Here is a 71,442-nt window from a genome sequence, read left to right on the forward strand (position 1 = left end):
CTAAAACCACAAAACGTTCTACCGCTAACGCACTTTGCAAAACTTTTACGTTCTATAGAGCCAAACGAAGCAAAGCTTTAGTCGATTTCTATTTGTAGAATTCTATTTAGAATTATAGAATTAAAAAGACCCGTAGAAGAACCCGCCATGATTTAACCGGTCAGTCCGGTAATAAAAGGCATTGGATACATTATTTCTGTTACTTTGATGCAAAATGTACGAGAAGGAACAGTTAATCTCGGCAAAAAATATTAAATATAAATAATATACAAATAATATATTATATATAATTTTATACATAGGCACTGAAGAATTGCACGGTTAAAGAAGGTCCTTTGTGTCGTGATGCCTTGAGCCTTGTTATACTTCCCTGCTGCTTTCTTAATGTTTTCTTGCTAAGTTTTGTATTTAATTACAGCCATTAAAATGTCTCATTTTTAATATTTTTTTTTTTCTGGCAATATGACATATAATGTTGTGTCTCTTTTAATTTCTGTATTTTATTTATTTTTAATTTATTCTTAAATTGGAAATGTGTGTAAAAATTCAGCGTTCCGAGGAGTTCCGGTCTCCGGTCTTCCAGCTGTACTGTACTATCTGCACTGTTTACATGAAATTTAGGAAATAATCTATAAATTAGAAAGTAAGATACAAATATTTATTGCTTTGTTGTCTTATACCAAACGATGTGTCCCCTTTATCTTATGTGTTATTTATTAAAATGCTTCACTGGCATCCATGTGTCATATTTGTTTTGTAATTTTTTTTTGTTTTTCTTACTTTACTGAGATGTTATAGATGTGTGGAACAGACTCCCAGCAGAAGTGGTAGAGGTTAATACAGTGAGGGGATTTAAACATGCATGGGATAGACATACGGCTCCTGAATCTTAACAGCGTGAAACACGAGCAGAGTCGGTGGGGCCAAATGGGGCTGATCTTCCGAGAGATTCTGGGTTTCTAACAAAAGCTAAAGAGGGTCCCAAGGGCCACCCGATCTAGAAGATCAGAATTAACCGGGTAAATGTAATGTCGCGGTCTTACCTCTAGGTGGCGCTAAAACATTTCAATAGCAACCAAAGACGCTCCATCTATCTTTGTTCAATGAGAGAAATGGTTCTAGAATCTCTGATTTGGGTTAAAGATGTGCTGCCAATTTGTAGGGGAAGTTTAATGTCCAAGGAAACTATTCTGAAGAACAGTGTACGTTAAAGTACTTAATGAGTACATTGATATGCATTATTCTACCTTTTGGTAGAAGCTGCAGCGCCCCCCCCTTGTCTGTCATTTTCAACACTGATTGGCTTCTTGAAGCTACCAACCGGTGGCAACAAAGTGTTTGCATTGAAATGAATGGGAACACTTTTCATGCATGCGCACAGGGTTGGCATGGCTGGCAGTAAGTATTCAGACAAACGCGTCGCCTACATAGATGCCTAAATTTAAAGGGGTCTTCTCAGTTAAATTGATTTAGGGTGGAGTGTAACTCTTTGAGTGCCAGGGGTAAGGGCACATTTTTTTTTCACCTGGGAGGTCATGCCAATTTTTGTAGTTTTCTTTAAATCGTAACCCATAGTTTTAGGCAAATTTTGAATCCCATCACAACCCCAACATGCCTACAAATGTCCTACACATCTAAACCAAAGAGTAATAGTAATAACAACTCATTTTAAGTAATCTTAATGCTTCATTTGTCACCCCTCCCCACCAATTATTTTGGGAGTTTTGGGTTCTTGTTCCTGGCGCCACCTTGTGGATGTTTGTGAAATTTCAAGCTCCATAAAAGAGCAACGGCAAACTCCCCCAACCTGCCGCCGCCGCCGCCACCACCCAGCCCCAGGGCAAGGCAGATCCAAGACAAGACCCAACTGTTCTTCCTCACAAGTATTTCAGCTGCTGTTCCAAAAATGTTAAAGGGCCACCGATGTGTCTGTTACACAAGATAATTCTTCTGATGGTTACGATAACAAATTGAATGTATAAACAATTGCGTCTGTGATATGCAGCCACCTTTAAGAAAAAAAATGCAAGCTCTTAGGACACCTTGGCCTCTTCTTCACCACCCCTTGGATTAATCATAAAGTATAATGGCGTTAGGTGTGTCTGGGTTGCGTAACCGCAGCACGGCTCAGAGCAATGTTCTCAGGCTTTAATAGAGATGTACGTTAACCAGCATCCCACCTTTTCTTTACACTAAATGTGCCGAGTCTCCCTGTTTAGTTTGACCAGTCCCTGTTTGGGCGCCAAATCACTGTGCCCCAGGGAGGGCTGGCAAATCCCAGCGCACTGGCCCTTTGTCCCCTAACCCGGTAATTGAACGCGCCATAAATTATTTATATTTAATACTTATTAAAACAACCTCCCTCCCATCACACACAGCACCTCACTCCCTCACATCTATCACATCACACCTATCACACATGACATCTCACACCTATCACTCATGATGACACCACTCCCATCGCACATCGCAAATCATTGTCATCGTCATCATAGTTACGGGACCCCACTGCGCTCCTGCCTCCGCGAGGGGACCGGCCCTGTTACATAAAATGTTTGGATTGGCCTGGGGGGCAATTATTCCCCTGCCCCTCTTGGTCAGGTTAGTGTGTGGCACTGTCGGCCACCAGGCCATGGGCATTTGCCTATACTGGACACCTTTTGACCTATACCGGCTGCTATATCTGCTGCTGAAATCCACAAAGTGGCTAACAGCGGCAGGGCGCCCTCGCCTAAAGCTGATCTATAGATCAAGGCCGCCGACCGCATCGCATTATACGAGAGGCGTGCTTCTCGGCTGTTGGAACACGATGTTTAGCGTTAATTAAACTCTACCTTCTATATAATTAAAACGTTGACGGGGGTGAAGACGAGCCCGGCAGGAAAAGAGCAGCCGGCTGGAATATCCAGTTCATCACAGAAATAAAAAAAATCATCAACGCCTGAGAAAGGCACGCTATGATGTCATCAACGCCCCTGAATGTGGATTTGACTCATGGTGTGAGGATCGTGCTACTTTATTCTTAGAATTTGACGGCAGATAAGAATATCTTTGCCAGAGAAAAGCTTGGGTTGGGGGTAATTGGGCAGGCCCGCTATGGGAGGCAGGAGAGCAGTGGGGTCACATTAAGCTTGTGCTACATGAGAAGAGGGCATAAAGCAAGCTCCATGTTAGTGTGTGAGTGTGAGTGATTGCGAGTTTGTGCGTATACATACACGGGACCGTGGGAGTTCAGGGGCCTCTTAACTTTGCTTACCCTCAGGGCCAAAAAGATGTCAGCCACTTCACTTTGCTTGCCTCCAGGGCCAAAGAGTGCCAGCGCCCCCCCCCCCAGCTTTTGCCAACATGCATGTCACTTACTCCTTGATTTATCACGTTCTCAAAACAACCACTCAGCAGAGAACTCAGCAACAGTCGCCCTGCCGCCAGTTGTGGCAGAACACGGAGGAGATTGCTGCTTTAACCCGCCATAATATGATGTCCATGCTGATGAGTATTTCAGGGACGTATTATTACGTCAACAGTCTGTAAAGGGTTAAAAATATACCATCAAAAAGCACCACTGATCCACTTCAAATATTTCCGCGGAGTACAGTAAGGCACGGCGTGATATGCATCATATTCATTTGTAGCTGAACTGAATGTTCTTTTCCAGTCTGAATTCCTCCCTTATCTTACGTTCCGTCACGCAGGTACATGTGGCTGGGAGATAAATTGCGCAACCCAGAGATGTGTGACAATTCACACCCACTTCTGTCATCTTTCGCCTTTCTAAATGGAAAGATTTATGGTTCATTTTATGTAAAAGGATTTCATATTTCCCCAGATTTAAAAAAAAAAAGAAAAATTTTCCTCGAATTTGGGCCAGAAAAAGAATATCTGTCTAGTGTATGTAATTTTGTACATTTTATTAAAAATTAATAAATGAATAAATGAGGATTTTTACCGGTATGCAGGAATGTACATTAATAATAACAAAACAAGATCGCGTAAGTTGTCCTCGCATTGGCCATGTGGTCATAACGGGCAAATGCCCAGTGGACCACTGGCCGACAGAGCCACACATTCCCCCGATCTGCCTCCAGCGGGTGGACATCCACGGCCGCACGCTATGTGAGCATAAAGAAGTATCGTGCAGCCGCGCATATCCAGCCGTCAGCCGCGCCTACGTCACCAGGCGGCCACTGGCCTACGTCAGCGACAGGGATGCCTCTAAAAACCTTGTGGGTTAATATTATTAATTATCACGCTTTCCTTGTCTGGGCTAAAAATTTACTTTTCTGAAAATGAGAAACACAATAAAAAGCCTTAAAATAAAAACTAAATGTATTTAAAAATATACCCCTAGCCTGTGATTTTTTTTTGCTAGGTGTAATTGTTTTGTGACTATTTTGTTCTGTTAGACTCTCTCTGACTTGCTGTTTCTTTAAACGTTAACTAAAAATCCCGCCTTTCCCCCCGATTAATCCCGATTAATAGAAAAGTTAATAGATAGATATTTAGAACAAAGGACTGTTTCTAGGATGGATTTCTTGACCCTTGCACGGCCTTTGCAATGCGGTGACAATAATTGTGTAACCTTAAATAAAAGACACACAATAATAAGCATTTTGGAATTTAGAAATGGCCGCGGCATTCATCGACCTAAATGCCGCGACGTTCTTTATTGAAAACCCGCAAACAGATAAATCAGTTATTCAGCGAATAAACCACCTAAACCAGCCTAAGCGTCCCTGTAACGGGTTCACCAAGAGAGCTGTAGTAACTCCCAGAGATCACCCACATGTATCCTCCTTTTGTCCCCGGAATCACTTCCAGCACCAGTCAGCATGCGCACCTTGGAACCCTGCGATGTGTACCCAATAAGTAGACACAACTACCTTGAACTGAGTACAGCAGGAATGAAGCCACATGCATCCCTTCCTGTATACTCCATCTGCTGGGAAGAGATGTCGATCTGCCTCTCTCCCATTGCCAACACTTCTGCTGGGGATACAGGATCCATAAAAATCACTGCCTCTGGGCAACATTGGGGGGGTAAAGCCAATGGAGCTGGGGTCACAGAGGGGAGCGGGCAGAGGCCAGCGGCACTCTGCCCCGAGGGCAGCGCTTCAGCTGCATTTGTTAAATCCAGGGGCACCACCAACTCTGTGGCTGCCTGACCGGGCCCTCCTTGGTTACTGCGGTCAGGCTTGGGAACAAGTGGAAGGGGTGAGCAGAGGCCAGCAGCGCTCTGCCTCGAAGCCAGCAGTTCAGCTGGGGGATCTGGCTGGGACATGCAGGGGAGTTCTTGGTCAGTTTCTGGGCCATATTGCGGGGAATAGGGCAAAGTGTCTGGGGTGAGGGAAGGGAGTGGGCAGAGGCCAGTTGCGCTCTGCTCGGATGTTTGTGCTTCTGGTGGGGGCACAATACTCACAGGATCCACTGGGGCACACTGCTGAGCACAGTCAAAGAGTTCTCGGTAGGCCTGCTCCAGGAACCATTCTTGGTAAACCAAATAATCGAAATCAGCCCACAAGTCAGGCAGGTTACAGGGCACATCTGCGAGAATCCCTTCCCTGAACTCCCGGATCTCCTCGCACCGATATTTCGATGGGCTCCCAAATTCTCGGTCCTCTTGTAGGCTTTCCATTATCAATCCCGGGCCGCCAAAGTCATCGCCCTCTGGCATGTAGTCATCCTTCAGCTCTGTACACCACTGCACGGCCTGCCAATACAGGGCCCGATATCCACAATCCACAGTCATTTCAAGTGGAAGCAACTTCTCCAACTCAGCCACCAAGTTCTCTTGAGGCTGCTCTCCCAGGTACTGCATTCGCCAATCTAGTTGTAGCATGTACCATTCCTTGGAGGATGGGAGGACTATTCCCCGGACACCCTGGTCCACTCTGAGAGCCTCCATCCAGGCATTTATATAACTTGCGACTCTGCTGTGCACCAACACGTCCTGTAGTGCTGGAACCATCTTTGGCTTGCTGCTGGTATACCCGCTGGTACTCCACTGGGACGTTTGCAAGGAGGATCCCGCCACTGCCACCAATGTAATGGGTTCACCAAGAGAGCTGTAGTAACTCCCAGAGATCACCCACATATATCCTCCTTTTGTCCCCGGAATCACTTCCAGCACCAGTCAGCATGCGCACCTTGGAACCCTGCTATGTGTACCCAATAAGTAGACACAACTACCTTGAACTGAGTACAGCAGGAATGAACAGTTTATTGTCGTAAAACATAGACTGATATAGCCACAGAACTTCATTAACATAAATCAACATTGATAAACAGGTAGACAACCCAACCTTTAATCCCCTTTAGCTACTGAATATCCCCCTGGTAGCCATCCTGTTAATGGGATTAGTTTAACAATGGAGTTCCTGCCTGTTTGGCAGCCAGGCTGGAGCCATCTCTGAGTACCTTGGGCCCCTGTATGACAGCTCATTCTGTCACAGTCCCAACTTATTATTATAAAACATATTCTAAAAACTGCAACATGGTGTAAGGAGGGTGTGTCTTAGCGTTATACCCCTTTTATAATAGCATTTCCTGCTTTAATTCTGCAGGAATTCTTCCGCTATCCGTCCGGTCTTCTCCCCCCCTTCCCTCCAGCAACCCAAGGTCACCCAAAGGACATGAACCCGAGTTCACCCTGCTCCTGAATCCTGGGGTTCACCCTGCTCCTGAAGGCTAAGAAAAAAGGGGGAGGTGAGGGGAGAGCATAGAAAGGGGGCTTCTCCATTAATGCAGGTGGGGTCATGTAACCCCTTCTGCTAGTCACTACAGGGGTCTCTTTCACATTACCTAAAAGGTCTCTCGCCACTGGCGTAACCACAGGAGACCTGTTTCCTCGTACCGCTTCAAAATAGTTTAGAAACTTCCTACACTATATTGAAAAAATGGAAAAATGAGGAAGTACCGTATTGGCTCGAACATAGGCCGCATTCGGGGTCTAGCGCCCGACGCCCGGGACATGCAGTCCCGGGCGCCGGGCAGGCAGCGGGGTTAGGATACAGATCCCCCCGCAGCGGTGCAGGGGACCTGCATCCTACTCCCCGATACGCTCAGACAGCCTCCCCTGCCAGCACTTCCCACGGGGAGGGTGCCGGCACGGGAGGTTGTCTAAGCGCATCGTGCGGACCGTGCCCCCCCCCCGGACTTACCGGAGCAAAACTTTTTCTTTAAAAAAGCACCAAACTTTTAGGGTGCGGCCTATATACGGGGGGCGGCCTATATCCGAGCCAATACGGTATTTAAAAACTTTCCGTCTACTTTTTTTTCACACCTTTCAGAAATGATTCATCCCCATAACTCTTGATTGTAAGCTCCTGTGCGCAGGGCCCTCCTCGCCTGTTGTTTCTGTAAGTCAAATTCGTATGTTATATACTACTTGTTATGTCCTGTCTACCCATTGTACAGCGCTACGGAATATGATGGCGCTATATAAAACAATAAATAATAATAACAATAAAAATATTAGTTTTTTTAGCGGTTTTGCGGACACTTTGTAGTCAGCCATAATAAATATTCTTTTAGTTAATGAATGTAATAATTAGGGGAATCTATGCAGTTTCTACTTTGGACTATAAAAAAAATAACTATTTTATTATTATTTTTATAAATTAATTTTTAGGTTTTTTTCATATTTTATATATTTTTTAATGTTAATCAATAAACATTCCGTTATTTTATTATTTAGTGAGATATTTTATATGATTGTTCTGATGTAGGTTAAGTGACGGTTAACCCCTCCTTGCTAGGATTGCTGTGGGATTTGTAAATCAACCAAACCCTGGCTCATTAGCATAAATAATAACTAATGTGGTAGGCTTTTTTTGGAGGGAAATTAGGGGGTGGAGTTGGGGGAAGATTATATAAGTGGCTGCTTTCCCGGGCTCAGGAACCATTCTTGTGGTTGGCTTACCTGGTTGCGTGTCCCTCCCTCCCTTTTTCTTTTGTTTGTAGGTTGGTGTCGTTTGTCACAGTCTGTGAGGCGGCAGCTTGCCAGGTATCCAGGGGGTTAATGTGGTGGTAAGTGAATGGTTGGTAACATCTGGTGGGAGGTTCTTAGCTGTCAGTGCTGGAACTTCAGGTCAGGGTGGGGCCATCCGGGTTTGTCCCTTCCTTAAGTGGTATTTGGTTCTGGTACCTGGATTACTTGGCAGGCTTGGTGTGTTCATTGTGTTTATTGTATATATTTACATGTTGGTGTTGTGAGTCATTGTCCTTGTTAACGCACCGATGTTTATTGTCTCAGGTTTTGGCGTGACAATGACTCTAATAAATAAAATTGGCTGCGGCCTTTTCTTATCCATATTCTATGGTGTGTGGTGTCATTATTTGGGTTTAACGGGGAGTTAAGTGTAGCCCGGAAAATCGAAGCTACAACAGTCAGGAGCCGTATGTCTATCCCATGCATGTTTAACACCCTCACTGTATTACCCTCTACCACTTCTGCTGGGAGGCTTTTCCATTTATTTACCACTCTCTTACTCGCATACAATGGTACTTTCAGTATGGGTGGTATGGTAAGCAGTGTGTTTGATTTGGGTGCTGCCGTTGACATCGTGCCGTATACCGATGTTCCAATCAGAAGGATGCATGACACTATAAGCAATTTGTAGAAGAATAAAGAGTTTTATTTTCACAGTTTAACCCCTTAAGGACCGGGCTCATTTTTCGTTTTGTACCCTGTGGGACCGAGGCTGTTTTGACACTTTTGTGGTGCTTGTGTTCAGCTGTAATTTTCTCCTCACCCATTTAGTGTACCCACATAAGTTATATATTGTTTTTTTCAGGACAAGATGGGCTTTCTTCAGATACCATTATTTTGATCGTATCATCTTATTTACTATAAAAAATAAAAAAAACATGGTGAAAAATTGAAAAAAAACACATTTTATGACTTTTATTTGAAAAATCTTTTACTCACCTAAAAAAGCAAGTAAAAAACTAGCTAAATAGATTCTACTACTTGTCCTGAGTTTAGAAATACCCAATGTTTTTATGTTTTTTTTGCTGTTTTTTGTAAGTTATAGGGCAATAAGTACAAGCAGCGTTTTATGATTTCCAAATCTTTTTTAACAAATCTGGTCAGTCTGCCTCCATCTCCTCTTTGGAACATCTTTGAAGCCGGTTAACTCAATTTAACACCGTCAAACCATATATTTTTGAAAACTAGACACCCCAGGGTATTCCAAATGCTGTTATTTTAACCCTTTCCATGCACCAATTATACAACTACACTTTGTCAAACTTTGTAATTACAATTTGTGTGGAAAAAAAAATAAAAAAAATTACTATTTAGTTATAAATATACAGGTCCTGGTATATGTCCCTGTCAAACAAAACCCAAATATGTGTTCAGCAACATCTCCTGAGTACAGCGATACCCCACATGCATGGGTTTGTCAGATTGTTTGGCTGGTAAAAGGCTACTTTTGGGGCATGCGTAATTCAGGTGGTCATTTGGTCATTCTGCCTCCCTCTCCTCTTTGGAATATCTTTGAAGCCGGTTAACTCAATTTAACCCGTTCAAACCATATATTTTTGAAAACTAGACACCCCAGGGTATTCCAAATGCTGTTATTTTAACCCTTTCCATGCACCAATTATAGAACTACACTTTGTCAAACTTTGTAATAGTAATTTTTTTTATTTTTTTTTCACACAAATTGTATTTTAGTTATAGATAAACAGGTTCTGGTATTTGTCACTGTCAAACAACACCCCAATGTGTGTTCAGGAACATCTCCTGAGTGCAGTGATACCCGACATGCATGGGTTTGTCGGGTTGTTTCAGATTTAAAATGCCACATTTGGGAAGTGCGCTTTTTTTCTCCATTTTGGTCAGTCTGTACCTATGCCCTATCTTTAAGCTAGGCCACTCCAATTTACCCCATCAGCCATTTTTTTTATATATTAGACACCCCTTGGGTATTTGAAGTGCTTTTATTTTAACTCTTTGTTGAGATTTTTTAGAAATTTTAGCACTTGCTCAAAATAATAAACTTTATTTTTTAATTTAATTTTATTTTTTTAATACTTTTTTTATATTTTTTTTTACACATTTTGCTGGTACTGGGTGGTTCATCTAGTGACATCTCTGCATAATTATTTTTAAATGTTAGCACATTTTTTTTAATTTTTTTTTTCAATTTTTTATTTTTTTTTGAATATTTTACTAATCACATAGTGATTAGAAAGCTGGGCTCCATTGACTTGCATGGTTGAATGCAGTACCTGTATTCAACCAGCAAGCGGAGCCAGTTCTCTAGAGGGTCTGGAGACCCTCTAGCGAACTTTTTCGTCTTTATTGTTTTATTTCCCGGGCCGCCGCCATCTTGCGGATGGCGAAGATCACCGGCAGCGGCGGCTGTGACCGCTCTCCGGAGCGGTCACAGCCCACCCAGAGGTAAGTGTTTGGTGTCGCTGGATGCCTCCTGATCGAGGCATTCCAGCGACACCATTTAAGTTTTGGAGGCGATCGTTGATCGCCTCCTAAACGCTTTTAAAACGGGCGTCCGCCGCCATACAATGTATGGCGGCTGTTGACGCCCCGGGGAGGGGCCAGACATGGCCCCCGATGCCGATCTCGGCATTGCTGAATGCCTCGACATCGAGGCATTGCAGCAAGGCCGTTTAAGCGAAGAAAGTGATCCTTGATCACTTTCTAAGCTTATTTAATTTTTTGACGGTTCAGGACCGTCAAAGGTCATTTAGTGACCTTCTTGTTATGACGGTCCTGAACCGGCAAAGGTCGCGAAGGGGTTAAGTTATAAAGCCGTTCCCTGCTGTTTCTATACGCATTATCGGGGCTTTTAGGGCCGTAGAACCCTGCGATCCCCTCATACCCAGCAAACATTCTGACCTCCGAGAAAAGAGAGAAAGAGGGATCTGGAGACTGAAGAGGGACTGGCCAAACAAGACAGGGGCACTTGGGAGGTATGCCCAGGAGACAGGTGGCTTTGTACAGACTCTGTGGCTGTCCCGACAGTAAACAGCCCCAAAAGACAACAGTTCTAATCATTAATAACTTAAAAAAAGCCTTCAAATAAAATAAAAAATAATTCATATTGATAATTTCCTGATCTCTGATTATTGCTTTATTTTTCTATAATCCTTATACGGCTAAATAATGTTTATTAATATTATCATTATTATTATTATTATCATTATTATATTCCATGGTCCTATTTCAGCGTGAAAACCATCTCTTCTTCCCGTAACACATCTGCAACGTTCATATCATCGTGCGCTTTCATCGAAAAGGCGTCAGCGGGATTAAATTATTGTGCTGCAGACCCCAAAAATTGTTTTTTTTTTGCATTTTTGTGATTAAAGTTTGATTCTGAACAAGAAGAGCGCCAAACTCATGAAGCATAGGAGTAGTCCGCTGCTGGTGTTTGTGGGTCCTCCTCTAGAGGCGTAGAGCCCTCTGTTGTTGCAGAGATCGCTGCTGCAGCAGAATACGGGGTGCTTCGTTCCCAGCTCATCGTTGTCGCTCTGCTCGCAGATGTCGGTGCAGTCCCGTGTAACCATTTCACTTCCATCAAAGGGAAAGGCTGCAAGATGGAGCAGAAACATCCGTCACTGGGATTCTACATTAAAGGGGAACACTCTCTGAACATGCGCGGGGGGGCAGCCAAATTGGGACATGGTGGCGAGTATTGCGCGCATGCACATTGGCAAGCCTGGGACAGAAAACTGATCATTTAAAGGGGACACTCATTTAATATGCATTAAAGTACACACGATGGCTGGAGTGTCCCTTTAAATAGAGTGTGGTATTCTATTCGGTCATTTTTGGGGGTCTGCACTCATAGCCCACCCTCCTCTCGTCATACAAGGTGCTGGAGATTCATGGTAGCCAAAATTTAGATTTTTTTTTAACTAAAAGCAAGTTTGCTCATTACCAGAATATAATGCCACTATTTTTTTTCCCTTTTCTTCATATCCCATACCTCCCAACAGTCCCCGTTTTCGTGAGACAGTCCCGATTGTCTTGAGCAGCCGAGATTTGGGTAAGGTTGGGGCAGGGGAATGATATTGAATTAGGTTTGCAGTAAAAACTTACTGATATCCGGGCTGAACACCTTGGTTTTGCAGAGTTTGTCCGTTGCTGAGCAGTTTCTGGTGTTGGTGCACGAAGAGCTGGGAGTCTCAAAGGGGCAATAATAGCATTCCAGGGAGCAAACTAGAAAAAGCATTTAAATGGTTAATCTTATAGCTAATTTAGTTCATAGTCGATATATTTAAGAAAGCTCTTTAAATGCATCTTACTGTAGAAAGGACATGACTTTGTTTCTTTAGTTGTGTTACCTGTGACTTCATCCGAAGAAGAGACCTCTGAGGTCCCAAAAGTTTATGTAACTACATCTTTTTTCTACGCTGGCCAAATAAAAACGATCACTTTTGACTAAAGACTCCATACTGGATCCAAATAGAAGTTATTTTACTTAGCGGATGTGGAGTTTGATTCTGTGACCTCAATTGAGCATCTTTGGCAATTGAACTACCTGCCGAAAATGAAGTACATGGCTGTGGATCCCGCTTAAAAAATATACATGGAAATCTGCAGAAAATGGGTCCATAGCATGAAAATATATATAAATTAAGAGTCCTGTAGACTTTAGGGACATTCGCAGTTACGGCCATGGGGACAGCTTTCTTCCAATCATAGATTTTCCCTTTCATCCGCATTTGTCGGAAATGTAACTATGCCTTTTGATACATATTATTATTATTATTATTATTATTATTATATGCAAAATAAATATTTTTGTTTAACACAAAAACATCAGCAGATATAAAAAGTATCCGCACTTCTGTTTGTACCGCATTGAGCTTCTGCGGTGGCAATGAGCTCTCCTAACGTCAATGAGAAGGAAACAGTACACTCTGCGCTCGGATTTTCGATTTCTGCCCCGAGCGATGAATTCGCTGCAAGTGAGTCTGATTTGAATGCATTTTCTATTTTTTTTAATTTATTTTTCTTTTTTTATGAAAAGTCTAGTTTTTAGTTATGATGTCATGGTTAGTAAAATAGTGCATCGATTTGCTTAGAGAAAAAAAAAAAAAAAAGCTAAGGAGGCCACGGTTACTCCCTAAAATACATTCGCCCCACTAACCTTAAAATAAGTCCCAACAAAGAAAAATCAAAGAAAAAAATCAAAGAAAAAAAAGACACATTTGTAATAAACCTGTATTCTTCATAAAAAAAAAATTTTTATACAGATTTTTTCTCATTAAAACTATTTTCACCCGACCCCTAATTTTTATCCCCTCTAAACCTATAGCAATCCCCCAAAATCAGGATAAGGCAGGAAGATATCACATGACCGAGGACAGTGCTATTGGCTCTTTGGCTAAAAGGTAATCCCCTATGGAGATAATGAGACCCCCCAAAAATTGGAACGTTATGAGGGATGTGAAGGGGTTAAACGCAAAGAAAAGTGGACTCTAAAGAGCATCCGGACAGCTAGAGAACAGCTATTCAGAGTTCCTAGAAAATAAAGATAAAGGGGGATGCAGGGATTTTGGGTCCTAAAGTGGGACTGACCAAACTGCACAGGGACACTTGGCAGGTATGATGATTTAAGATGAAAAACCAAGCTCAAATAAAGTATGTATTTCATCTGATATAAGCACACGAGAAAAATATTATTAAAGTTATATTATTTAATATTATATTATTAAAATGAATGGACCATAATTCTCAACTTCCTGGAGGGATAATAACTGAGAAACGCGGCAGACCCGCTGGGAATCTGTTTAAATTATAACTTCCCTTGACAGTTGTAGCTTCGATTCGCCGGGCCAGGCTTAACTCCCCATTAAAAACCCCCAATAATGACATCACACACCATAAATATGGATGAGAAAAGGCCGCAGCCAATTTTATTTATTAGAGTCATTGTCACGCCAAAACCTGAAACAATAAACATCGGTGCGTTAACAAGGACAATGACTCACAACACCAACATGTAAATATATACAATAAACACAATGAACACACCAAGCCTGCCAAGTAATCCGGGTACCAGAACCAAATACCACTTAAGGAAGGGACCCGGATGCCCCCACCCTGACCTGAGGTTCCAGCACTGACAGCCAAGAACCTCCCACCAGATGTTACCAACCATTCACTTACCACCACATTAACCCCCTGGATACCTGGCAAGCTGCCGCCTCACAGACTGTGACAAAACGACACAGACCAACAAACAAAAGAAAAAGAGGGGGAGGGAGGGACGCGCAACCAGGTAAACTAACCACAAAAAATGGTTCCTGAGCCCGGGAAAGCAGCCACTTATATAATCTTCCCCCAACTCCACCCCCCAAATTCCCGCCAAAAAAGCATACCCCTCCTCCGCACAACAGTCAAGGCCCACTATAGCCCATGCTGCCCCCCCCCGTGGGCATCATTACAGCTATTAGAGGAGTCGTCACGCCTGTTGCGTAATAATTATTGCAGCGTTAAGAAAAACGAATCATGTGCGGTCTGAATGCTAAGAAATGTAATAATTACCGCACCTGAATGCTGCGAGGCTCATTATAATACGGAATAGAAGACACCTTCCACGCCTGCACGCGTCTTACTGACTACAAGGAGGGGGCCGTCACATGGGGGGAATATTCTCCGTCTGCGTCAGCCCCAGTGCTGTATACAGTAATATAACCCCCCCAGCGCTGTATACAGTAATATAACCCCCAGCGCTGTATACAGTAATATAACCCCCAGCGCTGTATACAGTAATATAACCCCCAGCGCTGTATACAGTAATATAACCCCCCAGCACTGTATACAGTAATATAACCCCCAGCACTGTATACAGTAATATACCCCCCAGCGCTGTATACAGTAATATAACCCCCAGCGCTGTATACAGTAATATAACCCCCCAGCGCTGTATACAGTAATATAACCCCCCAGCACTGTATACAGTAATATAACCCCCAGCGCTGTATACAGTAATATAACCCCCCAGCGCTGTATACAGTAATATAACCCCCCAGCGCTGTATACAGTAATATAACCCCAGCGCTGTATACAGTAATATAACCCCCCAGCACTGTATACAGTAATATAACCCCCAGCGCTGTATACAGTAATATAACCCCCCAGCGCTGTATACAGTCATATAACCCCCAGCGCTGTATACAGCAATATAACTCCCCAGTGCTGTATACAGTAATATAACCCCCAGCGCTGTATACAGTAATATAACCCCCCAGCGCTGTATACAGTAATATAACCCCCCAGCACTGTATACAGTAATATAACCCCCAGCGCTGTATACAGTAATATAACCCCCCAGCACTGTATACAGTAATATAACCCCCAGCGCTGTATACAGTAATATAACCCCCAGCGCTGTATACAGTAATATAACCCCCAGGGCTGTATACAGTAATATAACCCCCCAGCACTGTATACAGTAATATAACCCCCCAGCACTGTATACAGTAATATAACCCCCCAGTGCTGTATACAGTAATATAACCGCCAGCGCTGTATACAGTAATATAACCCCCAGTGCTGTATACAGTGATATAACCCCCAGCGCTGTATACAGTAATATAACCCCCAGCACTGTATACAGTAATATAACCCCCAGCGCTGTATACAGTAATATAACCCCCAGCGCTGTATACAGTAATATAACCCCCAGCGCTGTATACAGTAATATAACCCCCAGCGCTGTATACAGTAATATAACCCCCCCAGCACTGTATACAGTAATATAACCCCCCAGCGCTGTATACAGTAATATAACCCCCAGCACTGTATACAGTAATATAACCCCCAGCGCTGTATACAGTAATATAACCCCCCAGTGCTGTATACAGTAATATAACCCCCAGCGCTGTATACAGTAATATAACCCCCAGCACTGTATACAGTAATATAACCCCCAACGCTGTCTACAGTAATATAACCCCCAGCGCTGTATACAGTAATATAACCCCCAGCGCTGTATACAGTAATATAACCCCCCAGCACTGTATACAGTAATATAACCCCCAGCGCTGTATACAGTAATATAACCCCCCAGCGCTGTATACAGTAATATAACCCCCAGCACTGTATACAGTAATATAACCCCAGCGCTGTATACAGTAATATAACCCCCAGCGCTGTATACAGTAATATAACCCCCAGCACTGTATACAGTAATATAACCCCCAGCACTGTATACAGTAATAACCCCCAGCACTGTATACAGTAATATACCCCCCCCAGTGCTGTATACAGTAATATAACCCCCAGCGCTGTAAACAGTAATATAACCCCCAGCACTGTATACAGTAATATACCCCCAGCGCTGTATACAGTAATATAACCCCCCAGCGCTGTATACAGTAATATAACCCCCCAGCGCTGTATACAGTAATATAACCCCCCAGCACTGTATACAGTAATATACCCCACCAGTGCTGTATACAGTAATAACCCCCAGCACTGTATACAGTAATATAACCCCCAGCGCTGTAAACAGTAATATAACCCCCAGCGCTGTATACAGTAATATACCCCCAGCGCTGTATACAGTAATATAACCCCCAGCACTGTATACAGTAATATAACCCCCCAGCGCTGTATACAGTAATAACCCCCCAGCGCTGTACAAAGTAATAACCCCCAGCAGACCTGGAGCCACCGTCACTGTCAGTCATGTGATATTTTGGGTTTCTTTCCCGGCTCAAACACCACACTGAGCTGATGCTTTATGGCGATGCTAACGAAGTCCGTTCCTCCGTAGACTGTTATTAGTCAGAGAGTCAGGCCAAATCCACAGTCTACTTAAGAGAGTTTCGGTTTGTTCTCAGGTAATATTAGTGCCAAACCCTTTAATCTACCGGGCTGTGAAGCATTGGCTACCTGTTGATAACCAAATGACTGTCATTCTGTACCAGAATAGAGTGCAAGCTCTCCAGATTTTTAAAATGAAATCTAAGAACATTTTACTACTTTTTTAAACTTAGACTGTAAGCTCTTTAGGACAGGGACTTTCTTCATGCCTATTGTACCCCGATTGTAATGTCTGTATACAAGAACATTTATCACACTGTCAAATGCTAAGAGCCAATTACATCTCGGAGCACTAAATAAATATATCAGCCCCACGTGAAGTAGCAGGAAGTATATTCTAAACGGGGCGCAATTATAAAGAAATGTATCCTTAATAAACAAAGTGTGGTCAGGAATAAACTTGTTTTGTTTGTTGTACAAACAATTTCAGAAACCTAGAGTCCACTGGGAGATCGGCCCCATCCGGCCCCCGTCTAGTCGCCCGTTTCTCCTGCTGTAGAGACTCAAACCTTAATCAGCCGTCGGTCTCGTCTTAGATTCAGGAGCCGTATGTCTATCCCATGCATGTTTAATCCCCTCACTGTATTACCCTCTACCACTTCTGCTGGGAGGCTGTTCCCCTTATCTACCCACCTCTCAGTGAAGTAAAACTTTCTTCCATCCCATCTCAGCCTCTGACTCTCTAATGTTAGATTCTTGTAACCTCTGGTTACCCTTAATATTATTTTCAAAATTAACACGTTGACACCCTGTGGACATACTATTACGTCCTGAAAGTGGCCACCGTCTCTATACGCATGACTACACAATAAGTCGGCATAAAAAGGTAACTTGCAGCTGTGTGTATCCGGCCGTCGACCATCGGCCATCAGACGCCTACGGTCCTAAAGTCGCCTTTTCATCGCCAATCACTTTAAGGGAGATCGGGCTTTCTGCTAATAGCCTGGTTACCCCCTCCGTCCACAGGGGCCGGCAACATCGGCTCTAACACATTCAGCCTAACATCTCTCGTTATAAGCATCGTTATAGCAACCGGACACATGAAGAAGACTGTGATTACCTCAAATTATTACATTATAACATCTCACAAAGTGAGAAAAAGAGGAGGGAGAAAAAAAAGAATAAAAAAAAAAACAAAAAACTAATACTACAGTAAAAAAAAAAATTCCCAAAATCATTGTAGGTTTGTCACAAATAAAGCAAATAAAAAAATACCCAAAAACATTGTAGATGCGTCATAAAAAATACAAAATAAACAAAATCTCTTAGCTGCCCCAACCAGAAATTATTTAAATAGTAGAAAATTATTTAGTGTAAAAGGGAGAACTTTTTTTAAAAAAATCTATTTATGTGGGGTATTTTTTCACTCAGAGGATGTTGCCGAACATATTTTTTTCCCATCTTTTCCGTAGAAGTAACTCTAAGCTATTTTTTTTTTTGTTTTTCGCAATGCTCTTTTATATTTTTGCAATAATAAATTGTGTTTTTAGTATGAATTTGGGAACCTTGGTTTAGCAAAACTAACGGTAAAAAATAGCAAACAAAAAGCTCCAGCCTTTGGGTTATAAAATACCCTCGGCCATAAAGCAGTTTAATATATAATAATTAAAACGAAATAACAAAGCAGACACTGGTAGCGATTTCATCCTAAAACAGAACATTTTTCAAGTTTGACATTGGTGAAAATAATATATTTTTTTTAGAAATCTACTAAATAATATCTATATCGCTAATTTCTCATATTTATTACATTTTATAATGAAATCCATACATATAACAGCTCAGCATTTTTTTTTCTACATACATATTAAGCACCTAAAATACACCTATATTGATCCTAAGAGTAGAGGGCTTCGGACCTCAGTTTTGACCCCCCCCCAAATTTTTCCTAAAAATTAATTAATATAAAATATAATTAGAAATTTTATTAATTTTACAAGATTTTTATTATTATTATTTTTATTATTATTATTTGTATTATTATTATTATATGAATGGCATTGAATATATAAATATATTTAAGGATCTGTTTATATTGCAGACAGGTTTGTTCTTCTTCCTTTGTTGCAGATAAATCCTTCCTGGCTGGAACTTGTTGGAATCGTATAAATAACGCATTAAAAAAATCTTAAAAAATCCCCGGATTTATTATAAAAAATCTGACCGTCTCAGGTAATAGATAAAATAAATCAAAAAGGATATAGATCCTTACCCTGACTGAGGCATAAGAGCAGGGCGACGAGGGAGAGGGTGGATCCTTCCATGGCCATCGCTGGATCTTTTTTGGAATGCGTCTGCCGGTGGGCGATTTATATACCTGCCGAAGGCTGTCGTCTCATTAGCATAAACATGACAGGTGTGAAGAGACAGCTTACTTTTCGGTGGATGACGGTCCTTTCCGTCTCGGGTGTAGCTGAGGTTGTATAACCCGCCAGGTGTTTTAATATTCGCTTTCACAATCATTCTAAGAAAGAGCAGAGATGTCCCGAGGCATCCGGCCCGACGACATCATCGGGGACAATGGAATGGTGAAGCCATAATTTTATCCAATGCGTCATTCTATTTAATGCTGGATCACTTAAAGGGACAGTCACCCTTATTTCTGTTACAGGGGTTCAGTGGGGGGCAAATATGACATTGGGGTATTTCACGATTTAACCCCTTAATGACAAAGCCCGTCTATGTACGGGCTCAAAATACATTGTTTTCAATGGGTTTAGGGACCGCCCATTGTCCTTAAGGGGTTAAGCAATGCGCTCTTCTGGCTCATTTCTAACATTGTGGGTTTCGTGACTCCAAGGTTTGTGGACATGCGCTGGTTCCGCAACACAGCAGGTCGGGTTAAGCCGGCTCACCTTGCTGAGGTCATCATAAACAACATCTAACCATGATCCTGGCATTAACCCCTTGTGGGTTTGCCGCCTAACACTTCTAAAGGGACCCTTCCTAGCAACTAAACTGACAATAACAATGGCGGGAATCTTCTCACAGTCGATTGGTGTAAGGAGGATGTGTCTTAGTGTTATACCCCTTTTATAATAGCATTTCCTGCTTTAATTCTGCAGGAATTCTTCCGCTATCCGTCCGGTCTTCTCCCCCCCTTCCCTCCAGCAACCCAAGGTCACCCAAAGGACATGAACCCGAGTTCACCCTGCTCCTGAATCCTGGGGTTCACCCTGCTCCTGAAGGCTAAGAAAAAAGGGGGAGGTGAGGGGAGAGCATAGAAAGGGGGCTTCTCCATTAATGCAGGTCGGGTCATGTAACCCCTTCTGCTAGTCACTACAGGGGTCTCTTTCACATTACCTAAAAGGTCTCTTGCCACTGGCGTAACCACAGGAGACCCCTTGTTCCTGTTTCCTTGTACCGGTTCAAAATAGTTTGGAAACTTCCTACACTATATTGAACCGGCACGAGGAGACATGAGCGTATCGGGGTCAGGTGACCCCGTGGTGAAAAAGAGGCTGCCCGCACAGTGTGTGAGCAGCCGGAGAGGAAGCTGCATGAGCGTTAAGCGGGGGCTGGCGGGATGTATGAATATGTGTTTGTATATATATATATATGTGTGAGCATGGATGTTTAATTGTGTGTGTGAGAATGGATGTGTAATTGTGTGTGTGTGTGTGAGCATGGGTGTGTAATTTTGTGCGTGTGTGAGCATGGATGTGTAAGTGGGTGAAACGGTTGTATGTTGTGTATATCTGTGTTAGTGAGTATGGGTAAGTATGTGTAATTGTCGGGTTTAGTAGTCGGAGCCCAATATGCAAGGCTGGAGACGTGGATGAATCAAAAGCGAGGTACCGATAGGGATGAGACGTAAACGAAGTCAGGATAAGCAGAGGTCAGTTCCGGCAGCGAAGGTTCAGACACGATAAGGAAAGCAAAGGGTCAATATCCAATGAAACAATGATAAGGGAGCACTGACGTATATACGTAGAGAGCACAGTATATCTGAGCAATGAATGAACTAAACGGCACAGATTTATAGGAAGGAGGAAGGGATACTCCCTCTGATGTCCAGATTAACCTGATTCTATACACCTGGGAATATTGTGACTGTGCCTTTAAGAAAAGGAGTTGTATGCGCACGTGCCACTAGAGGGCGTGCGAGAGACGGAACGTGTTCTCCGTTTCTGTTGGGACGGCCCTGCAGTTGTGTTCCGGCCGTCCTGAAGATCACCATGCCGGGAAGAAGACCGCGGCATCGTCAACGGCGGGGAGTGAGCCGTTCTGCCACGTCGGACCCCTCTTCGTGCGTCGCCATATCGGCGGTGTGGGTCAGAAGCAGGACGCGGCGTGGGACCAAGGTGAGTACCGCGGCGGGGACCTAACAGTAATTTGTGTAAGTGTGTTTACATATGTGTGCCAGAGTGTATGATGGAAGGGGAGGGGGACCAGGGGCAAAGAATACACAGACAAGTTGTGAAGTTGAGTAGCCCCGGGGCAATTTCCGCACCAGGCCCCTGTCGTTTCTAGTTACGCCCCTGTTTCCCGTCTGACCCAGTTAAAAAAACAGTCCCCAAAAAAGTGTCTGGAGTAGAATGCTAAATTTGGAGTGATTAGCGGAAAATTTCTGAAACTTTCCACAGAACTGATGTAATAACTAATGTAACAAAAATAACAGAACTAATGTAATATGTCACCTGATCGCTCTCTATTTACCAGTTACGTACCACTTTATATAGAACATACAGAACAAACTAAATATAACATTATAAATGACTGCTCTCAAAAGCTTACAATCTATCGGGTCCTGTGACACTTGACAATCTGTATGGGTTGATGGAGTAAAATGTCAGTAAAAAAAATGGAAAAATGAGGAAGTATTTAAAAACTTTCCGTCTACTTTTTTTCACACCTTTCAGAAATGATTCATCCCCATAACTCTTGATTGTAAGCTCCTGTGCGCAGGGCCCTCCTCGCCTGTTGTTTCTGTAAGTCAAATTCTTATGTTATATACTACTTGTTATGTGCTGTCTACCCATTGTACAGCGCTACGGAATATGATGGCGCTATATAAACCAATAAATAATAATAACAATAAAAATATTTGTTTTTTTAGCGGTTTTGCGGACACTTTGTAGTCAGCCATAATAAATATTCTTTTAGTTAATGAATGTAATAATTAGGGGAATCTATGCAGTTTCTACTTTGGACTATAAAAAAAAGAACTATTTTATTATTATTTTTATAAATAAATTTTTAGGCTTTTTTTCATATTTTATATATTTTTTAATGTTAATCAATAAACATTATGTTATTTTATTATTTAGTGAGATATTTTATATGATTGTTCTGATGTAGGTTAAGTGACGGTTAACCCCTCCTTGCTAGGATTGCTGTGGGATTTGTAAATCAACCAAACCCTGGCTCATTAGCATAAATAATAACTAATGTGGTATGCTTTTTTTGGCGGGAAATTAGGGGGTGGAGTTGGGGGAAGATTATATAAGTGGCTGCTTTTCCGGGCTCAGGAACCATTCTTGTGGTTGGCTTACCTGGTTGCGAGTCCCACCCTCCCTCCCTCCCTCCCTCCCTCCCTTTCTTTTGTTTGTTGGTCTGTGTCGTTTTGTCACAGTCTGTGAGGCGGCAGCTTGCCAGGTATCCAGGGGGTTAATGTGGTGGTAAGTGAATGGTTAGTAACATCTGGTGGGAGGTTCTTAGCTGTCAGTGCTGGAACTTCAGGTCAGGGTGGGGCCATCCGGGTTTGTCCCTTCCTTAAGTGGTATTTGGTTCTGGTACCCGGATTACTTGGCAGGCTTGGTGTGTTCATTGTGTTTATTGTATATATTTACATGTTGGTGTTGTGAGTCATTGTCCTTGTTAACACACCGATGTTTATTGTCTCAGGTTTTGGCGTGACAATGACTCTAATAAATAAAATTGGCTGTGGCCTTTTCTTATCCATATTCTATGGTGTGTGGTGTCATTATTTGGGTTTAACGGGGAGTTAAGTGTAGCCCTGAAAATCGAAGCTACAACAGTCAGGAGCCGTATGTCTATCCCATGCATGTTTAACACCCTCACTGTATTACCCTCTACCACTTCTGCTGGGGGGCTTTTCCATTTATTTACCACTCTCTTACTCGCATACAATGGTACTTTCAGTATGGGTGGTATGGTAAGCAGTGTGTTTGATTTGGGTGCTGCCGTTGACATCGTGCCGTACACCGATGTTCCAATCAGAAGGATGCATGACACTATAAGCAATTTGTAGAAGAATAAAGAGTTTTATTTTCACAGTTTAAGTTATAAAGCCGTTCCCTGCTGTTTCTATACACATTATCGGGGCTTTTAGGGCTGTAGAACCCTGCGATCCCCTCATACCCAGCAAACATTCTGACCTCCGAGAAAAGAGAGAAAGAGGGGTCTGGAGACTGAAGAGGGACTGGCCAAACAAGACAGGGGCACTTGGGAGGTATGCCCAGGAGACAGGTGGCTTTGTACAGACTCTGTGGCTGTCCCGACAGTAAACAGCCCCAAAAGACAACAGTTCTAATCATTAATAACTTAAAAAAAGCCTTCAAATAAAATAAAAAATAATTCATATTGATAATTTCCTGATCTCTGATTATTGCTTTATTTTTTTATAATCCTTATACGGCTAAATAATGTTTATTAATATTATCATTATTATTATTATTATTGTATTCCATGGTCCTATTTCAGCGTGAAAACCATCTCTTCAAACTCCCATAAGGCTAGGTTTCCACTTGGGTTTTTGTCCTGCGTTTTTTTCTTGATGAAAAACGCCAAGAAAACTGCCACTGCATTTACCTGCGTTTTGGCGTTTTTTCTGGAGTTTTTTCTGGCGTTTTAGCCTTTCTGTGGAAATTGCTTTTTTTGACCTTAGGCAGTTTTTCCAGCCTTTACAAGTTAGAAGTTGCTAAAATGGATTCGGATAAATGGCAAGTATCTGCCCTCTCCTGATGTCATTTACTTGGTAGAGTTCTACTTAAACGCCCCGACGGACCCTTTTGTCTCTTTTCTGTGGTTTGTAAGGCATGCTTTATTCCGAATGTCTGCTCCTCTAGGAAGATTGGCCCCAAATGATGGTGCAAATTGTTTGCTGTTGCTTTTGGCACGCAGGATCCAGTTAATGCGTCGGGTATGTTTGTTTGTAAAGGCATGTTTGTTCCCAATGGTGTAAAATTCAATATGAACCAGTCCAGGACTTTGTTTTGTGTGAAACTATTTGTTTCCAGCCTATTTCTCGTAGGACACACAGATACTGGGTCCATCCTCTGCATTGTAACTGTGGAAAAAACGCCATAAAAAACGCCAAGGCAAAAAACCCACATGGCTTTTTCATGGCGTTTTTTCTCTCCCATAGACTTCTATTGGAGAAAAACGCCAAGATTTCCTTGCAAAAAACGCCAGAGTGTCAACATGCTGCGATTCTGAAAAACTGCCACAGAGCCCAAAAAAGCAAAAAAACGCCAAAGAGGACCGAAAAAACGCCAGACAGAAAAACGCCAAGTGGAAATGGCATTTTGCGATTTCCTATTGAAGAACAGCTAACATCTGGCTGCAGCGTTTTTCCCAAAAAAAACGCCATGTGGCTGTATTGGCGTTTTTATGGGCGTTTTTAGCAAAAAAAAACCAAGTGGAAACCTAGCCTAACACATCTGCAACGTTCATATCATCGCACGCTTTCATCGAAAAGGCGTCAGCGGAATTAAATTATTTTTATTATTATTTTTTTTTTGCATTTTCGTGATTAAAGCTTGATTCTGAACAAGAAGAGCACCAAACTCATGAAGCATAGGAGTAGTCCGCTGCTGGTGTTTGTGGGTCCTCCTCTAGAGGCGTAGAGCCCTCTGTTGTTGCAGAGATCGCTGCTGCAGCAGTATACGGGGTGCTTCGTTCCCAGCTCATCGTTGTCGCTCTGCTCGCAGATGTCGGCGCAGTCCCGTGTAACCATTTCACTTCCATCAAAGGGATAGGCTGCAAGATGGAGCAGAAACATCCGTCACTGGAATTCTACATTAAAGGGGAACACTCTCTGAACTCTGCACATTGGCAAGCCTGGGACAGAAAACTGATCATTTAAAGGGGACACTCAGCTGTCATATGCATTAAAGTACACACGATGGCTGGAGTGTCCCTTTAAATAGAGTGTGTTATTCTATTCGGTCATTTTTGGGGGTCTGCACTCATAGCCCACCCTCCTCTCGTCATACAAGGTGCTGGAGATTCATGGTAGCCAAAATTTAGATTTTTTTTTTAACTAAAAGCAAGTTTGCCCATTACCAGAATATAATGCCACTGTTTTTTTTTCCCTTTTCGTCATATCCCATACCTCCCAACAGTCCCGGTTTTCGTGAGACAGTCGAGATTTTCAGCCACTGTCCTGAGCAGCCGAGATTTGGGTAAGGTTGGGGCAGGGGAATGATATTGACTTAACTTTGCAGTAAAGACTTACTGATATCCGGGCTGAACATCTTGGTGTTGCAGAGTTTGTCCGTTGCTGAGCAGTTTCTGGTGTTGGTGCACAAAGAGCTGGGAGTCTCAAAGGGGCAATAATAGCATTCCAGGGAGCAAACTAGAAAAAGCATTTAAATGGTTAACCTTATAGCTAATTTAGTTTTTTTCCACGTTGACCAAATAAAAACGATCACTTTTGACTAAAGACTAAAGACTCCACACTCGATTCACCTAGAAGTTATTTTACTTAGCGGATGTGGTGTTTGATTCTGTGACCTCAATTGAGCATCTTTAGCAATTGAACTACCTGCCGAAAATGAAGTACATGGCTGTGGCTCCTAGTCTTTGACCGCTTAAAAAATATACATGGAAGTCTGCAGAAAATGGGTCCAAAGCATGAAAATATATATAAATTAAGAGTCCTGTAGACTTTAGGGACATTCGCAGTTACGGCCATGGGGACAGCTTTCTTCCAATCATAGATTTTTACTTTCATCCGCATTTGTCGGAAATGTAACTATGCCTTTTGATACATATTATTATTATTATTATTATTATTATTATTATTATTATTATATGCAAAATAAATATTTTTGTTTAACACAAAAACATCAGCAGATATAAAAAGTATCCGCACTTCTGTTTGTACCGCATTGAGCTTCTGCGGTGGCAATGAGCTGTCCTACCGTCAATGAGAAGGAAACAGTACACTCTGCGCTCGGATTTTCTGCTCCGAGAGATGAATTCGCTGCAAGTGAGTCTGATTTGAATGCATTTTCTATTTTTTTTATTTATTTTTCTTTTTTTATGAAAAGTCTAGTTTTTAGTTATGATGTCATGGTTAGTAAAATAGTGCATCGATTTGCTTAGAGAAAAAAAAACCTAAGGAGGCCACGGTTACTCCCTAAAATACATTCACAACAATAAACTGTATTCTTCATAAACTTTTTTTCTTAATAAGGATTTTTTCTCATTAAAACTATTTTCACCCGACCCCTAATTTTTATCCCCTCTAAACCTATAGCAATCCCCCAAAATCAGGATAAGGCAGGAAGATATCACATGACCGAGGACAGTGCTATTGGCTCTTTGGCTAAAAGGTAATCCCCTATGGATATAATGAGACCCCCAAAAATTGGAATGTTATGAGGGATGTGAAGGAGTTAAACGCAAAGAAAAGTGGACTCTAAAGAGCATCCGGACAGCTAGAGAACAGCTACAGAGTTCCTAGAAAATAAAGATAAAGGGGGATGCAGGGATTTTGGGTCCTAAAGTGGGACTGACCAAACTGCACAGGGACACTTGGCAGGTATGATGATTTAAGATGAAAAACCAAGCTCAAATAACGTATGTATTTCATCTGATATAAGCACACGAGAAAAATATTATTAAAGTATATTAAAAAGGACTGGACCATAATTAAAGATCTCAACTTCCTGGAAGGATAATAACTGAGAAACGCGGCAGACCCGCTGGGAATCTGTTTAAATTATAACTTCCCTTTACAGCTATAAGAGGAGTCGTCACGCCTGTTGCGTAATAATTATTGCAGCGTTAAAAAAAAACGAATCATGTGCGGTCTAAAAGCTAAGAAATGTAATAATTACCGCACCTGAATGCTGGGGGTCGTCACATGGGGGGAATATTCTCTGCCTGCGTCAGCCCCAACGCTGTATACAGTAATAAACCCCCAGCGCTGTATACAGTAATAACCCCCAGCGCTGTATACAGTAATATAACCCCCCCAGCGCTGTATACAGTAATATAACCCCCCCAGCGCTGTATACAGTAATATAACCCCCAGCTCTGTATACAGTAATATAACCCCCAGCGCTGTATACAGTAATATAACCCCCAGCGCTGTATACAGTAATATAACCCCCTCCAGCGCTGTATACAGTAATATAACCCCCAGCGCTGTATACAGTAATATAACCCCCCAGTGCTGTATACAGTAATATAACCCCCAGCACTGTATACAGTAATATAACCCCCCAGCGCTGTATACAGTAATATAACCCCCCCGCGCTGTATACAGTAATATAACCCCCAGCGCTGTATACAGTAATATACCCCCCAGCGATGTATACAGTAATATAACGGCCATCGCTGTATACAGTAATATAACCCCCCGCGCTGTATACAGTAATATAACGGCCAGCGCTGTATACAGTAATATAACCCCCCAGCGCTGTATACAGTAATATAACCCCCCCGCGCTGTTTACAGTAATATAATCCCCCAGCACTGTATAAAGTAATAACCCCCAGCAGACCTGGAGGCGCCGTTGCTGTCAGTCATGTGATATTTTGGGTTTCTTTCCCGGCTCAAACACCACACTGAGCTGATACTTTATGGCGATGCTAATGAAGTCCGTCCCTCCAAAGACTTTCATTAGTGAGATAGTCAGGCCAAATCCACAGTCTACTTAAGAGAGCTTCGGTTTGTTCTCAGGTAATATTAGTGCCAAACCCATTAATCTACCGGGCTGTGAAGCGTTGGCTACCTGTTGATAACCAAATGACTGTCATTCTGTCCCAGAATAGAGTGCAAGCTCTCCAGATTTTTAAAATGAAATCTAAGAACATTTTACTACTTTTTTAAACTTAGACTGTAAGCTCTTTAGGACAGGGACTTTCTTCATGCCTATTGTACCCCGATTGTAATGTCTGTATACAAGAACATTTATCACACTGTCAAATGCTAAGAGCCAATTACATCTCGGAGCACTAAATAAATATATCAGCCCCACGTGAAGTAGCAGGAAGTATATTCTAAACGGGGCGCAATTATAAAGAAATGTATCCTTAATAAACAAAGTGTGGTCAGGAATAAACTTGTTTTGTTTGTTGTACGTGGTAAAAACAATCGGCCCCATCCGGCCCCCGCCTAGTCCCCCGTTTCTCCTGCTGTAACGACTCAAACCTCAACCAGCCGTTGGTCTCGTCTTAGATTCAGGAGCCGTATGTCTATCCCATGCATGTTTAATCCCCTCACTGTATTACCCTCTACCACTTCTGCTGGGAGGCTGTTCCCCTTATCTACCCACCCTCTCAGTAAAGTACAACTTTCTTCCATCCCATCTCAGCCTCTGACTCTCTAATGTTAGATTCTTGTAACCTCTGGTTACCCTTAATATTATTTTCAAAATTAACACGTTGACACCCTGTGGACATACTATTACGTCCTGAAAGTGGCCACCGTCTCTATACGCCTGACTACACAATAAGTCGGCATAAAAAGGTAACTTGCAGCTGTGTGTATCCGGCCGTCGACCATCGGCCATCAGACGCCTACGGTCCTAAAGTCGCCTTTTCATCGCCAATCACTTTAAGGGCTTTCGGGCTTTCTGCTAATAGCCTGGTTACCCCCTCCGTCCACAGGGGCCGGCATCATCGGCTCTAACACATTCAGCCTAACATCTCTCGTTATAAGCATCGTTATAGCAACCGGACACATGAAGAAGACTGTGATTACCTCAAATTATTACATTATAACATCTCACAGAGTGAGAAAAAGAGGAGGGAGAAAAAAAAAGGAATAAAAAAAACCAAAAAAACTAATACTACAGTAAAAAAAATAATTATCAAAATCATTGTAGGTTTGTCACAAATAAAGCAAATAAAAAAAATACCCAAAAACATTGTAGATGCGTCATAAAAAATACAAAATAAACAAAATCTCTTAGCTGCCCCAACCAGAAATTATTTAAATAGTAGAAAATGATTTAGTGTAAAAGGGAGAACTTTAAAAAAAATAATAATAATAATAATAATAAATTGTGTTTTTAGTATGAATTTGGGAACCTTGGTTTAGCAAAACTAACGGTAAAAAATAGCAAACAAAAAGCTCCAGCCTTTGGGTTATAAAATACCCTCGGCCATAAAGCAGTTTAATATATAATAATTAAAACAAAATAACAAAGCAGAGACTGGTAGCGATTTCATCCTAAAACAGAACATTTTTCAAGTTTGACATTAGTGAAAATAATATATATTTTTTTAGAAATCTACTAAATAATATCTATATCGCAAATTTCTCATATTTTTTACATTTTATAATGAAATCTAATCCATACATATTAGAAACATTCCATAATCAGAACATTTCTTTTCTAAAAAAAAATAAAAAATTTTTTCATACATATTAAGCACCTAAAATACACCTATATTGATCCTAAGAGTAGAGGGCTTCGGACCTCAGTTTTGATCCCCCTTCCAAAAAAATTAATTAATATAAAATATAATTAGAAATGTAATTAATTTTACAAGATTTTTATTATTATTTTTATTATTATTATTTTATTATTATTATTTTATGAATGGCATTGAATATATAAATATATTTAAGGATCTGTTTATATTGCAGACAGGTTTGTTCTTCTTCCTTTGTTGCAGATAAATGTATTTTTTCTTTGCGGCAAATAAATCGTATCCTTCCTGGCTGGAACTTGTTGGAATCGTATAAATAACGCATTAAAAAAATCTTACAAATCCCCGGATATAATATAAAAAATCTGACCGTCTCAGGTAATAGATAAAATAAATCAAAAAGGATATAGATCCTTACCCTGACTGAGGCATAAGAGCAGGGCGACGAGGGAGAGGGTGGATCCTTCCATGGCCATCGCTGGATCTTTTTTGGAACGCGTCTGCCGGTGGGCGATTTATATACCTGCCGAAGGCTGTGTGAAGAGACAGCTTACTTTTCGGTGGATGACGGTCCTTTCCATCTCGGGTGTAGCTGAGGTTGTATAACCCACCAGGTATTTTAATATACGCTTTCACAATCATTCCATGAAACAGCAGAGATGTCCCGAGGCATCCGGCCCGACGACATCATCGGGGACAATGGAAAAGTGAAGCCATAATTTCATCCAATGCGTCATTCTATTTAATGCTGGATCACTTAAAGGGACAGTCATCCTTATTTCTGTTACAGGGGTTCAGTGGGGGGCAAATATGACATTGGGGTATTTTACGATTTAACCCCTTAATGACAAAGCCCGTCTATGTAGGGGCTCAAAATACATTGTTTTCAATGGGTTTAGGGACCGCCCATTGTCCTTAAGGGGTTAAGCAATGCGCTCTTCTGGCTCATTTCTAACATTGTGGGTTTCATGACTCCAAGGTTTGTGGACATGCGCTGCGGAGAATATCCCAAAGTGAATTTTTTTCCCCAGTCTCGGGGTGAAGGGGCAGATTCTCAGGGTCACACAGTCTGGAGCCAGCTCCTTTATATTCTCCTCTGATTTAATGATATCTGAGCGTCCCGATTGGTGCTTTTCTCCCCTTTACATCACAGCTGGAATCCCTGCTTGAATACAGGTGACTTCATTCGCAAAATCTTTACCCTCCTGCGGGAGTAATAATGAAGCAATAGTGTTGGATTTCCAATGTAGCAGACGCTTGATTAGAGCGCCATCATTTTAGGCAGGAGTTGGTTAGTCCTGGGGTCAGGCGGTCTGTTGCCATCCAGGCCACTACAAATCCTTCATGCAGGCTGGGTCCCCCAGTCCAAATAATTTAAGCAGGGCCAACATGACCGGTCTGGGAGACGGACGCTGAAGAGGGACATTCTCGTATGGGAAATATTAGCGTTACTGTTAGCTTTATATTTTTAGATTAGTTTAGGGAGAAAAGGAACCCCGTTATATTTAGAAAGGTAAAGGCGATATACATGTAGGAGAATAAAGATTGATGCTTTGTGTCTTAGGGATATCATTAGGTACAGATCTGCTTCAGAGGCTAAGTTTAGATAAGCCGTCAAACATGTCGTGTTAAGGAAAGTGTAAGAACTTTTAACAATAATTTCAAAGTTCATGATTTTTAGGAACTTAAAAAATATATAATAAAGCAGAGCACAAATAAGCTATTTCTCTATGTTCACATTCCCTTCTATTTTTGTGTCACCATCTAAGTTCATTATTATGTTACACAACATACCGTATCGCTCGCACCCCTAATATATTTGTTTCTGAGACATTTTAGATAATCTCACAGAATTCCCGTCTGTTAATTATATGCATACCTGAGAACTTTTCGGGTCTGGCTACCCAGAGCCTACCGTTCCAGGACGCGGCCAGGACTACCCGCTGCCGGTGTAGTGGGCATTCCTGCCGACGTCAGTGGGCGTTCCTGCCAACATCAGTGGGCGTTCCCACTGTTGTTGTGGGACACACCCCCTTTTAAAGGGAAATGGACAGGGTGTGGGGTTTCTCAGGACCCCGCGACCCAAAGGATTTGGGTGCCAACCAGGAGGACCGGCGCTTCTCCCGGAGTCTCCAGGCGAACCCTAGAGAGTTCTCAGGTATGATTATATGTATGCTGGTGTGTATGTGTGTGTATATGTGTGTATGTGCATGTGTGTGTATATTGTCACATTCTCAATGTGCGCATAAAGTTAGTTTTTAGCCCAGTGTCTGTGTGTTACATTGAAGTTTGTTTTATCCATCTGGCCCTGCTCATTAGGGCAGTCATGTGACCTTGGCCTCCATTTTCTATTCTTCCATCCTTTTGCTCTCACCAATTACAGCAGTCACCTTACCTCAGCCTCCATTTTGTATTCTTCTATTCTTTTGCCCTCACCTTACCTCAGCCTCCATTTTGTATTGTTCTAGTTCTTCTGATCTCACGCATTATGACGGTCACGTGACCTCAGCTTCCACTTTGTATTATTTTATTGTTGCCCTGGCACTAGAACTCCTCCAGTTGCCGTGGCAATGAACTATGCACCACAGAGTTCTAGATATAGCAGACTGACTGTCCTTCATCAGCCAGTATTATGAACATCTGTGTAAGCCAATCACTTGGGATTTTTTGGAAAGGAAAGGGAGGGTCAAGGCATCCATCTTAGAGATTGAGGACCTGAAGAAGAGGAGCCAGGAGTGATGTTCTGTACAGATACCCTGCATATCTGTACCCCAGAGATTAAAAATCTGAAGCACTCTGGGGCAGAAAATGCTACCGTATTTATCGGCGTATAACACGCACTTTTTTAACTAAAATATGAAGCTGAAACCCTACCTGCGTGTTATACGCCGATAAATCCTAGAGCCAGTGGCGGAACTACCGTGGTCGCAGGGGTCGCAACTGCGACCGGGCCCTGGAGTTCTGCCAGTCAGGGGGGCCCAAGGGGTGCCGAGCGGTTGCTGAAGATGACCGCTCGGCAACTCTCGGGCCCCCCTGACTGACAGAAATCCAGGACTCCTTTGCCGCCGCCACCTGCCTCAGCACTTCAACTCCTGTGTTGGAAGCGTGAGGCGTTTGTCTCGGGTGCCGGCGCTTCACGCTGGGCGCCGGCATATGATGTCAGACGGGGAATCTGGGGCTGGGTTACTGCAGATTGGACACAAGCTACACTATTGTGAAAGTGGGCATTATTGTCTAAATTGTGCTATTGCACTCTGTATAAATGTTAGGTTAAGAGCTGTGTGCTTACGTAGTTTATAGCTACTGGTGTTCTAATATCACATAAAGTATAGTCTGCTACAATATATTGATATATATATATGTAACACTTTTTACTTTGGGCCTGACATCCATCATAGTGTGTACACCCTGGCTGGCGCCTACAGGAGATCCTGGCCTCTGCATAGTGGAGAGTTAGGGGTTAATATGACCGTTTGGCAGTGCCTCCACCTAGTAATTACTCCAGGGAATTAGAGTGTAGTGTACTAGGACACATATATAACTCAAACACAAAGAATGTAAAGTTGTCAAACAGATGAACTCATGTATTAGTTTAGATCAGGAACCAACAGCATTTCAATAATATCAACAGGTATACAACAAACAAAATATAGCTGAATCAAGCCCAGTCCAAATCACCTGCCTCCCCAAATAATCAGGAACCCAACCTTGTATAGTTATCAGTCCCCTGGGGTAACGTTGGTGCACATAGATGTTCTGTGTAGATGAGCTTCTGTGGTCCTTCTGCTGTATACTGGATTCAGTATTCCAACTGGAACCACATGGCAAGCTCACTGCAGCACATCTGCCTTCAGACACCTAGCAGCCTGACACAGGAATCAATCAGCTCCTCATAGCAGAGACTTGTGGGATCCTCAGCAGCAGGGAAGGTACAGAGATCTCTTGGGGTGCTTTTCTGTAGAGACCAAGTCACCCTTCCTTTTTCCCCAGATCAGCCACCTCCAGTCTCTCTCTCTCTACTCCCCAGGCAGTCTGGGGGAAGGGCCTCACTTCCTATTGGCCCCAAGCCATGCCCAGTGCTCCAGTGATCACTCTCTTTGCCCAGGAAGTCTGTATCTATGGTAACTGGAGGTATATAGATACCAGGGTTACATATATATCTCTGAAAGCTTCCGATATCCCAGCTAAGTGGAGGCACTGCGTCATTAGATCCCCGATCTCTCAACAATTTGCAGAGGCTCAGGACTACCTGCTATCACTAATATGGAGGTAACCAAGCTGGAGACTAACCCTGCACCCAGGTTAGTCCAAAAAAGGGTTACACTATCCATGACCCGTCTGTACTACACAAGATGATTTGTTGTAATCAAATATACAGATGACAGTAAGATGGATATAGCCGAAGAGAAAATGGAGTCTTTATGTAAAGTTAAAACCTTTTATTTACGTAGCGTTACATAAGCTTTTGGGACCTCAGAAGTCTCTTCTTCCTGAATACTGAATTTGTGATGATGAAACAATTAATGTTTTGGGGATATACTATGTTTGTGTTGGGGAAGCCCATTAAATGTTACCACAAAGTGCAGTCACCCCCCTCCCTATTTACTCTACTGGTGCAGGACTCTTAGTAGTATTACAAATAGTGCTAGAGCTACACTTCCTCCGGTCCCAGAGGTGGAACCGTTAGCCGGTTGGACAAATAGGCCTCTGCTGTTACAGGCATCAATGTTACAGCAGAACACCGGACGCGTCTCTCCCATAGTGTTCGGGTCGCTTTGCTCGCAGGATTTGGCACAATCTCTGGTAATCAACTCTTCTCCAGTGAAAGGGAAACCTGCAATAAACCAGGAGGACATGACTTTCCATGTGCTTAACAAGTTGGAAATTGGTGGGCCGGTACAGCGGATGACAGCAGCCAGGCACCACGGTAATGAGGAGCCCTGTAGGGCCACATAACGTGGATGCTCTGTAGATGGGAGAGGGGGAGAGTAAAAGAGAAGAAGAGGTGAGGGAAGGGAGAAGAGAGTGAGAAGGTGTCTCCTTGGGTTAAAATCGATGAAGTCCCATTGATTCAGCTCCTTGTAAGCAATAAAGCCATGAAATATTAGATAGGACTTGCCAAAGTTGGGGTACTTTGACGTAGTGGTGGGTTAAGCAATATATGGCCGTACAGTGCGACAGATTCCCAAATATTCATGCCTTAGAAAGGGCTTTGCTGGGCATGAGTTGTATTCTTGCTTTGTTTTGTGTATTTATTGGTCATCATCATACCTAGGAACTTTTACGCTCCAGCTACCCAGAGCCTCCCCTTGCGTGATGCGGATAGTTTTTGAAGAAGAAGCTGCTTTCTCAAAATTTGGGAGGTTTTAGCCCATCACTAACACGCCGAGCCACATGTTTTACACAACTGAACAATGCTGTGGCCCTCAAGGAATGAGGGAAGTTTGATGCAACTTCTCCCCGCTTTTACCTTCTGCTAATTTTGAGAAATAAAAAAAAAACAACAACAAAACAATACTCACCTAAGTCTGGGCTGTGCACGGTGGTTTTACAGAACCCAAGTCCTTCTGAACAGTTTTTTAACGCTCTGCAATTTTTGCTTTCGATCGCTTCATAGCAGAAGTAACACTGCAAAGAGTACGCTGGGAAAAAAAATAAAGACTAAATTACTAAACGCCAGGAAATTTCTGAGGGCCACACAAAACAGGACAAAAGGGGCAACCCCATCCTGATAAAAGATGGCCCTGTCTGAAATGGTCTTTTTGGTCACAATTTAATTTCTCTCAAGACATAAAAGTAACCCAACGCGTGTTTTCTTGGGATAACGCCAACTTGCCAGGTGCATTACACCAACAAATAAAATGTTGTTTATTTATTATTGTTGGTGACTTAAGAGGCACTTGATCCAAATTTTAGATAAAAGGGGATAAGTCCCTATTTTTTTAATTTTTAGGTGACGGTTCTTTTGTTTACAAATTATACTTAAACGGAAACACTCTTGGTATGACCTGGAGTCTCTGGGTGAAGCCCTGCATTTCTCGGGGCTCCGGGTTTCTTTTTTTTCTGGATAAAGAAATAGTGTTTGACCACACCCACCCCCTGCCTATTCTCCACCCAATTCCTGTCCTCTCCCCACCCACTCAAAGGCTGCCTGGGGCTAATCCCACCCCCATTTGCTTTAGCCACACCCAAGAAGAGGAAGATTGTCTAGTAGCCTCTAAACTAAACTAAAGTATATTTTTGTTTGAGGTTCCAAAGCTCTTTCACAAATTCCAGAACAGATTACCGTATTTCTCCAAGATGCATCTTTTTTAGAAAAAATTGGTGTCTAAAAACTGGGTGCATTTTATACAGTGGTGGTAGATTTTTTTTTTACCCCTTATCATCTGCAGGGGACCTGCTGCTTAACCCTGTGTTGCTCAGCAGTGACTCTTGTTCCGTCAAGGCGACACAGGAACCCAGTGGCGTCACGTGAATGTACATCACATCACATGACTCAGTTCCTGTTCCTGTTCGAGCAACGCAGAGGGAAACAGCGGCCCCCACAGAAGTCTGCGAGCAGTACCAGATGATCTGCAGTTCGGGTAAGGGTGGGGGAGTAAATTAATCAATATATGTGTGTGTGTGATAGCATGGATCCGTGTGTAGGGGGCACAGGGAGGCTGAAAGTAATGTGCATGTACTGGCTGCCTGAGCATGATAGGAGTGTGATTGCTAACAATTGCTACAAGCTAATATCAATCACACTCATATCATGCCCAGGCAGCCAGTACAATAACTTTATGTAATATATTTTTTTTAATTTCGGGCCCCAAAATTAAGGTGCGTCTTATGCATGGGAGCGCCTTATACTTGGGGAAATACGGTATATTATGGGCAGAAGACGCTGATTTTTTTTTTGCTGTATGACCTTTTTAAAACGTTAACACGAGATGTAGGTGTTTTTCTTTGTACAGCTGAGTAATTTTTGGTGTATTTTGATGACTGATAATTTTTGTCATTAATTTTAATTTCAGCCTTGTTATAATTACCAGTTAATTATATACTGTGTTGGATTATTAAGCACTTGTGGGCGGAATCAATTCACTTTTAATATTATAGTTGATGTAATTTTTACAGTCCTGAAAATGTTGCCACCATATATTATTAGGCAATACCTGAAGGATTAGTATTTTGATTTATAGATGCCTATTCTTCAACGTTATTAATTTTGTTTGTCCATCTACCTATTCTGCGTTGTGTTCACAATTTCTGGATATGCAGGCAATTAAACACATTTTGTCCATTAATAAAAATGTAGACACCAAGCTTAGGTAATTATATCGGCCATTTTGTTCCAGGAAACATACGTTTCATATGTTACTGAGCTGCTCTTGTAAAGTGCTGCCCCCTGCTGTATGTGGAATGTATAAACTCAAAAAAATCCGATGAGTTACCCACGTCTTCACATGTTCAGCTTAGTAACATCTCAAAAATGTATGTGTCCTACAAAGAATGGCCAATGTGGTCACCCTTCACCAAGTGTGAGTGGAAGGATCCTAACTTAACTAGAAGCAAATTGTTTGGAGACCAACTAGTGACTGGTACTTAACTCTACATCCATAGAAGCCTAATATCAACAAGTCCTCCTCCACACATCCTGCACAAAAGGTAGATTGGAGGAGGAAAATAAATCAATTGTATAGCCAGGTAGCCGAAAAATAATTTTTTGATGATTTCAATGTAATAACAAACCCTCTCTTGCCGCTCCCACGGGGATCAGTCAATCACACCTCATGAGATCTGGAGTAACAAAGACCTTAATGACATTTTTTGTGGTTTATTCACTAAAGGAGGAGTTGAAGTGCGGAACCGACCCCTTCTAAATACCATAATTGGAAACGCGCAGAGTTTGGCCCTGAGTCTGGACCTGAGGCCTTCATATTCTAACCTGATTAAATGATATCTGAGCATCCCAACATGTTCTTACTTCTATGTCACAACTCAAATCCCGACTTGAATATAGGTAGCCGCGTTCAGAACCGTTTGATTGCCAAACAAACGATAGTATTCATTGATATAATCCAGTAAAGTACTTACCGAAATCCAGAAAGAGTACAGCCACAATGAGACAAATAATTAGCGTCTTCATCCCGATATATCTTGTGTAAGAATAAAATAGAGTGAAGGTACAAGTGAGTTATAAAGCGTCACTCCTTCATTATAATACAGATGAGGACCTTCAGAAGTTGGGTTTGATGGAATGATTTGATGTTTTTATTCCAGAGGCATATAGGACATATAGGAGTGTCAATTAATTATCCCCTTCGCAGTATCACGGTATCAGGGCACGCAGCTTCTCAATAAATACAAATGGGTGTGAAAATGAACAGGAGCGAGGATTTTGCAATTTGTTTTTAATTGTTGGCGGTTTTATTTGGTAATTTATTGTTTAACTTTTCCCACTGTACATATGGACCTTTTCCTAGGATAAAGATTTCGACGAATATTAAGAACTACAGTACTGTGCAAAAGTTTTAAGCTGGTGTGAAAACACGCTCCAAAACAGACTTGTTAATGGGTTATTTTTATAATTTAACAAAATGTAAAGTGAGTGAACTGAAGAAAAAAATGTAAATCTAATCAATATTTGGTGGGACCACCCTTTGTCTTCAAAATAGTACCAATTCTTCTAAGTACACTTTTATAAAGGAATGTTGTAGGCATATAGTTAGGTGTATGAATAAACAATGACACCGAAGGTGCTTATAGTCATCAATTTAATATGTAGGTTGAAACATAATCATGAACTGAAACAGAAACAGTTGTGTCGTAGGAATAAAACTGGGTGAGGAACAGCTAAACTCACTAACAAGGTGAGGTTGCTGAACACAGTTTAATGTCAAAAGTCATACACCATGGCAGCACTCAGCACAGCAACAACACACAAGGTAGGTACAGGGCCGGCCTTTGGGGTGTGCGACCTGTGCGACCGCACAGGGCGCCACACTCCAGGGGGCGCCGCCGCGGGGTCCGCCGCCGCCGCAGCGCGGTCTGACGCCACTGCCGCCGCGGGGTCAGCCGCAGCGCGGTCCGACGCCCCTGCCGCCGCGGGGTCCGCTGCCGCCAGTATGGGGGCACCCGGCACCCCTCCAGAGACGGACAGTAATGTCCGCCGCTGGAGGAGCAGGCTCGCAAGGGAGCGGTATCGGAGGTCTTTAACAGACCTCCGATACCGCTCCCTTGTGATCCCCGCGGCAACAGCTGCTGTGCGCCGGGGTTTGCTGTCAGATCCCGGCGCACAGCACTAAAGCCGCGCCCACCGGTCTCCGTGCCCTCTGACCCGGAAGAAGAGAAGACAGAAGAACTAAGAAGAAGAGCGAAGAGGAGGCAAAGAAACTGAAAGAGGAAAGGTAGGAAAGCATAGAGTGACAGTGAGAGTGGATTGGTGTATATGTGTGGATTAGTATATATGTGTGGTTTGGTATATATGTGTGGTTTGGTATATGTGTGGATTAGTATACATGTGTGGATTGGTGTATGTGTGGATTGGTGTATATGTGGATTGGTGTATATGTGTGGATTGGTATATATGTGTGGATTGGTATATATGTGTGGATTGGTGTATATGTGTGGATTGGTATATATGTGTGGATTGGTATATATGTGTGGATTGGTGTATATGTGTGGATTGGTATGTGTGTGGATTGGTGTATATGTGTGGATTGGTGTATATGTGTGGATTGGTGTATATGTGTGGATTGGTGTATATGTGTGGATTGGTATATATGTGTGGATTGGTGTATATGTGTGGATTGGTGTATATGTGTGTGGATTGGTGTATATGTGTGGATTGGTGTATATGTGTGGATTGGTGTATATGTGTGGATTGGTATGCGTGTGGATTGGTGTATACGTGTGTGGATTGGTGTATACGTGTGTGGATTGGTATGCGTGTGTGGATTGGTATGCGTGTGGATTGGTGTATATGTGTGGATTGGTATATGTGTGGATTGGTGTATATGTGTGGATTGGTATATGTGTGGATTGGTGTATATGTGTGGATTGGTATGTGTGTGTGGATTGGTGTATGTGTGTGGATTGGTGTATATGTGTGGAGTGGATTGGTGTATATGTGTGGATTGGTGTATGTGTGTGGATTGGTGTATGTGTGTGGATTGGTGTATATGTGTGGAGTGGATTGGTGTATATGTGTGGATTGGTATGCGTGTGTGGATTGGTGTATATGTGTGGATTGGTATGCGTGTGGATTGGTGTATATGTGTGGATTGGTATATGTGTGGATTGGTGTATATGTGTGGATTGGTATATGTGTGGATTGGTGTATATGTGTGGATTGGTATGTGTGTGTGGATTGGTGTATGTGTGTGGATTGGTGTATATGTGTGGAGTGGATTGGTGTATATGTGTGGATTGGTGTATGTGTGTGGATTGGTGTATGTGTGTGGATTGGTGTATATGTGTGGAGTGGATTGGTGTATATGTGTGGATTGGTGTATGTGTGTGGATTGGTGTATATGTGTGGAGTGGATTGGTGTATATGTGTGGATTGGTGTATGTGTGTGGATTGGTGTATGTGTGTGGATTGGTGTATGTGTGTGTGGATTGGTATATATGTGTGGATTGGTGTATATGTGTGGATTGGTGTATGTGTGTGGATTGGTAAGGGTGTGAGAGTGATGGGTGTTATGTTGTACCATTTCCAATGTATTTTTCATTATATAATTATGCTCTAAAGTACATCATAACTCCCATCACTCTATACTGTTCCATACAGTGGCAGAGCTGGGAGGCAGAGGCCTTGCACCCTCACCGCAGGACTTTTGAAAGGTAAGTGAACTTCAAAGAGGGAGAGGGTAGATAGTTAGGAGGGGGTAGATAGGGAGAATGGAGTGAGACGGGGTACATAGGGCAATCATACTCCTATCATGCCAAGTAGTCTACGAGTACATCCTGGAATCTGCAGGCATGATAAGAATGTGATTGCTGTTAATTATATATATATATATATATATATATATATACATATATATATATATAAATATTGTTATTTAATTGTTTTGTTATGTGTTATGGTGTGTGGGGGGTCATATTCGGTTTCGGCCAGGTAAATGCTGCACTTTCGGTTTCAGTCCAGAATTCGTTTCGGTGCATCCCTACTACTAAGCCAGACAATGAAGTGGTAGGCCTACACCACATCAATGTTTGGCGTAGTATATAGTGATTGGGGTTTTGTTACAAGTTTTGATTCCTTTCTTTTTTTGGGATGGGGGGCGCCAGACGAGTAGTCCGCACAGGGCGCCAGAACACCTAAGGCCGGCTCTGGGTAGGTATACCACATCAGCAAGGTCTCTCCCAGACAGGGCTTCCCAGATGTTCTGTCCAAGTTCTTTTGAAGAATGAAAGAAATGTTGATGACCATAGACGCAGTGGTCGGCCAACAATATAAGACGCATCATGCTTACTTCCCCTTCCCAATCCGAAGATGTCCAGCAGTGCCATCGGCTCAGCATTGGAAGAAAATAGTGGGACCCTGGAACAAGCATCTACTGTCTGGAGAAGTCTGGTCAGAAGTGGTCTTCATGGAAGAATTGTGGACAAAAAGTCACACCTCAAACATGGAAACAAGGCCTAGCCACTCAACTATTCACAAAAACACAGGAACTGGGGTGCAGAAAAAATGGCAGCAGATGAGTCAATTGTGATGTGGTAGAAACAAATTGTCCATTATAATATTTGGTGATTGAACAGAGTTCATACCCTACAACATGTCGAGGAAGGCAGAAGAGATATTTAATAAACCATTAAAATAAAATAAAAAATTCTAGAAAGGAATGAACTGCTGTGGTTTTTGGCAGGAAAGGAAATTTAGGAGAACACTTCGTAATTTGAAAGTCACTGATTTTTTTTGCTGCTCCTGGATCAATGCGATTAGAGATATCTTGGAAAGTATGAAATTGAGGATTTTATGACTTTTGTTTCCAACTTTATCTAACTTTGTAAAGAGTTTAAATAGATTAATCTAAATTATTATTTAATTATTATTTTGTATTTTTTATATGAACACCAGGGTTCCCAAATGAGCTCCCTCTCCGTAACCAACTCCAAGTGTTGGCCACCATGAGCCTCAGGGGGGCTGAAAAAGCACTATATGTGGCTTTGTGCCCTATTGTGGGGTATCTGTGTAACTGAGGGGGGCATTTAGAAGTAGAATAATTTTTATAAACCCGTTTCCTGCTGTTTCTATACACATTATCAGGGCTTTTAGGGCTGTAGAACCCTGCGATCCCCTCATACCCAGCAAACATTCTGACCTCCTAGAAAAGAGGGGCATCATGGGAGGAAAGAGCGGCATCAGGGATCAGGGGACTCAATAGGAACTGGCCAGACTAAACAGGGACACTTGGGAGCTATACTTTCTCTTCTCCAAACTATTCTAAGGTGATAATAAACTAATATTTCCAATGTCATCCTGGGTCATGTTCAGTAGCAAACTACACCCATGAAAGGTAACACACCCGGCTCACTTATTATCCCATTAAATCTCGTTTAATCGCAGTTAACCCTTTACATTTGTATTGTATTCATTCATAACAGATATTAAGATGTCACCCTATCTCCATTGTAACTTCATACATTTTCAGCTGCTCCCAAATATATTTTACTCCGTTCCTGGAAAGCGGAATTCCCTGGCGGGAATTTAGGGGGAGGAGTTGGGGGCAGGGTTTTTAAGGTATTGGATTCCCGGACTTGGGAGCCAATTTCTGGGTAGCTGTGTGTGGAGTTTGTCACAGTCTGTGGGGTGGCAGCTTGCCAGGTATCCAGGGGGTTAATGGGGTGGGAAGACCCGTGGGAGGTTCTTGGCTGTCAGTGCTGGAACCTCAGGTCAGGGTGGGGGCATCTCGGTATGTCCCTTCCCTAAGTGGTATTTGGCTCTGGTACCTGGATTACTTGGCAAGCTTTGTGTGTTTATTGTATATATTTACATGTTTGTGTTTTGAGTCATGGTCAATCTCCTCTTACATATCTCCTCACCTTTTAGGTGGTTACGAATTGTGTCTTGATGTTTGGAAACCCGAAATCAAGTAAAATGAATATGTATTCATAATCTTATCATAAAAAGACATTTTTGAAAATCATGCGCTGAACATGCTGTTCAGATTACATGGGCATCACCACACCTTTTTAATCCTTTAATAAAATGTTCTTTAACAAGACTATCGTGACTTCATTAAACCCTGGCCAAATTCCAGAGATACTCAACTAGCTCATGCGCGAATACAGTGGGAACCCATACAATGGGCACCATCGACCAGTAGACGGAGCTACCGTGCTTACATTACTGGATAGGGAGAAGCTTATGGAGAAGCTGCATCTCCAGTGCTTGAGATCCCCATCATCTCGTGCCATTGATTGGCTGCTCCCATTGACATCAGGGGTCTTGTTCCGTAAAACAAATCTCCTGCACAGCAAATAGCTTGGGAGGCAAGCAAAGGGGCAAGTGCAAGGACACACCATGTAAATTTAAAGGGGCCGCTCAGCTATCATGTACATTAATGTTCAGGAGTGTCCTTTAAAAGGATAGAACCCCTGGTAGACAGACATAGCTAGGCGGACAGGGCCCATGTATAGGTTGGGGAAGTGTGGGAATATTGGGTGGGTGGGGGCATGGCAGTCTGGGGTATTTATAGAGTGGCGTTACAGGCTTGCAGGGTGGTGTTTCATTGCGATAACCTGGGGATGGTGATGGCAACTTGACGGCATCTTCTCCTTCATCTTCTCCTCCGGTGGTCAGGCTGTTAGATTGGTTCTTCACTGTCTTACTTATAAGATTACGTTTCGGGCTGAGTATATTGGGGGGGGTGTAATGTGATGGCGAATGCCCTTTCTCGTTCACAGTGGGCGGAAGTCAGGGTGGCAGCACCTTGGGGCGGAAGTGGCGGGGTTCCCATGCCCACTGGTGTGGAACCTTGGCTTGAACGAATACCTCAGTGGATCCAGGTGTCTGTATCCCAGGTCATGTAGCGTCGTTATTGTAAGGTCTGGGGTGAATTGCTGGGTCTACAGCGGTCCATGGATGGTTTTCTGGATGATTTGGAGCGGTTGCAAGGCGTGTTGTGGTTGTTGTGGCATTGAGACGCGTCAGGTTCCTCTCCTGGGTCAGTGTCAGCAAAATTGTCGGGGCTTAGTTATTGATTTAAGTTGTGTGGGATGTGATGGTGCTCATTTGATCGACGTGGGTTTGGATTTGTTTAATTTAGCACTACAGGAGGGAGTGGCGTAAGCCATGGCTGGTGTGGTGGGTGCCCCCTACTAGTTTAATGTGTTAAATAGCGGTGGCTGTGGCTGGGTTGGGGGTCCTTGCCAGGAGGTTAATTGGGGTGCTTGGCCCCTCCCCTGGCCTTTACAAGATAGATCTTTATTGGCCATGCCCAATGAGCTAAGAGAGGCAGCTAGTGGTTAGCATTGATGGTTGGAAAGGTAATGGTGTTGGTAGATCTTTTGGATGGGGGGAGGGGAGCGCCCCTGGGTTGTTTCTAGATGCTAGTTGCACCATGTATAGTTATTTAGAGCTGTTTTATCATGACTGGCAAGGATTAGCTATTTATGGTTAGGTGGTTACTGTTTTTAATAAATGGCTGTGGCCTATTTGTGCCAATTCATGTCTCCTGCGGTTCTTATTGGTTAACGGGTAAAATGTTGAAAAATTAGGGTTATGGGATTTTTTTTGGTTCTAATAGGTTAACACGGTCCCCACTACTCTCACACATGCTGGACGTGTTGTTCCCATGAATCAGTGATGAATCAGTGCATTATTACACTTAATAAATACTAGAGGTTGCGCAGGTTCACACGTTTCTCGTTGTATGACTACTGTAATTTTTTTTGTGTGTGTATTTGTTGGGTGTAACTGCCTGATCTGCTAAATCAGCCGTCAGCCGGCAGGTGGTTAATGTCCCCGAGCTGGCATGGCGGAGAATACGTGTTCCATAAAGCTGTGGCCGAGCTCTTGCCCCCATTTCCGTGTCCGGTGTCTTATTGGGGAAGAGTAAAGTTATTCTGCTGATAGCTGTATGGATGCTCTAGGCCTAAACAGTCATGGAATTAGACAGTAAGCAAATATCCACAAAAACAGAATAAATATTGAGTACAAATTTGTGTTCAAAATAATGCAATAAAGGATTTAGTTAATTTTTATTATGTTATTTGATACACAGAGTAAAAACTGATCGAAGGCCGCAATCAAATCTAATATCATTGGGTTCTACAGCACTAAATAATATGTATAGAAACAGCAGGAAACGGCTTTATAAATTAAACGGGGTGAATAAAACCTATAATTCTTCTTCTAAATGCCCCCCTCAGTTACACAAATACCCCGCAATAGGGCACGAAGTCACATAAAAAGTCTGGGTAAAACGAAGTGCAACGGACTGGACACCATTTAACTTAAAAATATGGCCGGCATTCTCCTTCAAAGCATTTACCCCCCAATATTTCAGCTGTGCAAATCGGGATACCTGTGTTGGGGGTGTGGCTAGAGGCATGGGTGGGTGGGGTCGGATTCAGGAGTAGGCGGGGCTACCACTGGGAACACCCACCTACCTTACCTGAAGAGCCATCTAACGGCGCTCAGGTGCAGAGCCTCGCAGGGAGGCCATGTTGGAGGTCTATGCAGCACCAACTGGCAGATAAGCCCCACGACAATGGGACCGCTGAAAGTGGGAGAGTGCCTGAAAATCAGGACTGTCCCATGAAAACAGGGATATTCGAGTGGTGTGTTTTAAAGGGCTAGTCCTATAAAGCACTTTAGGCAGGAAGGAAGGGGCTGCCAGTGATCTCACAAATTTAATCAAATCATATAAAAAATGAGTGGGGGACGTCGTTAGACTCGGAGCAAAGCACAGATGATAGCTATAGATGCCGCCAATGTTCTGTAGCTGCCGGTAACGGCGCCAGAAGAGTTTGCTGTGCTGTTGCTGGCGTATAGCCCCCTGTTGTTGCACAGGTCGATGGTGCAGCAAAACACAGGCTTATCATTTCCCAAGGCGTATGGGTCGTTCTCCACACAAGATGTGGCACAGCTTCTGGTAACCATCTCCTCTCCATTAAAAGGGAAACCTGAATACAAGAAGGAGAAAGGAATTAAATAATCAGATTTGATCATATCATGATTCTTCAGCCTACCCATCAACATTTCAGGACATCTGTGTTGGAGGGTGTGGTGGGGCGGAGGTGGGTGTGGGAGGAGCTAGATTGGGGGAAGGCGTGGTAGGGGCAGGAGCACCCGCCCACCATAATCGAAGAGCCCCCACAGAGGGTCGTCAGGACCCAACCCTAAAATTCACTCAGTGCAGACTGCATTGGAATCCTCCTGTTAGCCCAAGCAGGAAGTTGTCGCCCACTTCCTGTTCTCTCCCAGAATTGTTTTTGCAGATGAAGCATGAGCCTCTAGCTCTAGAGATTGTTTCTGGCCGCGCAGGTCCCTCTGTAACTCATTATCACAAATATCTTAGGGCGAGGCTGTAACTTAAAGGGCCAGACCCTCCGTAAACGTCATTTGCTGCATGAGTAGACCACCATCACCTTTTAGGAGTGTCACAGAGACAAAAGAAGAGGGGGGGGGTTATTGCATTGGTAAAGCTGGTGCTATTTTATTTATTTTTTGAGAAATTAATGTATAAAGAGATTTTCCAATAACGTACCCACTTGTGGACTGTATACGACTGTTTTACAAACTTTAGATTCCGGAGAGCAGACCATTTCATCCCGGCAGTCTCTGCTTTGGGTTACTTCGTAGCAAACATGGCACTTCAAGGAGAACGCTTAAAGAGAATTAACAAAACAAATTATTATTAGAGCTGAAGATATGGCTTCCTACAGCAAAAGATACATTCACCCTATGGCACTGGGGCCAAAAGATACATTCACCCTATGGCACTGGGGCCAAAAGATACATTCACCCTATGGAACTGAGGCTGAAGACAGGTTAATCCTATGGCACTGGGGCCAAAGGTACGATAACCCTTTGTCTCTGGGGCCAAAGATACATTCACCCTTTGGCACTCGGGCCAAACATACGTTACTCCTATGGCAATGGGTTCAAAAGATACATTATCCTGGCAATCAGGATTTGTTGCTTGACTTTAAGAATCTGCTGTGCATCTGGAGAATATATATACAGAAACCCGGTGAATATTACCCATTCATCCTGTGAATTTGCCCCTACACACTATGAAACTGTACCATTCGACCCGATTAGCTGTCCTTTTACACATGGAATCTGCCCCTTCCAGTGGAGAACCCGATCTTTTCATCCGGTTTATCTGCCCCTTAAAATTATCCAATGAATCTGTAGCGTTCACCTTTAGAACGTGCCCTTTCCCCTAGAGAATCTGCCTCGTTCCCCAAAGAACAACACAGAAACTCGTAAGAAGATTTTTCTATATGAGTCTGGTTACATTCTACACAATGAACAACGGCCATAGCGTGCATAGCGATTTGACGAGTGTGATACTTGCTGCTTTATAATAATGGCTTATGCTTTGTTATAAGGATGGACCTCCTCTCAGTACAGGAGGAGAGTTTATTTAGGAGGAGGAGAAATGTTAGAACCAGAGGCCATAATCTAAAACTAGAGGGTCAGAGGCTTACAAGGAACAGAAGGTGGTTTTACTTTATTGAGAGGGTGGTAGATAAGCGGAACAGCCTCCCAGCAAAAGTGGTAGAGGGTAATACAGTGAGGGTATTAAACATGCATGGGATAGACATACGGCTCCTGAATCTAAGATGAGGCCAACGTTTGGATTTGGGTAAACTTACTTTATTAGCTTTCAGAAAAAAAAACTGCTTTGTTATTAAAGACAAATAGAATTTGCCAGCAGATCAGACTCACCCAGTCCATCCAGTTTCTCCTGCCATAAAGACTCAAACCTTAATCAGTCGTTGGTTTCGTCTTAGATTCCGGAGCCGTATGTCTATCCCATGCATGTTTAATACCCTCACTGTATTACCCTCTACCACTTTTGCTGGGAGGCTGTTCCACTTATCTACCACCCTCTCAATAAAGTAAAACCACCTTCTGTTCCTTGTAAGCCTCTGACCCGCACTGAGCTTTATGCAATGCTAATGAAGTCCGTCCTCCATAGACTTCCATTAGTCTGGGCTATTGCTCCCCACAGGCAGTATTATAAGGAGTCGGGGGGGTTTAGTAGATCGGGGGTCAGATAACGGATAAAAACAAATTCGATGGTTCCCCTTTAAGTAAGACGGGGTCCTGAGTGTATTTGACGTTATTGCACTAGGTCATGGGAAAATTAAAAAGCTTGAAGAGCGCAGCATAAGATAGACGCCCCAGATGGGACATTGCGTGATGTGGCCACACAAGAGCACTCAAACTTATTTACTTAGCCAGAGGTTTTTAATTTAAAGCACTTTAAAGAAATCATGCAGTGAACATGATGTTTAGATTAAATGTGGATCAACACACCCTTATAATCCTCTTACATCTCCTTCCTTCATTAAACACTGGCCGAGCTCCAGAGATACTCAGATGAACTATCCATGATGGTGAGAGCCGATGACAATGTCTTATACTGAGATTTGGTTCTTATGGGCCCTCCACTTATAGAAAATACATGCATTGCTTTCCTTTGAGATATATATATATATTTTTTTTTAATTATTATTTTTATTATTATTTTTTATTATTATTATTATTTTTAATATTATTTTTTATTATTATTTTTAATATCAATAAAACAATTTCAACCTACTTGCTTTGAGGTTTTGAGCACTATGGGTCTAAACATGAAATTCTGACTTACATAGGAGAATCTATCCATGCTCATGCTCAACAAGTGCCATTTCTCGTTCTGCTTACCATGGAGTTATTATTAATATTATTTTGCGTCACTAATTTTGACGTAATATTTTCACGATCTTATTTGTCTAAGGATGGGTATTTTTTTATTTTGTATTTTATTTTTTTGGAAAATTCAACCTTAGGACTGTAATTTTTCTTGAATATTTAAGGATAAACTCAACAAAAATATAAAAACGTTAAATTGTGTCCAACTATTTTCATTAGTTGGGTGTTAAATATATTAATAGCCTTTCAGCTGATACCTTTTAAATTTAAAAATGAACATTTTTTTTTTTTGAAAATCCACATATTTGACAGTTCTTAGATCTCTTCAGCGGAACAATATATATATACAGTATATAATTTATATATATATGGATATCTCAAGTAGTCATTTTATAAATTAAAAAAACTATTCCGAAAAATAAAAACACAATTTTCCCCCCAAATACAAAGAGATTTTGCCATTTTGATTACTTAAAACGTAGCATGTCACATTACATGTAGCATTACCTAGGCATTCCTCTTCTAAAGCTACACCATAAAATGTATATATATATATTTAAAAGTTTTATTCTAATAATCTGCTTTTCTTACCTAAATCCAAAGAAAGCGCTGCCAGCAGGAGATGCATGGTAATGGTCTTCATTTTACTGTCTCAAGGGATAAAAATGAGCAAAGATCAGCTTTCGGGACGTTTATTTTTTGACCGTCTCCCTCAGAAAACATCTATAAAATGCGGATGAGCAGGTGGAAAAGTACTGCTGGATACCATTACATCTGGGGTTATATTACAGGTAAATTCCCATGTATGAACAGCAGAGACGTGTGTTTTATAAACCAAAGCGGATTGGCTCATTTACAACGGTCCCAGGACCTCTGATTTCCTACTTCTAACCTCGATTAGCGGAGAAGTCCCATCACCCGCCCAATGCTGTTTTTAACGAAGTATTAAGTGCGTAAGTAATTCATAAAGTTTTGTAATACTTGACCAATACCAAAACCCCCCAACCCAATAAACACACGGACAATAAACAAATTGTTAAGACAAGAAAGTCATTGCCAGAATTGCCACCAAAAGTAATACAGTTCATACATTCCTCCACTGTTTTCCGATCATCCCCCTGACAATGACGCCCCTTCCCATACATATAACAACCCCATTAACCCCAACACCAAAAACAATCGGGAAACAGCCTACCGAGACGCACCTTTCCCACACCAGGTTCTGAGCCACAGACCAGCTTGAAACCACCAACACCAACCAAACACGGATTAATCAACCATTATTCCACCCCCACCTTACACTGACCAGCCAACCACTGTGAGGCTGACGAGAAGACCCTTGGTCACCAAACTAGTAACTGGGGGGGGAGGGGGGGTTGAGGGAAGATTCAGGTAAGAAAAACTGATAAGAAGTGACAGTCACAAAATGGAGGGACCTATTTATACAGGACCTTCCAAAGTCCCTTAACCAATGTCACTTAACCCCATTATCCTAATCCCACCTCGTCACCTAGTAGAGGCTCCTTTCACTTAGCTGCACTGTTCCATTGGCTACATTATCTTAAATGGTTAATTTGGCTTATCACCCACATTTCATGTTCCTCTGGAACACTTCTGTCTTCTCCTCATGACTTGGAAGCCTTCTGTTCTTGGAAGACTGCAAAGATGACATTACACAACAAGAATGCAACTTCATTGGGTAAATCCGGGTATCAGAAGCTCCTTGCATGAAGGCACATATTGCGGAAAAAAGGCAGCAGAATTTTGCCTTGTTTTCACCAATAGGCGTCTTCACACAAAGGGGGGCTTAATTCAGCTGAGGATATCCCTGTCCCACCGGGTCCTTGGCCCGACTTCCGTTGAGGAAGCAAGAAAAGCCATGGAAAACTTCAGGTCTGTTTTCCTACACACTTCCCAATTTTCTGTGTATATTGATATTTGTATAATAAATCGATGGGCTCCTCTCTATGGTGGAATGCATCTTTGGGTCCCGTTTGTGTGTTTTTTTACACTCAGGATGAGTTTGTTATAGTGGGAATTAAGACAACAGGAGATCAGAATGGTCTTTATGCTGATGGCGCCACCACTTTGACTACAGAGCTTACAACAGAAAACTGGGCTGGAAAAGAAAGCTTTTCCTGGACAGAGGATCTGGCTGATGTTTAAAAAGAGCCACTTAGAACCCTCTTTTACATGAGACATTAAGTGTAATTTTTTTCATGGGTCTTGGAAGGACCTCTGCAAACATTTGTAACTTTAGTTTCACTGGTGCAGGCAATAATAATTAATTATCGTTTATTTTCCCTTCTCCAGACACCATTAGTCAGATGTAGTAATCATCATTGTGTTCATAGAGGTGGGACAACACGTTAAACATTCTTTATCACCAAATCCCATTACACGGGTACATTATTTCTCAGTGATCTGCCCTATAATGTTCCGCATGATTTTTCACAGTCTACGTTGGAAAATTCCACAGAGAAAAATCTAACGGAAAAAAGTGGAAAAGCAGCATTCTGAAGAACAATGCTATATGCAGTCATAGCCAACGCACTTCGCCTGCATGCAAAAGCGATTAACCACTTTGTTTATGTGGTATAAATGATGACACTGCAAGCTGTTAGTGTACAGTAGCCATATTGGGAAATACAGGACTGACAACGGACACAGGAAACAGGAAGTAACAGAAGGGTAACCCATAGGAACAGCCAAGGCTAAAGTACCACATCATGGAAACGGGACTTTGAAGGCGTTTTCAGCTAGATATATATACATTCTGAGCACTGACAGGTGATGCGAATAACACGGATGATCTTGTTAACATGGCTACTGTCACTGGGTGGGATATATTAGGCAGCAAGTGAAAATTTCGGCCTCAAAGTTGATGTGTTAGAAACTGAAAAAATGGGCAGCGTAAGGATCCGAGTGACACTGACGAGGGCCAAATTGTGATGGCAAGACGACTGGGTCAGAACATCTCCAAAACGGCAGCTTTGGTGGGGGGTTCCCGGTCTGCAGTGGTCGGTACCAATCAAAAGGTGAACTTCTGACAGGGTCATTGATGCAGGTAGGGGGGCGAATGCTGGCCTGTGTGGTCAAATCCAACAAACAAGCTACTGTAACTCAAATTGCTGAAAGAGTTAATGTTGGTTCGGATAGAAAAGTGTCAGAACACACAGAGCATCGCAGTTTGTTGCGTATGAGGCTGCGCTGCTGCAGACCAGTCAGGGAGCCCACGCTGACCCCCTGTCCACTGCCGAAAGCGTCTACAATGGGCACGTGAGCAGAAGAACTGGACCGCGGAGCGATGAAAGGAGGTCTGGTCTGATGAATCACGTTTTCTTTTACATCATGTGGATGGCTGGGTGCGTCGCTTACCTGGAGAACACACGGCACCGGGATGCATCTATGGAGGCCGCGCCTCGCAACTTACAGGACATAAAGGATCTGCTGCTAACGGCTTGTTGCCGGATACCACAGCACAGCTTCAGAGGCCTAAAATACTGGCATGTTAAATGCCCATGGGGCATTTATTTGATTTGATGGGGTAAATTGAATTGGCCGGGTTGAACAATGTCCCAATTAACACAGGGGAAGGAAGACCACATGTCTAATTTCCAATTTGAAAAATGCACACGGTCCAAATGTGTCCTTTTAGCCCCCAAAAACCCGACAAACCCATGCATGTGGGGTATCACTGTAATCAGGAGATGTTGCTGAACACATATTGGGGTGTTGTGTGACAGCAACATATAACAGGAGCTGTAAATTCATACATAATATAGGTGTGTGGGGAAAAATACACACACAAAAAATACTACTGCTTAACAATGCTGGTGGTAAAATGTGTCCATGCAAAGAGTTAAAATACCAGCATTTGAAATACCCTGGGGTGTCCAGTTTTCAAAAATATATGACTTGATGGGATAAATTGCATTGGCCGGCTTCAAATATACCCGAAATAGCACATGGGGGGAAGAATTACCAGATTCGGAAAAAATGGTTTTGAAATAGCAAAACGCTACCTGTACTTATTGCCCCATAACGTGCAGAAAAAAGCAAAAAAACATAAAAACATTGGGTATTTCTAAACTCAGGACAAATAGTAGAATCTATTTAGCAGGTTTTTGTCATTAGCTTTTATAGATGAGTAAAAACATTTTCAAGTAAAAGCTGGAAAACAATTTTCACCATATTTTATACTTTTTTATAGTAAATAATATGATACAATCAAAACAATCTAAAGAAAGCCCTTCTTGTCCTGAAAAAAACAATATATAACTTGTGTGGGTTCAGTAAACGGGAAAGAAGAACATTACAGCTAAACACGAGCAGCGCAGAAATGTTAAAACGGCCATTGTCACAAAGGGTACAAAAAATAAAAACAGCCTTTGTCACGAAGGGGTTAAAGAGCTCCGGAGAGCAGTCACAAGAGCCACTGCAAGAGATTTTGCCTCTCACAAAATGATTTTGCCTCTCCCTTTAAAAAAATCTCCCCAGACCCTCCTGTATTAAGGTACAGGTACTGTATCAACCATGCAAGTCAATGGAGCACAGCTTACTAAAATATTTTTTAACCCCTTAATGACAAAGCATTGTTTTCAATGGGTTTAGGGGCCACCCATTGTCCTTAAGGGGGTTAAAAAATGGGGAAAAAATGTAAAATATTGGTAACATTTAAAAACAATTATGTAGTAATGTCACCATCCAGTTCCAACAAAAATGTGAACAATAAAATAATAAAAAGTTTATTTCTATGAGCAAGTGCTAAAATTAGCACTGTATCTTCCCAAAAATCCATGGAAAGAGTTAAAACACAAGCATTTCAAATACCCAAGGGGTGGCCTCCCCCGGGTTAGCCCCCCATATTAAGAATTTTAACAAAAGATCATTGCATTTGTTAGATTGGGTTAGATCAACTGTTTTTTTTAGATCTCTAAAATAAGCAATATTAACAATCTTTTTGGGGGGGGGCTAACCTGTAGCCAACCCCCCCTCAGCAAAAAGTTCAACAAAATGATTACTGATAATGATAGCTCCGCGTTAGATCAGGTTTGGTCAGACAAAATTTTTGTTAGATCTAGTCTAATTACGGAGATATTGCATATTTAATGAGGGGGGGTTGGGGGGGCTGGCCCTCCCTCAACTGAAATTTGGAAAAAAAATTAATGGATTTTGGTAGATATTCGTTAGATCCGTTTTTTTTTCGTTAGATCTATCTTGTACTTAGTGCCCTACAACTTACAAAAAAACACAAAAACATAAAAACATTGAATATTTCGAAACCCAGGACAAATCGTAAGACCTATTAAGCAGGTATTTTCATTAGCTTTTGTAGATGAGTAAAAAATAAAGTAAAAGTGAGAAAAAGTGCTTTTTTATATGATCAAAACATGGTATCTGATGAAGGCCCTTCTTGTCCTGAAAAAATAACAAAAACAAAAAAATAACTTGTGTGGGTACAGTAAATGAGAGCGAAAAAAATTACAGCTAAACACGGGCACCGCAAAATTGTTAGTTGGTCACGAAGGGTACAAAAAAAAACAAAAAAAACCAGCCTGGTCCTTCAGCGGATATCGATGAACCAGAACACACGGTTGTTGGTGTTTTTTTTGCAAATATTTTCTAAGGGGTTAAATGAAACCAAATCAATGATACTAATACTCTGTATTACTCTGCCCCACCCCATCACAGGTGTAACCTCAACGCTGGTGACTAAGATGTTACTTAAATAATAGAACAGCGTGTAAATAAACATGTAAATAAATATATATAAAGCAAAATGGTATAACCCCGTACAGAATGCCAACCATACCGGCTCAATAAACGTAAAGGGGTCACCTTCACAGTATATACACTCCCTGGCCACTTTATTAGGTACACCTCGCTAGTACCGGGTCGGACCCCCTTTTGCCTTCATTCTTCGTGGCTGACTTTCTGCAAGGTGCTAGAAACATTCCTCAGAGATTTTGGTCCATATGGACAAGATGGCGTCACGCAGTTGCTGCAGATTTGTCGGCTGCACATCCATGATGCGAATCTCCCGTCCCACCACATCCCGAAGGTGCTCTATTGGATTGAGATCTGGTGACTGTGGAGGCCGTTGGGGTTCAGTGACCTCATCGTCACGTTCAATAAACCAGTCTGAGATGATGTGAGGTTTGTGACGCGGCGCATTATCCTGCTGGAAGGAGCCATCAGAAGATGGGGACACTGTGGTCATAAAGGGACGGACATGGTCAGCAACAATATTCAGGTAGACTGTCGCCTATCCAAAGTATAGGGGCCCAAAGTGTGCCAAGAAAACGTCCCAACACACCATTACAACACTACCAGCAGCCTGAACCGTTGACACAAGGCAAGATGGATCCATGCTTTCATGTTGTTTACGCCAAATTCTCCTCCTGAGCCCCCAACATTTTTACCCTGGTGGAATTTTGAGTGTCTTTTCCGGGGGTTCTGTGAAATTCCCTTCGGTAAATGTGTGTTAGGATTTGGCTTTTGCTGGGAGGCTGTTCCACCAATCTACCACTCCTTATAGTGTTGTAGATTATCTCAAAGGCCAATAGGCTCAGATCACCCTTGTGCTGAAACATGGTAGGCTTCCCTTTTAGAGGTTCAATATTCGTACTCTAGAGAGTGATGTGAGTTGTACTGCAGCATTAGTCAGGGGTTTCTCAAGGATTTATTGTAACTTGTATATTACATTTCTAATTGGTACTCAGTTTGTGTTCCTGTTCCTTGACGTCATAAATGAAAGAATCGTTTGATATTAAACTGTTTGCTCTTGCAAAGTCCTGGATTCCTGGAAACATAGAATTTGAAGAACCAGCCCATCGAGTCTCCCTGTTTATTTCCTTCCGAGTGAGTTATTATCTTTCTTAGTCTATTTGTTGATTGATTTATTTGTCATGTGTTATTGACCCCTGTTTCTTGCACAGTGTCACAAGCACATTAGCTATAGATCTAGGTGTGTGGTCAATGGTTTGGAGCATAAAAAAGCAGAAAAGACTAAGGGATCTCAATAAAGGGTTTAACAAAGTGCAATAGGGAGGTTCATTTCAAACAAGGATAAATGTTAATTTGGGCCATAATTTAAAACTAGAAGGTCTGAGGTTTAGAGGGAATAGAAGGAAGTTTTACTTTACTAAGAGGGTGGATAACTGGAACAGTCTCCCAGCAGAAGTGGTAGAGTTTATTCCCTTGGGTGACTTTTGACTTGTCCCATATGGCTAGGTTTCTAGGTGTTAGGCTGCCATCTAGTGGTCAAATAGAAGAAGCTCCTCCTGGAGATGTATATGGCAATTGCTGCATACTCCTTTGTCCTATTCACTAATTTGTGAGTGCCAGTTGGTAGCAGTAAATTTGCATAGGGTGGACTAAAGTCCATCTCACATATCCACTGCTGGCTTCAGATTAGAGTCTTCTGTTATGTCATGAGTTAAGACCTTGCTTCAATAAAGGAGACCGCAATGACCTTAAATCCATCATCTGCCCCTGTGCTAATCACTCCACTGGCTCCCCATACCATCTGGAATAAAATGTACAGTTCTGCCCTTAACACTGTACCCCTATATATCTTCTCCTATCTCCAAATACTCTGTGCTCTTCTCCTTGCCAATAATTTGCTACAATCAAACCATCCTCCGGATAGAGTGTAAGCTCCCAGGAACAGGACCCTCTTCTCATTCTCGATCGGTATGTCTTAACAAGCGTTAATGTTATTGTTATTTCGTAAATTATCAATTTTAATGTTATTTTCCCCTATTATAGCAGGGTAACAGAATCAACTGGTGTTCTATAAATAAAATGTAATGTAGTTATAGATGTCAATTGAAACCCAAGAAAATGTTTGACTGGTAGTACAATTAGTGCATGGAAAGAGTTAAAATATGCGCATTTTTAATATATGGTTTGATGGGGTAAATTGAACAGACCGAATTCAAAGATGTCCCAAATAGCACATGTGGGCAGAACGACAAGAGGGGAAAAAATGGTTTTGAAATACTGATATGCTACTTATATTTATGACCCTATAGCTTGCAAAAATAATCATAAAAACATTGGTTATTTCTAAAGCACAAATATTTTCATTAGCTTTTGTAGACGAGTAAAATATTTTTTTCAAATAAAAGTCAGAAAAAGTTCTTTTTTTTTTTAACCATATTTTATCATTTCTTTTTATAGTAAATTATATAATATGATCTAAATAATGCCCTTCTTGTCCTGAACAAAACAATATATACCTTGTGTGGGTCCAGTAAATCAGAAAGCGAAATTACAGCTAAACACAAACAGCCTAAAAATGTTTAAACGAAGGGTACAAAAATGTAAAATAGCCCGATCCTTAAGGGGTTATAATTTATTTTAAACAGGAATACATGGAGACAATAACAGCAGTAATATTTTGAATGCCTATACAGATGAATTAAAAAAATAATTTAAGATTTTCTGAATTAATAGTTTTTATTTATTCTTCTCTTCCTTTTCATATCAATTTTCAGTGTCAATTTGTGGACAAAAATTGGTTTCCTTCGGATCTCCTTCTGACATCACTTTTTATGACACACTCAACCCGGCCTATTTATGTCCGTCCAAAACTTTGAGCCGAATTCTAGACCTGGGTTCTTCGATTATACTTTGGTTTGGAGCACAAACAGTATGAAGGTCCCAAAACCGAGTGACACCCAGTAGTTAGACTTGACCATTGTTGCCCCACTGGCTGTGTTGCATTTATCCCCCTGACAGCAGTTGTTCGGCTGTATCATCCCTATTGAATTGGGGTTGCTTTGCTTACATTCTTTAGCACAATCTCGAACCACGTTCCTGCTTCCTTTAAATGGGAAACCTTAGGGAGGAATAAAATAGAAATGCTTAGGGTAAAGCTGGCAAAAGCGCATGATATAGATACCATTAGCCAAGGGCGCAAGGGGCAGCTAAGGACTTATTTCCAATGAATGTTTTTGTTTGTGGAATATTACCGGACTCTGTAGGGCCATACACGGTGGTATAACACCACGTCTCTTCGCTAGAGCAATTCCTGCTGGTCCTGCACTGGTCAGCCGGTGTCGGCGTCAAACAGAAATAACACTCCAAAGTGTGAGCTGGGAGAGAAGATGGAGAAGGACATATCATCATTAACATAATTATAATAATTTATTTACCAGCTAATCAACGCAAGTTATTTAATTTACAACAACCAGTATCAGGATCATCTTTTTTTCGTCAATTACTGCTTAAAAACGGGGGAGGGCTGACAAGGGGGCCGGTGGACAGTTGCCCCTTAGGCTGGTCTGGTTTAAAGCATTTGTTTGTGGGTTTTTGTTTTTGCAATACCACATTCAGCCACTAGAGGCTAATTATTTCGTTATATAATTTGTATTACTTGCTTTCTGCTAATGTAGATCCAAAAGGGTCTATCGGAAGCTGCCATTCGCTTTTCTTAATAAATGGTAACTGTTACGATTTGCGTCGTTGAGTATCAAGTTTTTTTGACCCCAGTTTAAGGGTTAATGGGCAGATGCTCACGGTCATACAGCTGACTGCTGTTAATAATAGACAAAGTCACAAATAGTTGAAGCCACTCTCAATTATAGCAAAATATATTTATAATCACTGTGAGTTGTAGCACCAGTGGGTTTTTTTTTAATATTTTTATTTTGGTGGGTATGAGTGATGATTTCCTTCATATTTCGACTATAAATCAACTATAAATCAGAAGTCTAAAACCATTGTCCCTTAATGTGGGACCAAACCAGCACCACCTTCTAAGCCATTCAAAAAACAAACATTTAACATACAAAAGTACTAAAAGCATTAAAAGTATTAAAAGCAATAATAACTGGTGAGAAGACGAGAAGAATCCAAAAACATTCTTTTCGATAATAAAACAACGGTGTCAATGAAAAAAATAGCAACAAAAATTATTTTCAGGTTCTGTAGCAAAAGGAAAGAAGAATATCGACGTTTTACTTTGTGGATTTCTTGGGATTCATCATCCTCCTTGTCAACGTTTTTTCTTTCTTAATTATTATAATGAATAAATTTATTTTAGTTATTTTGTTATTTTGTCATTATCACGTTTGGCTGACGAGTACCCAGACCATATGCCAATAATTTTGCAACAAAGTTTAGATATTTTTCAAATCTTTCTGTGAATCATGAATGTCCGTGAGCATTCTTTCTAATAAATTAATTCATCAATAAAACACAATATATATATATATATATATATATATATATATATATATATATATATATATATAAAATACATATTGTATATAAAATATAGTATATTTTTACCTAAATGAATATAAAGTGTGCATTTCAGAAATTCTGATATAAATTATCTAATTTAATTTTAAGTGAGATATAAATATATATTTTTTATTATCAATTAATAAAATTATAAAAATTATATATATATATAATGCATAAAATAATAAATAAAACGTGTTTAGGTTCTTGAAATTCTGAAACTTTACTATAAATTGCCCATAAAATTTAACAATAAATCAATAAATTCTGCAGTGTGTCTTACCCAAATCAACGCACATGACTGCAGCCAGGAAACACAAAGCTATCCTTTTCATGGCGGGCAGATGTTATGATTTTTGACAATTTCCCGGAAACTGGTAGAAGTAGATAGTAGATCCCAACTGACAGTAACGAGGCATTCGTTGGTTTTTATATATACTCCATGCCAACGTAATCACCATATCCCTTTAAAATATACATTTATTATAATAAGGCTGCTTTTTATTGTGACTTTAGTTTCCATAGTGATGCTTTATAGGGCTTTTTTTATTCTTATGCCTCCCTACTCCGCAGGGTAAAAGGAGTGTTTCTGGATTGTGCAATAAGAAAGATTGATCTAGGGAGACGCACAAATTGGCAAGCTTTCTATACGAGGTATAATGCATATTTATTATGTGCAATAAAGAAGGAGGGGTAAATAATTGGCATATTGATCCGACGCCTCTGGGTCTGCCCGAACGTCTACTCACTATAATCAGAAAATGTGATTTTGTGATATATGTTATATGTAATATTGTGAGACAGCTCCAAATTAGGAATATGACCTATATAATTTATTACGTATCTTGGCAAGGTTTGTGAGCTGTGTCTTAAGCAAAGTTTATATATTTTCTTTAAAAAATATATTCAAACTATTTTTTCGGTTTGTTTTTGGCCCATTCATTTACAGGAAATGAATTTTGTTCCCTGCCCAGTTCGGGGGCATTTTTAATTTGGGAACGAGATTTGTTGCCCGTGCCAACATTCACCCTCACTCATCCAATCAGAGAAAAGAAAGCCACCCAAAGCTGGGAGGGTCGGGAGAGGACGGCACCGCAGCTCCGCCATTTTGGCGGAAGTTCTCGCCTTTTGCGGGTTATGTCCACGGAGATGCGGAAGACGAAACAAGATAGCAGATGAAGGATTGAAGAAAGAATAGAGAAGGGAGAAGATAGTAGAAGTGGAAGTGGCCGGCAGAGAAGGTAGAAAAACATTCAGAGAGCATGAGAGAGAGAGTGAACGAGAATGTGAGTGTGAGGGAGTGAGAGGGTGTGAGTGAATGAATTTCGGATGAAAATTCTGAGCATTTTGCTTCGATTTTTGGTAAATTGGCAATTTGTATGAATCCGAATGCACAGGTCTAGAAACCCTGGAGTCATAGGCGTAAGGGGAACATGACCCTGCCAGCACTACAGGACGGTGCACATGGTATTAGGGCAGGAAAGGGTTAACTCAGCAAGGGTTAGCACGAGGTGAGAATGCACAGGGAACGAGGGGGAAGTCACAAGGAACGTGACTGTAGGGGGAAGGGGACAGGGCTATAAAGCCCCTCTAAGCACACGTGCAAGGGGCAATTACTGAACACCACAGGAGCAGTTTCCCGCCCGCCCTCCCTCTTTTTGTCTTTTGCTTTGTGTTTCTGTGTTGGCTTTGTGTGTTTTTTCTTTCCCCCTTTCCCTCTTTCTTTTTGCAGGATCCGTTTTCTTTGCTGTGGCGGAGGAGTTCCCGGGAGAAGTTTGATGGATAATGGGAGTGGCAAGTTGATGGTTTTGGTTAGAGGTTAGAGTTAATGCCCTCCCTGTACAGGATTAACCAAAGCGTTAAGGTGGAGCTCCCCTATCCGACCCGCGGTCGCTTGGGCGATTGTGGTATCCGGCGGAAGGGGTAGTGTGAAGCCATTGTTTTGTGTTTAGGTTGGGAACCCTCAGCTGGTTGTACACAGGTGTACAGAAGACTGTATTGTATTTATACAGAAGTTATTATTAAAGTGTTTTTACAATAATTTATAAGATGTTAAATAAAGTTATGTCGAGACATTTGTTAAATAAATGTCTCGGCCTTTTCTAAATCCAATCCTGCTGGTGTCTGTCCTTATTTCGGGTTTGAGAAATGGGGAACCGCCTGGGTATGGGCAGTGCAAGGGTCAAGTACATATATATGTACCGTATTTGCTCGATTATAAGACGAGGTTTTTTTCAGAGCAAATGCTCTGAAAAATACCCCTCGTCTTCTAATCGGGGTCGTCTTCTAATCAGACCTCAAATAGAGGTCTGATTAGGAGACTGAGATCCAGATCCCCCGCACCGCTGCAGGGGACCTGGATCCTCCTGTCTCACCCGACCCCCCCCCCCCCATCATACACACACTTACCGGTGCTTCCTTGCTTCCTCTGTGTTGCCGGGGCAGCGGGTTGACGTCTACACGATCCGCGTAGACAACGTCCGCTGCAGCCGGAAGGAGGTGTGGCTAGCAGCGGGGGTTGTCTGCGTCCGTCGCATAGACCTTCCCCGACTGTCAGAGATCAGAGAGCTGATCTCTGACAGCCGGGGAAAGTATACGCGACGGACGCATACAAACCCCCGCTGCTAGCCACACCTCCTTCCGGCTGCAGCAGAAGGCGACGTCAACCCGCTGCCCCGGCTGGAAGCACCGGTAAGAGAGGGGGGAGAGCGGGGGAAGGGGGATGAGAGAGTGTGTGTGTGTGTGTGTGTGTGTGTGTGTGTGTGTTAGTTAGTTAAATGGGGGTATAGGGTGTGTGTGTGTTAAATGGGGGCATAGGGCATTTCTGGAGTGGCGTTAAGGGGGCATTTAATAGAGCACTCTGCCTCCTGAAATGCCTTATACCTCCCTATATGCCACTCTGCCCCATAATATGACTTTTAACCCCCTAAATGGCAGAGTGGCATATAGGGGTATAAGGCATTTCTGGAGGCAGAGTGCTCTATACAATGCCTTTTAACTCCCTTAATGCCACTCTGCCTCCTGGAATGCCTTATACCTCCCTATATGCCACTCTGCCCCATAATATGCATTTTAACCCCCTAAATGCCAGAATGGGATATAGGGGTATAAGGCATTTCTGGAGGCAGAGTGGCACATAGGGGGTCAAAAGGCATACCATGGGGCACAGTGGCATATAGAGGGTTAAAAGGCATATCATGGGCCACAGTGCCATATTGGAGTGGCAAGCCTGGGGGCAGATGTGCGTAACAGGGGGGCAGGTTGGAAAATACAAGAAATAAAAACAAAAAAAATCTTTTTCTCAATCATAGCTTTTATTAAAAAAAATAGTTTACATGAATTAACATTTACTGGTAAAACTTTTTTCCTTTGGGGTCGTCTTATATTCAGGCTTTTTCTTTTTTTCTTAAGTTAATATTCAGATTTTGGGGGGTCGTCTTATAATCAGGGTCGTCTTATAATCGAGCAAATACGGTATATGTATATATATATAATGGATCTTATTCATACCTAGGCTACTCGGAGCTCTCCCTTGTCTGGGAGATTGGCTTCATGAAGGGATGAGGCAGAACTAGCCAATGGGAATAGCCTCAGAGAGACTTTAGTGGGAGGAGAAGTGGGTGGGGAGTAGGATGGAAGTGGGCAGGGAATGGGCGTTTCCAAACATGGCTCCTTTTGCCCGGAGAAAGAAGAAACTGACCTGGAGACCGGGGAAGCAGGGCTTCACTTCAACCAGGTCAAACCCAGAGAGTTCCCAGATATGATCCTATTCTGTATGTGGAATATGACATTTTTATGCAAATCGCAAACACCCTGTACAGATGTCCCAGCAATAATAAATAGTTTGTTTATTAATTCATCAGCATTTAAAGTGCTGGACATCATCCAAAATAGGTAATTTATTTTTAATTGGGTTATATATTAAGCTGTAGTTAAGAGATTAAGAAAAATAAACATATGTGTATGTATGAGGTAAACAATATTTAAAAGTATGTAGACATTTTCATCTTATATTTTTCTGATACTGAGATTTTCACTAAAGTAAGAGAATGTCACTGAAAGCGCAGTGATTTTGGCGGAAGTTCACCTCAGGGCAAAATGGCGGGGATTTTGCTGACGTCTTCTCCTCTGATTGGAGGATTGATGGAGAGGACATCATAGCAAGTGCGGCCATTTTGCCCTAAGGTGAACTTCCGGCAAAATAAGCTTTTTGCTTCATTTTCATTCGTTTTGTGGGGGTTTTGGCCTCGTTTTCGTAGCTTTGTACAAATCGGTAAATTTGGGATTCATATGTATCCAAAAGCAAAAGTCTAGAATCTGACGGCAGATAAAAGTATTTGGCACATCTGGTCTGTCTGTTTTTCCTGCATTAAAGACTCAGACCTTAACTACTCCTTGGTCTCGTCTTAGATTCAGTGTGTGTTAGCGTGTATGTGTAAGTGTGTATGTTAGCGTGAGTGTGGAGCGCTGTTTGCCCGGGTTACAATGGAGAAACTCTGGGTCACGCCACTCTCCCTGCTCACCTCCCCGTCAACAATGGCATATTCCTGCATGTGGGGCTAACCACACACACAACTTCACCGGGACCACCAACATCAGTGGGACCTCCTACCCGGAGGGTAGCTGGAGCCTGAATGTTCACCAAGCCAAGAAGGTGCTAGTCCTCCCCTGCTCCTGAATCTAAAACAAGACCAAAGACTGATTAAAGGTTGAGTCTTTACAGCAGGAAAAGTGAGCAACTAGATGGGGCCAAATACTTGATATGTATAGTAATCATAAGTATTAGTACAGGGAATTATTATTAATGTGAGTACGACAACATCTGAAATATTTGAAATATAATTATTACTTATTGGTTTTTTTATAGCGGCATCATATTCCAAAACGCTGTACATTTGTAAGCAGGACATGCCAAGTAGTATGTAACATAACAAATTAGACTTAGAGAAACAATGGGTGAGGACGGCTTACAATCTAATTTTATATCACTTATAATTACATAATTGTTCAGAATATTTTTTGCTCGTAATGTTATGATGGTTGTGTAACCTCGGTACAAATAAACAGTGGTATTGCATTCACCCATAAAACCTTGGTACCGAGAGAATATAAGGATACATTGATGTCATGACATCAGAATATACGTCACATTGTACACGTTGATTTAGAAAATTGGGTATAGCCGTATCAGGCCAAGAGAAGATGGAGTCCATCGTCGATGGTGATACCTTTTATTGGGCCACCATTGAGCCATTTTTTGTCATTGATGACAGACTGTCACTCTGTAGGGGGTTCGTTTCCACCTATTTATTGTATTTAAATGTAAAGGTTATAAGGTGATAAGACGCGTGGCGCTGTGATAGGACGCGTGGCCCTATGATAGGACGCATGGCCCTGTGATAGGACGCGTGGCCCTGTGATAGGACGCGTGGCCCTGTGATAGGACGCGTGGCGCTGTGATAGGACGCGTGGCCCTGTGATAGGACGCGTGGCCTGTGATAGGACGCGTGGCCCTGTGATAGGAAACGTGGCCCTGTGATAGGACGCGTGGCGCTGTGATAGGACGCGTGGCCCTGTGATAGGACGCGTGGCGCTGTGATAGGACGCGTGGCGCTGTGATAGGACGCGTGGCGCTGTGATAGGACGCGTGGCCCTGTGATAGGACGCGTGGCCCTGTGATAGGACGCGTGGCCCTGTGATAGGACGCGTGGCGCCGTGATAGGACGCGTGGCCCTGTGATAGGACGCGTGGCGCTGTGATAGGACGCGTGGCCCTGTGATAGGACGCGTGGCCCTGTGATAGGACGCGTGGCCCTGTGATAGGAAAAGTGGCCCTGTGATAGGAAACGTGGCGCTGTGATAGGACGCGTGGCCCTGTGATAGGACGCGTGGCGCTGTGATAGGACGCGTGGCGCTGTGATAGGACGCGTGGCGCTGTGATAGGACGCGTGGCCCTGTGATAGGACGCGTGGCCCTGTGATAGGACGCGTGGCGCTGTGATAGGATGTGTGGTGCTGTGATAGGACGCGTGGCACTGTAATAGAACACGTGGCGCTGTGATAGGACCCGTGGGACTGTGATAGGACGCGTGGCGCTGTGATAGAACACGTAGCGCTGTGATAGCACACGTGGCACTGTGATAGGACCCGTGGGACTGTGATAGGATGCGTGGCGCTGTGACATTTCATCCCTGCTAGATTTTCCACAGTAAACTGTATGTGGAATTATTGGAAAGTGGAGGCGTTTGGGAACAACGGCAACTCAACCACGAAGCAGAAGACCACGTAAAGTCACAGAGCAGGGTCGCCTAGTGCTGAGGCGCATGATGTGTAAAAGTTGTCAACGCTCTGCTGATTCCATAGCTGAAGAGTTTCTGACTTCCACTGGCATTAATATCAGCGCAAAAACTGTGCAGCGGGAGCTTCGAGCAATGGGTTTCCACGGCTGAGCAGCTGCATGCGAGCCTCACATCACCAAGTAAAATGCCAAGCATTGGATCGCGTGTTGTAAGTCGCCCACCACTGGACTCTAGAGCAGTGGAAACGTGTTCTGTGGAGTGGCAAGTCTAAGTTTGGTGGACGCATTGTGGCAGCTGTAAGGTTTGGTGGAGGGGGTATGGGGCTGTTTTTCAGGGGTTGGGCCACTTACTTCCAGTGCAGGGAAATCGTAATACTTCAGCACCAAGACATTTTGGACAATGCTGAGCTTCCAACTTTGTGGGAACGTTTTGGGGAAGATCCTTTTCTATTCCAGCATGACTGACCCAGCACACAAAGCAAAGTACATAAAGATATGTTTGGATGAGTTTGGGGTGGGAGAACTTGACCGGCACAGAGCCCCGACCTCAAACCCATCGAACAAATTTGGGATGAACTGGAATGGATTTTGCGAGCCGGGCATCTCATCCAACATCAGCGCCTGACCTCACAAACGCTCTACTGGATGAATGGGCAAAAACTCCCACAGAAACTCCCCAAAATGTTGTTCAAAGCCTTCCCAGAAGAGTGGGGGCTGTTATAGCGGCAAAGGAGAGACCAACTCATATTAATGTCTGTGTATTTAGAATGACTATTTTATGTCAGCAAGCAACAAAAAGTGACAAAACTTTCAGTCCTCTATATGGGTCTTGGTAGCAACTCTATGGAGACATTCCCACAATTAAACACATAAGATCACTGAAACTTTTTGTTATGTCACATTCTGCTCTTTTATATGCTCTCTTCATTACTAGTCTGTAAGATGCAGCACAGTGATTGGACAAGCCCTCAGCATGATGTGACAGGAGTGAACTGATTGGACAAATGATGATCAGCTCACTCATTGCCCCTCCTCCTAATGCAGGCAAAATGGCGGCCGCTGTGACAAACCAAATTAGCGAAGGCTTTTCATATTGCGCACATTAGTTTTTTTTGTCATCGGTGTTGCATTCGTTGGTTCGTTATTTGGGCGAAACGGTAAAATCCGGCACAAAAACGCATTTGTACGCAAATGAATGTGCAAGTCTAGTAATTAGGAAAATCTTTGTCTCTGCTCCCTCAAACCCGCTGGGTAAAATACATTATAGATACAGAATAAGTTTGAGAGATATTATATGTATTTATATAGGTACATTATGGGTGCATCCCGTGAGATCCCTGGCTGGAAGTCTTATGTTACATCATATTAAATTTGGCAGGGTGACTGAATTTTTTATTTCTGGCCCCGGTATCAATCTGTTCAGCCAAGTAAATGACAAATTGATCTGATGCCTAAAGATTAATGTTCTGTAGAAGGCCGTGTCCCATATTACATTTTTACATAATTCAATCCGGCGCTAAACTCGTCTGTCACTTGGGATGTTGTAATTGTTATTACATTATCGGATTGGAGTTATTCAGGCTTAAATGTATATTTTTTACTTTACGGGGAAAGAGTGGTAGATAAACAGGGCAGGCTTCCCAGCAGAAGTGGTAGACTCTAATACAGTGAGGGAATTTCAAAAATGCATGGGACACTCCTATAGCGCCAACTGATGACTGATTAAGGTTTGAGTCTTTACAGCAGGAAAAGCGAGCAGATTAGATGGGGGCCGAATGGGGCCGATCTGCCGCCTGATAGAGTCACCAGGTTGAGGAAAGTTTGACTCTGGTTCGTATTCTTCCACTTTCGACAAGCCGTGCCAGCAATTCCATTCTGGCTGACCCAGCTATATTATATAAGAACCTGTTGTATCCCACACATGTACAATTCATACACAGAAACGCAGGGAGGGTGGGTATATCGCAGAGTATGTGGCAAGAGACCCCAGCCAGTAGAAACTGATTTATTAGGGGTTAATACATCATAGGTACATCAGCCTATATGGAAAAAAAAAACCCAATATATAGATATACGAACATTTACATTATATATAGAATGCATATATTATTAGAATGCATGTATATAATACATGATTACGATACAAAGATTAAATAATGTGCAGGGATATTCCCCCCACTTCATTTTCAAACACCGCATTTTCCCTCTTCCCTCCTTTGTGTCCACGCAAGATGACCCTCGCTGACTCTCGGTGTTGTAAGTCTTATCCTCTGCCCTGAAGAAAGGCCAGTACGAGACACCCAAAGCTAAGAGATACCCAGAGGGAGGTTGTCATCGTGGGTGCATGGCCGAAAGTGTTGCATAAGTCTTGCTGACAGCAGACAGTAGGGCGAGTTATACCCAAATAATTCGGGTTACTGGGCTTGCATTTTTCTGCACAGTCTTGGATCACGTTCCTATCGCCCCGAAAAGGGTAACCTAGAAAACAAAATAAAGACAGTTTTTGTTTTGTCATTTCAATTTGGCAACATCGAGACAGGAGATCCTTTCGGAAATTAGGGACTCGGATTCCACCAGTAAAAGGTTAGGGATCATGGCTTCCAGGCCTCTGGGACTTGTGTAGCATTGGGAAGGCATACCATGTTTTTCAATAAAATGTTTAATTCCCTCAGTGTAGGAGAAATGGTTTTCCCTTTCATGACCCCCTCTTTTCAACTTCAAATCCAAATAAAACCTTTTCAAAATGTTGGCCATCTTGTCCAACTGGGATATTTGAGGAGACAAAAACCTTTCTTACACTGACTTTCCTACAGGGTCACTGTCCTCTCTTTCTATTTCATCACCACTTTTTTTCAGTGTTCCGAGGTGGACATTACCAGATTCCGTAGGACCATAGACAGTGGAGAAGCACCAGTTGTCCTTGGCGGAGCAGTTCCTCGTCGCTGTGCACTGATCGCTGGGAGTGGGCGTCAAACAAACATAGCATTCCAATGAGAAAACTGCCAAGCAGACAGACACAGTGTCAGTCAACATCAAGAACATTCAAAGCTGTCTATAAAGCAGGTCACAAGGACGGCTGCCAATCACTTTCCTCAGGTCTCCACTTCCGAAGAGTGGAACAGACTTGAGGCTGAACAAAGAAAGAAGATGGTTAGATTGAGGAAGAGGAGGGAAGAGTTGGTAGGTAGGGAGAATTAGAGATGGAATGGAGAGGATGAATGCCGGGATGGACAAAAGGAAACCAATGAGGATGCAGTGCCTGAAGAACAGGTAAAATGAGGACCATTGAAGACATCTCTGAGGACATTATCCCCCCCCCCCGATGGGTTCAAACCAACACTAGTGGAATCCCCAATCCAGTTACTTAGGGATTCCAATTGATCTAGTTGTGCCCATGCGAGGACGACGGGAGAACACGACCAGTATCGAGATACATTATATTAACAAAGAAAAGGAAACCCAGCACTCCAAACAGCTTCCAATCTTCAGGATACTTTATTAAGCGAGAGCAAACAAAAGCAACGTTTCGGCCAAACAGGGCCTTTGTCAAGCTTTATTTTTCTTTTTTTTTCTTTTTCTTTTTTTTTTTTTACGATACATTATATTAAAAGAAATTTCTATTAATTTAAATCTATCGCTTGTAACACACTCCCCAATTTTAATGCCCTTCCTCACACACTAGAATGTAGCATATTTATTCAGAATTACCTAACAATATAGTTTTTATCCAGAATAATCTAGCAGTACGTAACATTTACCTAGAATTTCTAAGCAGCACATAATTTATGAAGATTATCCATTTCTAAATACTTGCAGTATGTATATATATATATATATATATATATACAGTGTATATATATATATATATTATTGATCAGAACAAAATAAAGAATATCTTTTATATATATATGATATATTTCATATATATGTTTTATATATTTTTATTTATTGATTTATATGATTTATCATATTCACCTACACAACCTCAGTGGGCACAACCTATTAACAATATTGCATTTAATCTAAACGAAGATGCAAAAAATGTTGTTTTTTTCCATTTCATTACACAATCAAACATTAAAAATAGTTTTTTATCAAAATAATTGCGCTCCTACAATTTTAATATCCCATTGTACAGCGCTACGGAATTTGATGGCGCTTTATAAAACAATAAATAATAATAATATCGTAAATGCTTCTTCCAGCTATTGCTTATAATTGTGTCCAGTGATCTGTTTCAGCTAAAAACACTTTATTCTGCTACAAAATATAATAATAATGTGTGTATATATATATATATATATATCTTACCGATTTTAACCCATAAGGTAGTGTGAATCAGGCAGATTATAAGAAATCCTTTCATATTGTCCGGTTCCGTCGATGGATCGCGGTATCCTACTGGCTTCCTTGTAGGTACGATGGATTTATATAGAGATGTATCCTGTTATTATAACAGAATAACAGGCTTCGGACAAAATTAACGAAAAGAGCCGTTTATGTCTATTTTCACATGACATTTTCCCAGCGTTTTTTTTAATTACACAAGTGTAATCTAACTCATAAAAAGTTATTATTGCTTGATTATAAGGGTTTAAAGGCATGTAATAATTGGTATGTAAAATGTCTGTTGCAATAAAAAATATAATTAAAATCAATTTTACAACTGGAATGTTTTTACAATGATTAAGGAATAAGAAAAGTCTGGTCTGGGAAATGTCCCTAGTTGTAAGTATTTAACCTACGAGCTGTGGGGTGGGTTGGGGTAAACCTAGAGGTCCCTCAGCCCCAAATACCTGATGCCCCTCTTTCCTCCCCTGATGCCCCTCTCTTTCCTCCCCTGATGCCCCTCTTTTCTAGGAGCTCAGAATGTTTGCTGGGCACGAGGGTATACAAAAAAAACTGTCTGCCCTTCTCACCCTAATAAAGCAACAAATAAATAATATAAATGAGAGGTTTTGGTTATATAGTATATTAGGTTGAAAAAAGACTTCAGTCCATCAAGTTCAGCCTTTCACACATTCCTAGTTCTAAAGTTGATCCAAAAGAAGGCAAAAAAAAGCCCTACTTGGGGCAGTTACCAATTATGCCACAACGGGGGGAAAAAATCCTTCTTGATTCCATATCGGCAATCAGATTACTCCCTGGATCAACTTTCTAACACGACTGTCCTTTTAGCCGTTGTAGCCCTTTGTGTTACGCTGAACCAGAAAAGCATCCAGACCTTTCTTAAAAAAGTTAGAAAATACAACATCCTCCGGCAGAGAGTTCCATATTCTTATCGTTCTTACTGCGAAGAACCCTTTCCTCTGCTGACGCTGAAATCTCCTTTCCTCGTGTCTTTTGTAGCGACCTCTTGGTGAATAGATCACTAGCTGTTTATACTGACCTTGTATATATTTGTACAATGTGATCAGATTCCCTCTCAGACGTCTCTTTTCAAGTGAAAACAAGTTCAGTTTTTCTAGTCTTTCTTCATAAATAAAATTCTCCATTACTCTAATTAACTCTGTAGCCCGGATCTGCAGTCCAGCTCTCCAGCTCACAGGGTTCTACTGCCCTAAAAGTCCCAATAATTTGTATAGAAACAGCAGGAAATGTCTTTATAAATTTAACGGGGTAAAATTGCTCCAGGGCCACAGAACAGTAAGGGCCCCGCAGTCCCCATCCTGTGGTGGACCTTCTTGATTAGTAGTCTCTGAGCTGCCGCCATAACCTGCGCGGCCTGTGAGCTCCGGGGTAATGTGAGGATCCGTCAGACCCCAGCAGAGAGGAGCCGCTCTACAGCAGGGATGGAGATTACCGGAATAATCCAGTCAGAGCGGCTCCTCCCACTCAGCGTCCATCTGCACCCAAACAGGAAGAGTGGGAGGGCTTTTGGGTGCAGAGTGTGCTCTGATCCTTCCTCTTCCTGTACTTCACTGTCCTTCATTTCCTTTCCCTCCATTTCTGCGTCACAGGCTGCGCAGGAGCCGGAACCCTGCTGGGGAGAGACCTGCAGCCCCCAGACAGCAAGGAAATATCTAGAAGTGCAACGGCTGACAGGAACTCTAGCGCTGTTCAGAGCAGCTTATGTGCCCCTACAGTACAGTCCCAGTACATTCCTTCTTAAAAACTTACCTACAGAAAATAACGTTTTATTTATTCCTAAAATAAAATTTCAAAAATATTTTGCTGTTTTTCTTTTTTAAACCAGTTGTAGTTTTTGCCCCATAATATAATGTTTTCAGGCAGCTGCATATGTATAAGTTCTCGCTCTGTTATCTGAGTCCCAATCTACTACACTGCCTGTGGGGAACTGTAGAATGACTCAGTCTTAATGACACTCTGACTAATGAAAGTCTATGGCAAAACAGACTTCATTACCATTGCCCTAAAGCTTCAACACAGTGTGGTGATTGAGACGAGAAAGTCACCCAAAATGTCACATGACTGACAGCGATGGCGGCTCCAGGTCTGCAGATAAAGGGAGTTTATTGGAACAAAATGAGGTAAAACCAGGTTTTTTTGCGAGTTCAGGGGATTATTTCAGGCGAATGATATGTAAATCAGATGATGTGACAAGCTGAGTGTCACCTAAAGGGTGTAGCAATGAGATGACAGCTGACAAGAGCACAAATCATCTGCATTATC

The 71,442-nt window shown here is 42.1% G+C and overlaps 5 protein-coding genes across 5 annotated transcripts; all 5 read right to left on the reverse strand.

The window, feature by feature from the left end:
• Positions 1-11,292: 11,292 nt before the first annotated feature.
• Positions 11,293-19,162, reverse strand: LOC128497260 (ly6/PLAUR domain-containing protein 2-like). The gene is made up of 3 exons (XM_053467232.1): positions 19,023-19,162; positions 12,071-12,190; positions 11,293-11,558 (listed from the first exon to the last, which is right to left on the reverse strand). The coding sequence occupies exons 1-3, from the start codon at positions 19,078-19,080 to the stop codon at positions 11,332-11,334; spliced, it is 405 nt and encodes a 134-aa protein (XP_053323207.1). The 5' UTR covers positions 19,081-19,162; the 3' UTR covers positions 11,293-11,331.
• A 5,349-nt stretch (positions 19,163-24,511) lies between these two features.
• Positions 24,512-29,870, reverse strand: LOC128497419 (ly6/PLAUR domain-containing protein 2-like). Its single transcript, XM_053467472.1, has 3 exons — positions 29,804-29,870; positions 25,233-25,352; positions 24,512-24,754 (listed from the first exon to the last, which is right to left on the reverse strand). Exons 1-3 carry the CDS (start codon positions 29,859-29,861, stop codon positions 24,528-24,530), a joined length of 405 nt encoding a protein of 134 aa, XP_053323447.1. The 5' UTR covers positions 29,862-29,870; the 3' UTR covers positions 24,512-24,527.
• Positions 29,871-33,992: 4,122 nt separating this feature from the next.
• Positions 33,993-37,516, reverse strand: LOC128497764 (ly6/PLAUR domain-containing protein 2-like). The gene is made up of 3 exons (XM_053467925.1): positions 37,465-37,516; positions 34,908-35,027; positions 33,993-34,219 (listed from the first exon to the last, which is right to left on the reverse strand). Exons 1-3 carry the CDS (start codon positions 37,514-37,516, stop codon positions 33,993-33,995), a joined length of 399 nt encoding a protein of 132 aa, XP_053323900.1.
• A 7,035-nt stretch (positions 37,517-44,551) lies between these two features.
• On the reverse strand, positions 44,552-48,974 carry LOC128497270 (secreted Ly-6/uPAR-related protein 1-like). The gene is made up of 3 exons (XM_053467244.1): positions 48,848-48,974; positions 46,092-46,211; positions 44,552-45,507 (listed from the first exon to the last, which is right to left on the reverse strand). The coding sequence occupies exons 1-3, from the start codon at positions 48,897-48,899 to the stop codon at positions 45,272-45,274; spliced, it is 408 nt and encodes a 135-aa protein (XP_053323219.1). The 5' UTR covers positions 48,900-48,974; the 3' UTR covers positions 44,552-45,271.
• Positions 48,975-63,170: 14,196 nt separating this feature from the next.
• LOC128497765 (ly6/PLAUR domain-containing protein 2-like) lies at positions 63,171-69,175 on the reverse strand. The gene is made up of 4 exons (XM_053467926.1): positions 69,121-69,175; positions 67,686-67,808; positions 67,210-67,287; positions 63,171-63,193 (listed from the first exon to the last, which is right to left on the reverse strand). The coding sequence occupies exons 1-4, from the start codon at positions 69,173-69,175 to the stop codon at positions 63,171-63,173; spliced, it is 279 nt and encodes a 92-aa protein (XP_053323901.1).
• Between the last annotated feature and the right edge of the window lie 2,267 nt (positions 69,176-71,442).

Source organism: Spea bombifrons, chromosome 5 (genome assembly GCF_027358695.1).
Source record: "Spea bombifrons isolate aSpeBom1 chromosome 5, aSpeBom1.2.pri, whole genome shotgun sequence".
Lineage (NCBI taxonomy): Eukaryota > Metazoa > Chordata > Amphibia > Anura > Pelobatidae > Spea > Spea bombifrons.

Bases quoted from the DNA above. Each gene is read 5' to 3' on its own strand.
- LOC128497260 (XM_053467232.1), bottom strand. From the start codon at position 19,080: ATGGCCATGGAAGGATCCACCCTCTCCCTCGTCGCCCTGCTCTTATGC. The intron at 12,191-19,022 runs GTAAGGATCTAT...TGCTTTTTCTAG, and splicing joins GCTCTTATGCCTCAGTCAGG to TTTGCTCCCTGGAATGCTAT. The intron at 11,559-12,070 runs GTAAGTTTTTAC...TCCATCTTGCAG, and splicing joins GGTGTTCAGCCCGGATATCA to CCTTTCCCTTTGATGGAAGT.
- LOC128497419 (XM_053467472.1), bottom strand. From the start codon at position 29,861: ATGGCCATGGAAGGATCCACCCTCTCCCTCGTCGCCCTGCTCTTATGC. The intron at 25,353-29,803 runs GTAAGGATCTAT...TGCTTTTTCTAG, and splicing joins GCTCTTATGCCTCAGTCAGG to TTTGCTCCCTGGAATGCTAT. The intron at 24,755-25,232 runs GTAAGTCTTTAC...TCCATCTTGCAG, and splicing joins GATGTTCAGCCCGGATATCA to CCTATCCCTTTGATGGAAGT.
- LOC128497764 (XM_053467925.1), bottom strand. From the start codon at position 37,516: ATGAAGACGCTAATTATTTGTCTCATTGTGGCTGTACTCTTTCTGGAT. The intron at 35,028-37,464 runs GTAAGTACTTTA...TTTTTTTCCCAG, and splicing joins TGTACTCTTTCTGGATTTCG to CGTACTCTTTGCAGTGTTAC. The intron at 34,220-34,907 runs GTGAGTATTGTT...GGTTTATTGCAG, and splicing joins CGTGCACAGCCCAGACTTAG to GTTTCCCTTTCACTGGAGAA.
- LOC128497270 (XM_053467244.1), bottom strand. From the start codon at position 48,899: ATGAAGACCATTACCATGCATCTCCTGCTGGCAGCGCTTTCTTTGGAT. The intron at 46,212-48,847 runs GTAAGAAAAGCA...ATTCTCTTTAAG, and splicing joins AGCGCTTTCTTTGGATTTAG to CGTTCTCCTTGAAGTGCCAT. The intron at 45,508-46,091 runs GTACGTTATTGG...TCTTGTATTCAG, and splicing joins CGTATACAGTCCACAAGTGG to GTTTCCCTTTTAATGGAGAG.
- LOC128497765 (XM_053467926.1), bottom strand. From the start codon at position 69,175: ATGAAAGGATTTCTTATAATCTGCCTGATTCACACTACCTTATGGGTT. The intron at 67,809-69,120 runs GTAAGATATATA...TCTGCTTGGCAG, and splicing joins TACCTTATGGGTTAAAATCG to TTTTCTCATTGGAATGCTAT. The intron at 63,194-67,209 runs GTATAACTCGCC...GTCTTGTTTTAG, and splicing joins CAGTAACCCGAATTATTTGG to ATTCAGGAGCAGGGGAGGAC.